Source organism: Arctopsyche grandis, chromosome 9, assembly GCF_051622035.1.
Source record: "Arctopsyche grandis isolate Sample6627 chromosome 9, ASM5162203v2, whole genome shotgun sequence".
Taxonomy (NCBI): domain Eukaryota; kingdom Metazoa; phylum Arthropoda; class Insecta; order Trichoptera; family Hydropsychidae; genus Arctopsyche; species Arctopsyche grandis.
In genome coordinates this window covers 13,791,770-13,863,858 of record NC_135363.1, presented here as the reverse complement: position 1 = coordinate 13,863,858, position 72,089 = coordinate 13,791,770, and the positions used below count along the sequence as shown (strand labels likewise).

General features: G+C 36.2%; 5 protein-coding genes and 1 long non-coding RNA gene across 9 annotated transcripts; 4 read left to right on the top strand and 2 right to left on the bottom strand.

Moving 5' to 3' along the window:
- Positions 1-20,311: 20,311 nt before the first annotated feature.
- Positions 20,312-28,499, top strand: LOC143916992 (uncharacterized). Its single transcript, XR_013261023.1, has 2 exons — positions 20,312-20,451; positions 25,454-28,499. It is a non-coding gene; the product is annotated as an uncharacterized LOC143916992 (long non-coding RNA).
- Positions 28,500-34,033: 5,534 nt separating this feature from the next.
- Hel89B (histone acetyltransferase 1) lies at positions 34,034-45,199 on the bottom strand. 2 transcript variants are annotated; one of them, XM_077437533.1, is made up of 31 exons: positions 45,064-45,199; positions 42,318-42,375; positions 42,056-42,233; positions 41,922-41,985; positions 41,583-41,732; positions 41,322-41,497; positions 41,043-41,235; positions 40,747-40,946; positions 40,580-40,675; positions 40,334-40,510; positions 39,990-40,252; positions 39,489-39,906; positions 39,265-39,411; positions 39,018-39,195; positions 38,870-38,955; positions 38,603-38,784; positions 38,420-38,516; positions 38,197-38,345; positions 37,794-38,113; positions 37,548-37,714; positions 37,324-37,471; positions 36,950-37,179; positions 36,745-36,877; positions 36,425-36,660; positions 36,130-36,331; positions 35,744-36,039; positions 35,497-35,670; positions 35,086-35,417; positions 34,753-35,005; positions 34,497-34,672; positions 34,034-34,427 (listed from the first exon to the last, which is right to left on the bottom strand). In XM_077437533.1, the coding sequence occupies exons 2-31, from the start codon at positions 42,326-42,328 to the stop codon at positions 34,163-34,165; spliced, it is 5,697 nt and encodes a 1,898-aa protein (XP_077293659.1). In that variant the 5' UTR covers positions 42,329-42,375; positions 45,064-45,199; the 3' UTR covers positions 34,034-34,162. The 2 variants fall into 2 exon arrangements, with proteins under 2 accessions (XP_077293659.1, XP_077293658.1); XM_077437532.1 differs by having other exon boundaries at positions 41,322-41,509; positions 45,064-45,175.
- Positions 45,200-47,472: 2,273 nt separating this feature from the next.
- PIG-Q (phosphatidylinositol glycan anchor biosynthesis class Q) lies at positions 47,473-49,714 on the top strand. The gene is made up of 7 exons (XM_077437922.1): positions 47,473-48,244; positions 48,321-48,446; positions 48,522-48,657; positions 48,747-48,891; positions 48,963-49,155; positions 49,231-49,345; positions 49,419-49,714. Exons 1-7 carry the CDS (start codon positions 47,579-47,581, stop codon positions 49,613-49,615), a joined length of 1,578 nt encoding a protein of 525 aa, XP_077294048.1. The 5' UTR covers positions 47,473-47,578; the 3' UTR covers positions 49,616-49,714.
- Positions 49,715-50,420: 706 nt separating this feature from the next.
- nudE (Nuclear distribution protein nudE) lies at positions 50,421-57,664 on the bottom strand. 2 transcript variants are annotated; one of them, XM_077437492.1, is made up of 9 exons: positions 57,520-57,654; positions 57,085-57,184; positions 56,813-56,966; positions 56,568-56,704; positions 56,358-56,494; positions 56,093-56,284; positions 55,830-55,918; positions 52,619-52,710; positions 50,421-52,401 (listed from the first exon to the last, which is right to left on the bottom strand). In XM_077437492.1, the coding sequence occupies exons 2-9, from the start codon at positions 57,159-57,161 to the stop codon at positions 52,338-52,340; spliced, it is 942 nt and encodes a 313-aa protein (XP_077293618.1). In that variant the 5' UTR covers positions 57,162-57,184; positions 57,520-57,654; the 3' UTR covers positions 50,421-52,337. The 2 variants fall into 2 exon arrangements, with proteins under 2 accessions (XP_077293618.1, XP_077293617.1); XM_077437491.1 differs by lacking the exons at positions 50,421-52,401; positions 52,619-52,710 and adding an exon at positions 54,677-55,304 and having other exon boundaries at positions 57,520-57,664.
- Positions 57,665-63,831: 6,167 nt separating this feature from the next.
- On the top strand, positions 63,832-66,100 carry LOC143917281 (uncharacterized). The gene is made up of 4 exons (XM_077438764.1): positions 63,832-63,842; positions 63,923-64,267; positions 65,892-65,971; positions 66,057-66,100. The coding sequence occupies exons 1-4, from the start codon at positions 63,832-63,834 to the stop codon at positions 66,098-66,100; spliced, it is 480 nt and encodes a 159-aa protein (XP_077294890.1).
- Positions 65,875-69,122, top strand: SCCRO3 (defective in cullin neddylation 1 domain containing SCCRO3). 2 transcript variants are annotated; one of them, XM_077439019.1, is made up of 3 exons: positions 65,875-65,971; positions 67,326-67,650; positions 67,735-69,122. In XM_077439019.1, the coding sequence occupies exons 2-3, from the start codon at positions 67,566-67,568 to the stop codon at positions 68,667-68,669; spliced, it is 1,020 nt and encodes a 339-aa protein (XP_077295145.1). In that variant the 5' UTR covers positions 65,875-65,971; positions 67,326-67,565; the 3' UTR covers positions 68,670-69,122. The 2 variants fall into 2 exon arrangements, with proteins under 2 accessions (XP_077295145.1, XP_077295146.1); XM_077439020.1 differs by lacking the exon at positions 65,875-65,971 and having other exon boundaries at positions 67,408-67,434; positions 67,522-67,650.
- The last annotated feature ends 2,967 nt before the right edge of the window (positions 69,123-72,089 follow it).

Here is a 72,089-nt window from a genome sequence, read left to right as displayed (position 1 = left end):
AAATTGTGTTAAAAAAAAAGTTCAAATAAAAATAATACAATCTTCGGATAGTACTGTTTATATAGCGTGGATTTATATCGCAGAGTGAAGATGCGGCATCCCACAAATTTATTTGCGATTCAATCTTGAGATGCAAGTATTTGCGACGCCCCACCACGCGCCACCATTGCCGAAGACAAGCAACAATGGGATGGTGGAAACGAATATGTCCGTAACTGCAATCTAAATATTTTTTATTAAAATGCATTTAAATTTTTTCGTGGTTTATTTTACGACGAAATTGTTACATTTTATCAAATTGAATTGAATGAGAGAAAAAATTGAAAGTTTGAAAAATAATTAAAATAAAGCGAACACAATTAAACAGCATGCTATCAACTGGTTGTAAGCGAATGCGGGTCAAATTTAATACCAAATTTAGTATTCGTTTTCGTAGTGACAAGATCGCCTAGTAATCTTATTTCTATTTGAAGAAAATAAAAAATAACTTATAATTTTTAATAATACGACAATGATGAGTTGGAACATGTCGAGGATGGGAAATAGCAATCCCACCTCAGACCGAAGTGGGAACCGTCTGCACAAAACCGAATTTATTATCGAAGAAGCGCACTGCATTCAACTGGCGAGATGTGCGCTCCCAAACCAATTCAATAAAAACCGACGCCGAATGTTAAGAAAAAAACAGGAAGACTTATCTGCGATTCCGCAGACGCAAACTTAAACTGAGCATAAATACATATCCAATGGGGATGGTAAGCTCGATATTTTACCAGCTATAATATTTCCTATGATATATACTCATAGAAAATCCACGCAAACATGTACCTACTCTCACTCTTAATAAAATGACTGATTAATCAATCGTTCTATGTAAAAAAAAATCTAATTCAATGTAAAAAATCAATCAAAATCCCGAGTCGAATTTTCTCACGATTACAAAACGTCATGTATTGATACTTGGATTTCATATATATGGTATAGTCAAAGTGTACTTTTAGTTGTAATATATTCCAACTGGCGTTTAAGGTCATTCATATTCGAATACAATTTAACTAGTAAATTATATCTCTACAAGTGCAAATACACGATCAAAAATATGCGCCAGTTGTAATATAACAGTTGAGTTTTGACAGCTCTAATGTTTTTAAGAATGCTTTAGAATTCAATAAAGCGTTAATATTTGCTAGGTATTAAGAATAAAGTTAATGAAAACAGTATTACGCCGATGAGCTCAAAAAAAATGTGACTTTCCAACCCAATTTACTAGTTGAGTAACGTTTTCACGAAAACCAAACCTCTCCATCTAACTTAGTACCAACTTTAGTTGTTATATATTATATTTTGACCAGTTGGAATGTAATTCGCAATATGAATCAACTAGCCAAAATATACAAGTGAAAATATAAAGGTAGTTGGTATTAGGTTAGATGGATTATATTCCAACTAGTCACAATATATTACAACTGAAAGATACACTTCAACATATAATACATATTTAAATAAACTAAAAATGTAAAGAAAAATTATATTAAAGCAATGATATTCTGCAACTATTCACTATCCGCAAGGAGATTCGGACTTTTATGGTGGTAGATGGGTAAACTAAAAAGGTAATTCAATTCGAACTAAAACTGAATCGAAAACTTTACCCGACTCGTTTATAAGACTTCTTTTGCAACAGTTGAACTTTCCCCAGAGGAAAAATCAGACATGAAATGTGAACATTTCTACACACGAAAATCTTTTTTTATTATAAAAAAATAAGAATTTACTTATAATAATAATAAACAAAAATGATATATTAACAGTATAGGCTTCATGATCAAATTATTCATCCTATACAGGTAGGTACTCCTACATGTTTTGAACTAATTAATACGTGGTGGTTTTATATCTGACATTTGTTAGGATTTCGACATGTTTCAATACTGCATCGTAAAAGGTCACTTTATAAGGAATATAAAATTTAAATAGAATCAAAACGAAGACGACAAAAATGAAAGCATTAAATCACCAAATATAATAAGGGTTCGGTTTTAAATATCCACTCAGTCTGCCCGTACGAAAAAGTTACACAAAGAGTAAATTGGTTTTTACATAAACATCAGGACAATCAGTCTGGTTCAAACAATATCTACTCATGTGCTACCTACCACTCCACCTGCAGGGGGTGATATTACGCACAGCACAGCGGTTTTTGTGGACTGCCGGCTGGTGTATGGTGATTGGCACATCACCTATTGAATGTTTAACTGATACTAATTATTAAATGAATGCCGTGCACCGTCGGTAGCCCTCTGTTTATACATTTATAATATATCAGGTGGGGAGCGACCATAACAATATGAAGATTGTCCAAAGTGTTCAATATGTATTAAAAATGTGAGTTTTATTGGTTGAAACATACATCACATACTTTTATGTTATTCGTAAGTTCTGTAAGAAATTATCTCGTCAAAATTGCGCAGTTATAATGCTTAAAAAAGATTGGAAAGTATCCATAAATGTCGATGATAAAAACTGTCGTTGACCAATTAGCACAAATCGACTTCAATTCGGAGGAACAATTTCAATTGAGCACGGTGATAGAACACCAAAGACTCGATTTATGATAGTTTTAACTAAATATATAGTCTACATACATACATATATGACTTATATAAAAATTAAAACCACAAATTCGATAAAACAATAATCAGAAAAGTATCCTACACAAGATTAAAGTGTTCAAAACAATTAAATCAGTCGGGTGATTCAAATTGTAATGGCCGCGGAGTTTCAGAAATTTTTTCACATAAGTTCATATTTCTTTACTTTATTTGTCAATATAATACCAAATCGACAAAAGATTCCGAGAAATTGAATCGAGAGATATGTCTCATCTAAAATCTGTCGTATCTAGAAAAGCCACAACAAATATCATAGCCAGACATCTTACGAGACTTAGGGCGCGATCACACAGCGAGGGATACGGTATGCTGTACTTGGGATATTTTTTTTAGATAGTTTTAAACATACAAAAAAAATATTTCGTGCGGTATATATATGGGATCGTCTATTCATTGGAGCGGTCTCGTTGAAATTATATAGAATTGTTTATACTAACTTGACGGTGATATATACCAATTCGACCCTTCGGACGGAGCCATGTTTAAGCAGTTTATATTACAAATATCGAGCGAAGCTGGGTAAAACCACTAGCAAACAAATAAACGACAAAATTTTCATATCGACTTTCCAGATCCAGTAATATATATGTACATACATTTTTTCTCTCTTCTCTATTATATTTTTGACCATTGTAAATATTACATACAGGGTCGATGCGAGGGGGAATCGTACCTATGGTATCATATTTTCTTATTCAATTATTTAAAAAATTAACAACCAACATATAGGTATTTTTCTAATAGTTTGATAGATTTTTCGCATATTAAAAATCTAACTATAAGATATTTTTTATTTAGTTTGTCATAGGGCTCGAAATTATTTTCCCAGGGCCCGGGACTAGTCTCGGCGTCCCTGATTACATATGTAAATATATAGGTATCCGATTGACATCCGCATAATGTTAATTCAGTATAAGACTAAAAGTGAGGGTAATTGCAACAAATTGTCGGTTTGGTGACATCAGGACAGAATCGAATATGACGAATGGGCTAATAATCGCACGGAATCAAAGCAAACTGGTGAACAATACAAAGGGCTCAAAGCGGCGGAGAGGCTGCGCCCCGCGGGGCCGCGTGCTTTGACGCCGACACACACACAGGACCCGGAGCACATCAAACGCGCAAAAAGTGCTCCAGAGGGTGGCACCGGGGGGAGTGGGTGGGCGCATCTTACGCCGGCCGGGACGCCGCACCACCACAAGACAAATTTTAATAATTGTCAAAGCGGCGGCGCCGATCAAACAAACGCGGGGTGCTCCACCAGCTCTTCTCACACCCTTTCCCAGGAACCACCTCCTAGCACCCGCACTCTCCCTTGGAGCAGTCAACCTCATTGCCGCTATCGAGACACCACCTCACCATACTAACTTCAAACACCGTCGAATGATTGCTTTTTTTATTTGAAAAATATAAATTCCCCATATCGGTAAAGAAGCTTTTCAATGCCTACTTAATGAAAATCTCGAGATTTTTTTTAATATTTATTTTTGTAACAAAAGTTAAACCTTGGCGCAACCAAGAGGTAAAAAATAATGCATTTGGAATGGCGTACATATTTTATAATATACACACAATACATATAAAAAATAAAAAAATTATTATTTCTAGTACATGTAAAAAAAAATCCGTCCGATTCAGTTAGTAGTTTGGGAGGAAATCGAATTCAAAAACTTAAAAAAAAAGGACACCTATAAGGGGAGGTACCATTTCCGGTCAACTTAAAAATTTGAAAAAAATTTACGTAGTGTCTATAAGAATTTCATTAACCGATACTAAGTTTCGGTTCGATTGGACTAACGGTGTTGAAAAAATCCCCAAAGTACACAGACACACACACACATTTTTTCTAGATCATTAAAACGTGATCAGTAATCGATTCTGAGTTCGAATCAGTCAAAATCTCGAGTTCGAATTTTCGCATGATCACAAAACTTCATCTATTGTTACTACGTACATAGATAAAGTAACAATGTTTGTCTCTCACTTTGCGTTCCTATACCATTCAACCGATTGCGATGAAACAAACCCGAGTTATTTATTGTGTGTATGTCCGCGGTGGTTTCTGTAAAAAAAAAATGCCCGAAAATGGGAACGGCATAACAGGATTGAGTGGCATTACAATTGCAATGAGTCCCCACCTGCGTTGTTAGGGTAAAATATACAAACAGTTGAATAATTTCAAATGTGTTTCGCCGCCTGCGTTTTTCCGAAAAATTATCATTACTGTAATTTAATTTGATTATTAAGTATTAATTTGAAACACACCGAGAAACGGGAAAGGGAACGGCAATTGCATGCGTTATTGTGGCATCGCAACGCATGCCGGGTTCAGCGATAATATATAAAAGGCCACGCTATTCGTCCATCCGTTCATGACGAATACGATATTAATATTTTTTCATACAAAAAAAAACAACCAACAGAGCGAGACGGCATGAGACACGTTGCGCGCTTTGGTGAAGTTTGGCCACCGACGTGAAGCGTGCGTGCGGTCGGACGTGTTTTGTGTACAAATACAAACACAAAATTTCGTGTACGACTACAAACACAAAATTTTGAGCACTTGGGCCACTAGTATAATTACGTTTTTAAATAAAAACGGAAATACAACTAGATGTTAATGAAGGTTCGGTGATAACTAGTCACCGGAGCCTGAGGGGGCCGTGTATTGTTCAAAGGTTGTAAATGCATTGTTAAAGGTTTGCCGAACAATGGATAGCACTGTGACTATCCTACCTCTAGTGATAACACCCCAAATGTGTCGCACGAAAATTCTTCGCATGGGAAAATTGCCGTACAGAAAACTGCCCAAATCTCGTAAAAAAATGCATTTTCTGAGCAATATTTGGGCAGTTTTGTGTACGGCAATTTTCCTGTGTGAAGAATTTTCGTGCGACAGGAGATCCGCGCGAGCGATTATCCTGGTAGCGATTCACATTTAGGATGTTACCCGATTACCGTTAATAAAAGCTTTTTAATAAACAACGTGCCACGTCTATGATCATATTTTGGGTTAGAGTAAATTAAATAAGTGTCAACAACGCAATAAAAATAATGTTATACTTAATATTTAGCTAAAAATAAACGCATATTAAAAGTCATAAGGAAAGGAGAGTATTATTGCAAAAATATATGCAAATTGAGATTTGTAAGATAATTCTAGATAAACATATACATACATAAAATGCGTATGTATTACAGATCAAAATCTAACTTTAATAATAATCTAATATTAAAATAAGTTTAACAAGTAACAATTATGTATGTTAACTCACTAGTTTAATGAACACTATTACTGATTTGATCATTCATACAGTCGAAGACAACTGTGAAGAGGCTACATTTCAATTTTTAATTAAAATAATAGAAAGGTTTAGGAGTTATGCTTAATTTGCAAAACCTATTACATACATATTTTAAAACATATTATTTTACGAAAAATACGCGGACTATCATATATGTATGTATATATTTTAGTTTTCGGGAAATTCGGGCGGTCCACAATGAGTTAAGTTTGAAACCAAGACCCTTCAATCATTATCAAACCTTTCCCGACTAGGCTCTTTGACTGCGGCTAACAATGCGGATAAAAATTCACTTTGAATCGACAAGTCTGAAACAGTCTGAAAACAAATACAATAGAACAGAGATCAAAAACTCTACCGCACAACACTGTATGCTGTCAAATAATGAAGTTCTCAAAGAGTAGTAATTAAACATTTGGTAAATGAACCATTCTTCGTTATTCCGTACAACACGGCCGACAAATTGGGATTGGCCGAATAGCAAACGTCACATAGTCACACATGGGAAAGGAGAGGAGAGCAAGGAGTCGGGAGTGTGGGTAGGAGTGGCGGGTAGAGAGTGCACGTGGGTTATTGCCGGCCGCACAAAGCGAGCGCTCAATTTGTCGTGCGGCCCCGTGGGGAAAGTTTGCCCCCGATAGAAAAGTGGTTTGTGTTCGGATCCCGCGGGAACAGTCGTCCGGGGTAATTAGCCGTGACGGTATATGGACCGCACGAGCTTTTTCGGTGGACAGACAGAACGTCCGTAAAAGCTCTAACATTTAAACTGTGCCTTTGTGCGATCACACCGCTTTCGAAGCTTCCATGTACATATGTAAGTACTTACATATAATACGTATACAGCAATTGTGTGCCACCAATGAAAGTTTATACTTTTGAAAGTATCAAAATTGGAGTACATGTTGTGTGATGTATGTACATATTATACATGGATATATTTGAACTGCAATAATAGACACTGGAAACAATTAGGGTTCGATTTAACTGTACATTGAGAAAAATATGCATCTTAAAAAAATGTTTGTGCATTAAAAATTTGCATTATTTTCGGTTCATTAAACAATCTTGTATTGTGCATCGAATAAAATATTTTGCCATTATAAAGTGACTATTAAAAATATGAAACAATCATTCGAAAAATAGATTTTAGCATTAGAATATGTATGTACATACAAAAAGTGGCAACGTTGCAGTCTTCCGCTATTGACAACTGTCTAATGTCAAAAGTGTTTACATTTGTTTACGTATTATGTATGAATTTGAATGATTATGTCAGGTCGTAGAGTCGAAGCCAAGCCAAGGTCGTAGATGTCGAAGGTCGCAAGCCGAATAGTAAAAAGGAAGGAATCCAGTAGAGAAAAGCGTTGGTCGTTGTCGGTTCGTATTTTGGTATTAGCGACGTTGTCGATAAGGTTCATCTGTCATTTTAATACACATTTCATCTGCTTTTTAAGTAGCAAATATTTTTTTCAATAGTCAAAGCAAAGTTTCTAATGCAACCTGTATCCGTCATTTAGAAATGCACACAATTTTTTTGTAATGTAGAAAAACTTTTAATTTACAATTTTTTTTAAATGCACGTTTATTTTATAAAATGGACGTTTAAATTGTTACCAAACGATTTTACTAACTATATACAAAGGCATGTTCTTTGCGTTTTGGTATCTCTGAATTCTAGGTGCATCTTATAATCGTTGCCAAAAATGCAGTTCCCGTTGACGCTTCGTCTTTTTGTGTTATTGAATGTCTCGACGTTTCAATTAACAAACCATTTAAAGATTATTTAAGGTAGGAGTACGATGCCTGATTGTAGATGAACAACCACCAATTGACACCTTCTCGTAAGAAAAAAGCGCGGGTATTAAAATCTGCAGAATTACTAGTGGACTAATCTTTTAAGAAATTCTACATCACCAACACCCTTGATGATACAAAAGACGATATTCTGTGGGAAAGTGCAGATGTCAACGATTCAGAAAAATCTGAAACTGAGTCTGATTTTTCTGTGTAACTCGGGGATTAATCGGGGCTCCGACTTAAAATCTAAAAAAATAAAATACAAGTAGGTGCATAAAAATACACAACAATTATTTTCTTGCTGTTGATTTGAAGGCAAATATTTGATATCTGCTTCATATGTCGTGACTTTTAACAATATGCAAGTCCAACAGGATTAATCAGTCAACGTATTTATTAAAACTGGATTTTATAAAATTCATAACGACTCATAAGCAGTGGTGTAGTGCTAAATAAAAAAGAACCAGGTCGGTGTTTAATTTTTATGACCCCCCCCCCCCCGCTTTTTTCCTTACTAAAATAATTTGTATCATAATATTGGTAGTTGAAATATCTATAATAAAAAAAAATGAAATAATAATTAACAAATATTCTTACTTGTTGAAATTATGATGTATTTTTTTATATTCTATAAAAACTTCCATAACGCACCCTCTTCAACATCTTTGATTTTGTAAAACCCGTGTTTATGTGTCAACAGCAACATTTCCTTTTGGCAATGCTAAAACCATGTACATACATATGTATACATATACATACAATGTCAAAAACTATAAAATTTGAACATGTGAATTTAGAGATGACTATTCATTTAAGAGTTCCCTCATTTTATTCGTTCAAAGAATGTTTTCTTTCGAAGTTTGGGTGGTTTTAGATAAAAAAAAATCCAATAAAGTTCATTAAACGTCTTTTAAGTTTTGTATGTGCTCAGATTACTATTCGATTGTGGTCATCGAGTGTTAGAACGAGAGTCTGCTCACAATATTTGAAATACAAAATTTTATATAATTGGACATATTATTTTTTCAATGTATAATTTAATTGAATGGTAAAATTTTCACGTAGGTAATTTGTTAAAGCATCCGCTATATTATGATGTACAGAAATTTATAGAAGAATGGGTCTACAATGCGGGACGTGCTCCGTGAATCGAAGATGCCTCTAAAAATAGATTTGAAAGCTTTATAATGAAGGCAAAAATGAGTTACCGGATGTTTATCGAATCACAAATTAGACCATCACAAATTTAAGATGGATGGTGCTAGGCCTAGCTACTGCATCACCCGTACAATCCATATTTAGCACCGAGAATAAGACAAAAACTAACATAAATGTATGTATTACGTATATATGTATGTAGGGACATAGGTACTACTTGATTATGCGATTATACGGATAAGGGAGTTCATCCATTAGTGGAGTAACTTGATTGAATGCTGTTTCAATCCATGTTCTGTGAAACCAAATACGAATAGCGATAAAATCAATCGACTTTGAAGCACTGAGAGAACGTCACACAGTCATCCTGATGATTACAGCCAACATAGATTGCGAAATTGTGCAAAGTTACAATTTAATTAGCTTTTGATGCATAGAAAATCTATCTAAATATATTTCCGGAATGAAAATTTGCGTCAGCGAAGCATTGGTACTCTATACAAACGTAAAAGAAACGACCGAAAAACCGGTACAGTTCATTATTGCAACGAATTGCCAAATTGAAAGGGACGACCATGTAATGCACTCACCATAGCCAAATTCTCCCTATCATTTGTCCGAAGTTCGGAAACCGAACGCAAACAACACTAAAATGGCCATTCACAAAATTACAGGTCGGACGAAACATTACAAAATCGATCGAACGGAAAACACAGATGCAACGGTCAGGTAAAGCGATCGTAGGCGCAGTCGACACTCGAATAGATAAAGCCACATACAGGCATACATATATGCACACACAACACCCACATAAAACGTTCTCCCTTCACAAATACGTATTCAGCCAATGTGCACAAATGGGAAAATTCGCTTTCGACATGAAAAAAAATCGCGGTGTCTCCTAACCCCTCTCCTTCCCCACGTTAAAGTGGTTGTGTCGGTCGCTTCTTTGACGACAACCCCTCGAGTCAACCCCTCGACGGCGGAATTAAACGTTTGATGTTCGCAAGTCTGTATCTCCGCAGCCACCCCGGGCATCCCACTCGACCGCCACTACTGTGACACCAGGGATCAACCCTGGCCCACATTATCCACTCACTTACACCTTGATCCTAACACTAAAGCACGCATCGACAATCTGGATATCGGAGTTTTATTGATCCTTATCAACCGTTACATAATGTCAAATTAAAAAAAAATCAACGCCCGCACGCACGAAGTCAAAGCAGGTGATATCTTTATTCGCATTGCAATAGTTTAGTATCTCCTAACAAATTTAATTATACAAACTGTGTATAACATTAAGCAGTGTTATATAGCTATCAATCAGTATTCACAAGCAATTTAACTGAAATTAGACGATACTATATTTATTTATTTATTTTAAAACAGAAAAAACAGCACTACAACGTATGTATATAACATTGACACCAAAAAAGTTTGTAAAAATTAATAACAATGAGAAAATTAAAATCTTGTAAAATTAGTATTTATTTCACTACATAAAACATTTCGTATACATATGTATATACAAACTCGACGACGAAATACAACGAAAAAGTTGGGAAAACTAATCTTATGGTTATGATATTGCAAGTTGGTGGTACAAGGTAGACCACAAGAGCAAGATTTATATAAAAAAAAAAGGAATTACAGAAATAATTGGTAGAACAAGAATTAATGTGAAATACTGAAGGATTGTGAGGGAATCTGACTGGACATTGAAATACGATCTTACTTATAAGGACATTTTTTAAAAGCTTAAGCAAAAAACATAAATCATAGGTTTTAAGGAAACAACAATCATTGTGAAGAAATCTGGAATTGCAGTAGGAATGAATTTTTTTTATTTATACGTTCTAAATTATTAATATGTATATGTATACTCGATGGAGAATTCAAAACAGTACTAGCAAATTCCAGATGATTTTTTACAAATGAATTGAAAGGGCTTAAGATAGTCTAAAAACGAAACCCAATTTCCTAAATGCCTTGCTTTTATATTATATTTTTAAAATAAATAAATAGATATACACGGTAACTCGTAAATATATGTATATTTTTATCATAAATAGAAGAGTGTGTGTATAAATCGAGTGTATGTATTTGTTTTAAGTTTGAATGCTGCGTAACGCAAGGACCAATCGACAGTCGGTTTCGGTGCATTAAAAAATAAACTTGATTTAAACTTTAAAGCGCTGAATAAGTCTCATTGACCACCTTACTTCATATTGCATTGAATACCTTTTTTAGTCCATATACTAAAATAGTTCCTTTTAATGTTAATGAGAGCGTCTTTTAAAAAGAGAGAATTGCGTTCAAAACTATATTTACACATTTTTACATATATTGAAATAGAAATGTAAAGGCGTGCTGAACGAACATATCGTCGTAGTGTGTAAGTAAAGAGCAAACAGTTCTTGAGGGCAGCCTTTGAGGCGAAAGCCGCACTCGGGAACATTTCTCTCGCTAACGATTTCGTTGTAACACTTGCCACCGCTGACTGAATCCGTAGCTTTTTATACCGAAAAAAAATGTTCGCATATTGCAGCTGCCTATATAGCCATTATCTTCCGTTTCGACAATCCCCAACACAAAACTCTTCCACTACTTTGGTGTATACGGTTTATATAACCGTTTCAGTAATTGACCATTCCGACTCGTAAATTGAACACAATATTAATAGAATTAATAGAGAAACGCTCACTGTCACAGACGCACGCACATACACACATCTCGAATTTAATTGGTGAACTTTGCGAACAAAGCGCTAATTGCGAAGCTTTGTTGCGTGCGCGAGCGCGTGCATTTACACGTGCGCGATCAATGGCGACAAATCTCAAGTGCAAATGGAAACTGAAACGAGAAAAGCCATCGAAAGTTTACGATCCATTATCCGACAGGCATCATAAGCAAACACCTCTCGTGCGAGGGTGGTGGACCCGATTCGAAAGGGTTAGGAAAGCCTAGCGCGCTCTTAACGGGCGTTTCCGACCCTCTCGACTTGGATGTATCGACCAAGTCGAGGAAGTTTCACGCACAGTTTAGCACACACAGCTCATGGCACTCAACCGAAAGTGCCATGTGTCACTATTGTGTGACGAAAAGTGGACTGATATAAAAGCCAGCTACCAGAGTGGTATTAAGCCAAAAGTTCGATAGGCATATCTATATGCTTCAGGTACCAGAAAAAATCACACAAACGGAAGGCAAAAAGCATTGAAAATACAATCGAGAAGTCTTGCCTATAAAAATCAAGGTAAAATGTAGGAAGAATTTATTCAAAATGACGTGGTTTAGAGATTTTCTTGTAGTTATGTAGTATACACAAGTTGATCGAGGACATTGCTAACTTTTGTGTAAGTTGGACATTCAAATTCCATTGATGCATCTTAGAAAGTAAAATCAACGACTGAAGTTAATATAAATTTTAATAAAAGCAAATATAAGCGGAAAAAGGAGATCGCCAAGTGCGAAATAGTCACCGAACCAATATAAGCATAACTTGTATAGATTAACAGTTTTGAAGCGATAACTGTGTAGTTAAGGAAAAAGAGACATACGTACATACTTACATAATATGTACCTGCCGTATATTTTCAGTGCTAGAATCAAATGAGGCTTTAACTTGTCACATGTCAGTAGCCTTGCTAGCTACTGACATGTGACAAGTCAATAAAGAAGCGGTAGTTAATACTAGTATGTAGAATAGACATCATCAAAGCACATGCGACATAGCGCATATCGACAACACCAATTAAGCAAGACGATGCGTCTTATTTGATTCCGCATGAAATTCAAATTGGTTAAGACGACTAACAAGCCATTAAATCTGAAATTTAAAATATTGCAACGGCGACAGTTAACACGAGATGATTCTCATAGTGAGTACCTACACACATCCATACAAACACGGCAAGTTCAGAGTTTTAGAAAAACACGCGTGAGTATTATTATAGTACGCACACGCATTACCGACCGAATGTTTGAGGATGGAATGCGGTTAAACTGCTTTGAGCGTTTGGGAAAAGAAAACACCTAGATGTCTGGAGCAGATGGAGTTAATTTGATTCGCGTTGACGGCCTTGGCCACAGTCGTGTCTCGTGACGTAATAATTCAAAATTACGTGTTCGAATCCCGATATCGCGTCGTCTATCATCAATTAGATACGCACCATGATGTATATTGTAACGAACGCCAAGTCAGTCTGTAGAATGGATTATAGACCATATCATATGAACGAGTAGCCGGCACCCAAAACAGAAAAAAAGAATATGGCAAGCGAAAGCTAGAGATTATTAAATCAGTCAAACAGCGGATTTCGAAAGCGAGTTCGACTGAAATCACACTGAAAGACACATTGTCATGCCTACAGAAATTTGTTGATTTCTTATAAAAGCCTGCTTGTTGTATGCAAAAATTCCTTCTTATATAATTTGTTTTGAATTTATTTGTAAATAATAATTTAAAAAGCGTGCCACCTGAAAATTTCTCGCGTGTCACCTTTGTATGTATGTATGGCGCTCGTGATTATGTTGCCGACAGATGCATTATATAGCTCAATTTAAAAAGTTTATTTTTCATCTAATTTACACAGTTGACTATAATTTTTAATTGGTGCCGCCTTGAAGCTTGTTTTAGAACGTTTCCGAATAAGAATTCTTCGCTGTTAACGATTTCACCGAGTAGACTCACAGTAATAATATTACTGTCAATTCTCATAAAGATAAAAGAAATAGGTCCATCACAATATGCATACGCTAATATTATGCGCGCATTTTGACGTTGCTTCACGATGACGACAATTTTTTTTCAGCTTACCATATAAGAGAAATTTTCAACTTCTACTTTTTAAATCTATGTACATACATAGCTAAACACCCCCCCCCCCCCCCTAAAATGTTGAATATGTTCTACAAGGGAAAAAAAAATAAGATAGCATGATAGGATACGACTCCCTGTTAACATTTTCACATTTTTTGGACATTTCTTATGTATTTTTACAGAAAAGATCCAGCGCGTTGTACATATACATGTGGGGTTGATTGTATGCTTGGCCACCTAGGGGGGGGGGGGGATGCTGGAGTTAAAGTTCCAGGGCCCGGAATACATAATAGGCCTTGGAAGTTGGACAATGCTCAATAGCGGTGACTACATTTGAAGAAATGTGGGAGAAGCACGTCCATGCCGTACGATTCAGTTTGTTCTTACCACAATGAACGTCTTAGGGCGAAAACACACTGAGTGGTAAGTAATTTTTTTACTTTTAAACACGCGAAAAAAAAGCAACACCCATATACATGGTACAGTCTCAAAAATCACCCCCTGGAGTGTTTTCGGTGATATTTTATCCTTGCTTGACAGTCAATATGTGTGCGGATCTCAGACTAGCGGTAATTCACACGCAATTACACAATTTAAAGAAAATCAACGACTATCATTCAAGCGGCAGGACACAGCGTTAAAGTCGAGGGACGAAAGTGGCGAGCTGGTCCATTAAAACGGCGCAATTGCGGAACTCACGACACGGAAAGGTCAACCTTTTAGCGGCGAGTGTGTAGGATAATTATTGTCAGGCGAAGACCGCTTGCTGCCAGGCCAGCTATGTACATAGCTAGCGCATCGGTTTAGTAACCTTGCGGCTATTTCACACCGCACAACAAAACGAAACGAAACGAAACAAATATAAACGATAAAAAGACACACACAAGCACTCCGGGAGGCGCGAAAAATGGCACAAAACTGGGCGGCACGACATCAAAGGCGGCAGTCGCGGCCCCGTGACGGAGTCCAGTGCTTCGCAAACTTTGCTAGAGACATGGCTTGTTTGCATCGGCGGCCACATCAAAAGCCCGCCGGTTCGTCTGATGACTCTTATCAGCGGCGCGCTCATATTGCAATCAAAATTGCATTCGGAAAGAGGGGCATCCGACGACTAACACACCCGAGATAACAGAATCAATTTCATTCAATATTGTCCTCGAATCGAATTGCATATCACGAATGAAGAGAGCGTTCTATTAGCATCGTCATAAATTGTGTTGAAATCATTAAGCATCCGTAATAAAGATAACATGTAAATTCTGTACTAAATTTGTTTATTTACTTAGAAAGGCGGCAAAGCGAATGTACGCAAATGGTTTGCTAATTCAAATCAATAAGAGATTCATTAAATACATAAATCCACGATTGCTCTCCAATATATCAACAAGTACATACATATGTACTTGTTGATATAAGTTTAGTTTATTTTAAAATACTCGGCAAATGCAGAATATCAGATAGGCCCAAGGGGTTTGTCAAAAATTTGTAAAAAAAAAATTAAATAAAATAATATAAAAACATCAACTTTATTTTTTTAAGAGGTTTAGGTTACTAAAAATTACTATATTTGATAGACGCCTCTTTTATTTTCTATTATTTCAACCACTTTATATGAAAACAAGGAATCTATAATTTTTTTGTAAGAAATATATTTTTGGAGTTCAAGAGTATGACCTTTCATATGAGTTTCATTAAATGTCAGGAACAGGGGCTCCAAATATTCGAATATCGAATAGTAGCTTTGAATTATATAGATGGAGTTTTAGAAAGGTCGAGATATTATTAACATTTCAAGAGAATTGTAATATGCTACATCAAATAGAACTAAATGTGCTATAGATTGAATGTTAAAAAAATAAGTTCGTATAAAAGTATTCGAATATTCCGATTATATACCCTAGTCAAGAGGTTAATTGATCATGCGACAATTGTACTGGTTGTTTATAATAAAAATTTTTTTTTTTAAGAAATACATTTTTGAAGTTCGAGAGTATGACCTTTCCTATGAGTTTACGTGAATGTCAGAAGTAGTGGTTCCAAATATACGAATATCAAATAGTGGCTTTAAATTATTTTAGATAAAGTTTTAGAAAGGTCAAGATATTATTGAAATCTTAAGAGAATCGTAATCAAATAGAGCTAAATGTGCTGTCGATTGAAAATAATAAAATAAGTTCGTATATAAAGTATTCGAATATTCGGATTTGGAACCCCTAGTCAGGAGGTTAATAATTTTGTTGAAAGAAATATATTTTTGGAGTTCGATAATGTGATCTTTCAGATGAGTTTGCGTTAAACTTTAGGAGGTTAATCGATCATGGAACAATTGTAGTGGTTGTTCGTAATTTTGTAGACTTAATAATACATCTTTTTTTTTTTTAAAGATAAATATGTATCTGCCATTAGTTCAGTATTCAGAGAAGGGGGAGATCCCTAACACGTTGGACCGATCAGATCAAGATGGACACTAAATTTTATCTTGTATTTATGTACAGCCAATTTGCGAAGAAAAATAATCATCATTAGTACCCGGTTTGATTATGACTTAAATTGTGGGTAATCACAACTGTATAATAATGAGGAATGATTCATTTTTCGATGACGATACTTATCATCGACTTTTGTTATTTTAATTTTTGAACGTGCAATCTCATTCCATACTCTGTAATAAAGTAAACATCGTTCCAGAGTTGAAAAAAAAAAACGAAACATAAAATCGAAGCTTTGGAAAGCAAATATTGACATTAGGCGTCTGTGTGTGTGTGTGCGTGGCTTAGTATGCCTCAATTACTCACGATAAGCGTGTACAAATATCAATCAAAGATGTCTCAAAAGTGCATTCCTTAATACGAAAGGTTGTAGTAGACACTAATTAAACATTGTACAGCGTGAAAAGATGCATTTCTAAAAAAAATCTCAAGTCGCCAGTTGGCGATCAGCGAGACAAACAGAGAGATAGCACTTCAAGTGCGAGAAACGAGACGAAAATAGCCGTCATAATACTACATTGAATGGACGGCATTATGAAAGTGCGAAAATACACATACACACACCACTCTAAGCTGAGCTAAAATCGTTTTAGAGTGGAGAAAAACAAAAAAAAAGCCACACTTCGAAATAGACGCTCGGATGTGACATTTCCTCGTCAAACATCCGCGAAATCGACCCGATAAACTATTCAAGATAATATAAACTACCGCGGTACATACGTTCGATAAAAGCAAGAAAAAAGTTTTTTATTCCACCGGTGCTTTGTATGACTTCAAAGTATTATTTTACTAATAAGAGGAAGAGGAGATCGCGGTTAATGATGTGCACAGACCGGAATCCCCTCGACTTTACAAAAGACAAAGACCATCCTAAATTCATGCACGAACATACACTCGAGACGGGACTGCGCATAACGACATTCGTCAAAGTAACATAATTCTGACATTTTTTTATTATTATTATTTTTTACTTTTTCGCTGAAAACACGGCGAGTGATTTTCTAAACAGGAAGCGCACGATTTATAGCACGTGCGACAACATTCGTTTGAATTGTTCCGATTGATAAGCGCGACACACAGAGTAGGCTCGATAAAGACCAATTAATGTTGACACATTCGATTCGACACGGTAAATTAAAGTGAAATAAATACACATGTTAGTCTGATAACCCGCAAATATAATAATAAAAAAATCGTGAAACTACCAAAACATCCATGTTTGTAATTTTTATGGAAATACGCACATTTGTTTAGGTGCTCGTACGTATTGCGTTGCTCATTAATTCATTATGAAAATGCGTAAATGCTTATGCCTACACATTTTTGTCATTATGCAGCTAGGTGCACTCGACATTTTATTGTCGACACACATAACTATAGCCAGCAGTATAGCACCGTGGTTACGTTAATGCTAACCACCGAGTGGTTCACGGGTTCAAGCCTTGGGTTGACCTCGATTGAAAATAATTTATTAGGAAGTATTTCTATAGTACTGCTGGACAGACTTGGATATTTGGGATTTAGTCGATCATTTCCTACCAGAGTTTGCCGATTCATCTGATTTCATTGTTGGAACAGTTCCTCATTAAATTGGCAAAAATTATCCTACCCACTATATCACCACCATTAGAATATGATTTTAAATTTATAATCTATAAATTTACATACATATGTACATAGATGTTAAATACCATAGGTATCGTTCAGGGGCAACCCGTAATGGCATCATGCAAGCAAGATAGCAGTAAAGCATGGTTCTTCTAAGAATTGTCAATAGTTAACCATTTCTTTGTGCGAAAACCATCCATTGCCGATCTTTGTTCATAATATCAAAATTTATAATTTCATAGTATGTAGGTAGGGGGTCTACCCCACGGGATCGAATTAGAAATGCACGAAAAACCAAATATCGGAAGGCAAAGATCGAAAATCGAAAGATCAAAAAAAAGGGTGCATGGTAAACGGTACATACTCACGTACATCCTCACTTAATTTGCGCGAGCAGGATACAATAGGAGCAAGAAGAACAGGCTTTTCCTCCCGTATTAATGTGCGCGCGCAGAATACGGGAGGAAAAGCCTGTTCCTCTTGTTCCTGTTGTATCCTGCTCGCGCAAATTAAGTGAGTATGTACCGTTTACCATGCACCCTTTTTTTTATCTTTCGACATAAGATCTTTCGATTTTCGATCTTTGCCTTCCGATATTTGGTTTTTCGTGCATTTCAAATTCGATCCCGTGAGGTGCACCCGTAGGTAGGAGTCCATGTTTTTGGTTCCCCCATTATAAATTCGAAATATTAATATTTTGTATTTTGATACGCACCCGTATTGGCTAACCAATAATTGTCAAAAAATTATAAATATATATTTAAATTGGGTACATCAGAGAATTTTTTTGAGAGGGCAAATTACGCCCCTTCTACTTACGTACTAGCAAAACTCTTACAAAAAGTACGCCGTCATGAGATAAAAACACAATATGAGCCTGTTAATATGTACATTAGCATATTTGTTTTCAACTTAGTAAGCTCAACACTGATGCTTAAGCTTTCTGGTGCGATAAACTGATAACACATGAATTCAATTAGTGCGTAAGCGTTTGTCATTGGTCGTCAGTCTCGAATTGTATAGTGCGAACATTCTCATGAGCCATCAGTGGAATTGAATTGTGCAAATATAAACTCAGATTAGGTAAACGACTCCTTTCATCGACAACCCGACTATATTAAGCTGGAGGCAAATCATCGTATGTAACACCAAATCAGATACAAGGATATGTTTTTTTGGCCGCAACTTTACAGGTCTTGTGATTGTTTGCAAATTTTCCCTTCAAACTGTTAAAGATTTACTCTACGAAAAATTTCGATCATCCCAAAAACGACGACCTCGTGATATAACGATGAAGTCATTTCAATAAAAAGAACAACATTATTACTGTAAGAATCATTGTTTGGAAAATAAAAAGATACAGACGGGTCAATACGACATAGTATTTTTTCTAAAGAATCAATGAATAGATTAATTGTCGAGTGTTATCGCACGACGATAACACGCACTGGAGTGTCATATAATATATATCTACATATACGAAAACAAACTTTTCGTAGAACATCAATCGTATGAATCGATTTACACCGATAACAAAGCCGCCTAACATCAAACGATGACACCGAACACTATAATCTCACGCGGAACTAAATAATATCCAACACTATCACCACCATCATCACATGGTGTTTTCCTCATCTCATACCCACATACACAGGTGTTAAAAAACAAGACATTGGAAAATAGCAAGGACCGACCTGCCGCAAGAAAACGTGTTGCGCTTTTAATGGATCTCTTGATTATACATTTTAACGTATCAAAGCTTAAAATGCCGCAGATTTCACGGTGTAATCGCAAGAGCGAGCGATTGGCAAATTGGCGATCGAGCACGGCTCACGTCCTACGCACCGAACGCCGAATAGAGAGATGATCACTGGAAGTGAGATCCGTGGAGATTATTTTCTCAAAATGTATACAGTATATATGTTAGGATGAGATTGGCCAATAATCGCCGCCGTTACAATCACTATTTTGCGCTCATGTCAATATTGCGGTAAAGTAAAACCAAACTAGCTTGGCCGGTGGCAGATTTATTTTAAGACGAGGTTATCCATTATTATACAAAATATCAAGTTGTTCAACAGTGTAATTCTAGTCTTAGAAAGAAAACATTCGAGAATAAAGTAAATCCTTCTAAATATAAGACGGTAGTCAAATCAGTTCAGTAAAAAAGAAAATGGTTAAGAAAACCACTAGCCGGGCAATTTATTGCCGTCAATTCGTATCATGCATATCGCCCAGCAGATTACTTATTGGCTGGGTGACTAGTTTCTTTTAACCCTTGACCATGCTGACCAACGCCGATCGGCGTTTTGCCAACAAGCCCATGGGCCTGAAAAACGCCGATAGGCGTCGTATTTTTACATGTACAAAGTAAACAAGAATACTACCCGCTAAGCCTTTCCAGGTAACACTGAAAAAAAAATGTATTGAACATGAGTCAACGTTTATAAAGACTGGTTTATACCGGGATTTCTGAATTTATAATCATAGTAGAATTTCCCGATAGAAATCCCTAACTGCTGAGTATTTTAGATTGTGGCTTGGCATTTAGATTGCGAGCATTACATTTTAACAACAATGAAGATAAAACTAGTGTAACGTACGCCCCCGCAGCCGAAGGAGTGGGGGGGAAACTACCCCCGCCCTCGGATGCTGGGGAGTGGGAGAAAGTACCGCTACTTTCTCAGCTATAAAAGAAGCGCCCTTTCCTTCGGAAGTCGAGTCGGACCACAGCTTTCTCTGAGAACTGTCGTTTCCTTTAGACTCCCATCTCTGCTGGTCTTTCCCTGTTCAGTCAAAGCCACCCACTTCACCCCACGTTACACTGGTGTCAGAAGTGTTTGACCTGAGCCGCAAAAGGAATACACCACGCAAAGATGCCCCCAAAAAGGAGACAGGCATCTCCTCACCAGTTGGACGAACCATCACGTGTGGAACGTCTGGAGGAGCAGATGGCGCGACTCGTCGCGCTTCTCGAGAGGGACACCACAACACGCACGCCAGCGATTCCGGCAAGCCCTTCAACGAGGGTCCCAGCGGTTCCGGCGAGCACACTGAGTCCCTCGTCATCAGTATGCAGAAACGACGCTACTCCACGACCTGTCACCGACCCCATGCTAGGAAGCACCATCCACAAGCAACCGACCGAGCTTCCTGTTTTCGACGGAACGGGCGACGTAGAACGATTCATCCGCGAATTTGAAATCGTGTCACGAGCCCTACGCTGCGAACCGACGGCAAACTCACTCATTCTCGCTCTACGAGGTCAAGCGAGAATATTCCTCATCGACGAAGTACCGAAAGAAGCGTACGAAGCGTACGAGGAGCTGAGGGAGAGGCTGGTGAAGCGTTTCAAATCTTCGCCACACCCGTACGACGCATTCCGTGACCTAATTTCCCCGTCGATCCGCAACAACGACGACATAGAAGCTCGGTTCGCGGACATCCGTCGAAAAAGGATGGAGGCCTTTCCAGAGCCTATCCCGTTGGACGTCCTAGACAAGATACTCCTCATATTGTCGTTTCACGACGAGGATATCCGCGCTGCCGTCTTCACCGCAGATCCGAAGACCCCACTGCAGGAGCTGTTACGGCTCGCAAAACACGCGAGGGATGCGAAACGGCTGAGGAGTCAAGGGAGGGGGGCGGCCAACAGACCAGCCCAAGACCACCAGCCTCACTTCAATACCGCAGCTCGAAACGCCAGCAGACCTCCCTGGCAAGCAGAGGGCCGTAACGGTCACAGACCTCCCTGGCAAGCGGAGGGCCGTAACGGCAACAGACCGCCCTGGCAAGGGCAAAGGAACTGCCGAAACTGCGGAAGCCCACAATGTCGCGGGCGGAACTGTCCGAAGGTACGGGCAGTCGAGAACGCCTCCGACGAGGAAGAGGTGCGATCCCAGTCGGGAAAAGAATAATGGTCAGTTCCACACGGGCAGGACTGATCATCGAAGACGAAGAAAAGCCCGTCCCAGTGTTAGGGAGCGTCGGCGACTCACCTTTCGTATTAGACACCGAAGGCGAGATCGGAGGAGTACCATGTAGGGTACTGTTGGATACCGGGGCAAGCGTCTCCGTTATCTCCAGCAAACTGTTCGCCAAAATTCCCCGCGAACATAGAAAAAGGGTGAACGACAAAAGGGAAAGAATACGAGTCGCAGACGGTCGACACGTAGCGATCTACGTATGGGCCGAGACTACGTTGGCAATTAAAGGCACACAAGCGAGATGGAAATTTGCCGTCACTGATTTCTCCTCAGAGGTCATCATGGGGATGGATCTCCTGCGCCACCTCAATACGATCGTCGAACTGGGAGGAACCACGACAAGGGTCACTTTCCGGAACGACATTGCGCCCCATCGACCAGTAAGTTCAGTCCATTCGTGTCAGGAAATAAAAAGACACGAACTGAACGGAAAGCGACAAGACGACCTGCCCCGCCAACTGGACGCTGCTATCATCGACCTACCACCTGGAAAACGGTCGACGATCGTCAACTCCCTCCTCCAGCATCGACAAGCCTTCGCCCAAAGCGAACGGGACTTAAGCCAAGTCCATAAAGGGAGCCATCGAATAAATAGCGGCGACGCCGCCCCCATCAAACAGGCCCCTCGCAGAATACCGCTGCACAAGAAGACAGAGGTACGGTCCCTCATCAACGACTTGTTGACAAGACAAATAATCGAACCAGCAGCCGGTCCCTGGGCCTCCCCCATCGTATTGGTCACGAAAAAGACCGGCGAGTTGCGCCTCTGCGTTGACTATCGTCGGTTAAACGCCGTGACAACGAAAGACTCGTTCCCGATGCCACGAATGGACGACGTCCTGGACAGACTCGCGGGCGCCAAATTCTTCTCGACGTTGGACCTGCAGAGTGGTTTTTGGCAAGTCCCAGTCGAAGAGAAAGACCGACCAAAAACCGCCTTTACCACTGAATTTGGTCTGTTCCAATTCCGTGTTATGCCTTTCGGCCTCTGCAACGCGCCTGCCACATTCTCCCGGCTAATGGAAGACATTCTCGGCGACCTGACCGGATCAACCTTGGTATACCTCGACGACATCATAATATTTAGTCCGACCCCGGAGGCCCACTTGGAACACATCCAGACGGTCCTCAAACGCCTACTTGCGGTCGGACTCAAAGTAAATACGCGGAAGTGCCAGCTGTTTAGGAATGAGGTCTGCTTCCTTGGCCATAAAATCAGCTCCCACGGCGTCTGCACGGATCCAGAGAAGACAAAAGCCGTGAGAGAGTGGCCCACCCCCAAATCGAAGGCACAACTCCGCAGCTTCTTAGGCCTCTGCACCTATTACCGGAGGTTTGTGCAAGGGTTTGCGCAAACGGCGAAACCACTGCATCGTCTCACGGAGGAGAAAACAGTCTTCACGTGGGACCAAGACTGCGAGCATGCCTTCAATGCCCTCAAAAACGCTCTGACAAATGCGGAAACAATGGCATTCCCCCGACCCGAGGGAATCTATATTCTGGACGCGGATGCCAGTCAACATGCCATCGGAGCCGTGCTCTCCCAAGTTCAAGACGGCGAGGAGAAGGTGATCGGGTACTATAGTCGCACCTTGAAGGTACCGGAACGGAACTACTGCGTCACCCGGAAAGAGCTGCTCGCCATCGTCGACGCAGTAGAGCACTTCCACCACTACCTGTACGGAAGCCCCTTCACACTCCGAACCGATCACGCCGCACTGACGTGGCTCCGCAGCTTCAGAAAACCTGAAGGTCAATGGGCCCGCTGGTTGCAACGACTGGGACAGTACCACATGGACGTACAGCATCGAGCAGGGAAGAAACACGGCAACGCCGACGCCCTCTCTAGACGTCCATGTGACCCAGACTGCCCGAAATGCGCGAAAATAGAGAGTGAGCAAATAGCACCCGAAGCTAAACTCGTCACTCTAGGGAACCCACAAAGTCTTCAGGCCACCGACTCCACAATCTCACGCTTCATCGCCTGGAAAGAGTCCGGGAGACGACCACTGTGGGAAGAAGTTTCGGCAGAAGAACCCGAAGTTCGGATTCTATGGGCCCAGTGGGACGCACTAACTGTCGACCAGGGTCAGCTCTTCCGGCGATGGGAAAGCCCAAACGGCGAGCGTCAGATCCTGCAATTGGTCATTCCCGAGAGCCACACAAATGAAATCCTATGGGAGATGCACAGTTCCCCGACTGGCGGACACTTCGGCGTCAATAAAACGCTAAAGAATGTCCGCCGCCGATACTACTGGCCAACATGCCGCCCCGACGTTATAAAATGGTGCGAAAAATGCCCCAGGTGTGCAGCGCAAAACGGACCACATACGAGGAACAGGGCGGCCATGCGGCAATACGTGTCAGGGGCACCGATGGACCGAATGGCGATCGACATATTGGGACCACTACCGGTTACCAATAGGGGGAACCGTTACGTGCTAGTGGCCGCTGATTACTTCACAAAGTGGCCAGAAGCCATTCCCTTACCGGACCAAGAGGCGGAAACGGTAGCGGAAGCCCTAGTAACCCATGTCTTCGCCAAACTGGGCACACCTCGAGAACTGCACTCCGATCAAGGTCGTAATTTTGAAGCCCGAGTCTTTGCCGAAACGCTGGATAAATTGGGCATCTGCAAAACTCGGACGACCCCTTACCACCCTCAGTCGGACGGGATGATCGAGAGGTTAAACCGCACTCTACTTGGATACCTCCGGAAATTCCTGTCCTACTACGACGAGGAGGCAGAACGAGACTGGGACACGATGCTGTCCCCGTTCCTCATGGCTTACCGCTCAACCCCACACGACGCGACAGGAGAGTCGCCAGCCCTGATGATGTTCGGCAGGGAAATGCGCCTTCCGCCCCAACTTATTTACGGCGGACCCCCGGACAGTATACCCGAGCAATCAGCCCACAAATACGTCCAAAATCTCATAGAAGGGATGGCGGAAACGCACAAATTCGCTCGGAAACACCTCCAGAAGACGCATAAAAGAATGAAAGCGGCTTACGACGGGAGGATCTGGGAAACACGATACGAAGAGGGCGATCGCGTTTGGTTGCACAACCCAGCCAAGAAGCCCGGTCGCACCCTTAAACTCCAGCCCCCTTGGGAAGGTCCGTTCCGGATTATTAAGAGGATCAGCGACGTGGTCTATCGGATCCGCCGGGAAACAGGGAACTCCCGGTATCTGGTGGTGCACGTCAACAGATTAGCGCGATACCTCGCAACACCGGATCCGATCTAAAATTAAAACCCCGTATTGTATTTCCTTGTATTTGTTTATTTATTGTATTTCCTTGTATTTGTTTGTATATGCTTTTGTACATTAATAAATCGCTCGAGACGACCGATCCTGAAGGAGAGGGCAGTGTAACGTACGCCCCCGCAGCCGAAGGAGTGGGGGGGAAACTACCCCCGCCCTCGGATGCTGGGGAGTGGGAGAAAGTACCGCTACTTTCTCAGCTATAAAAGAAGCGCCCTTTCCTTCGGAAGTCGAGTCGGACCACAGCTTTCTCTGAGAACTGTCGTTTCCTTTAGACTCCCATCTCTGCTGGTCTTTCCCTGTTCAGTCAAAGCCACCCACTTCACCCCACGTTACACTAGTTTTCGAAAAATAAATTCATTGATAGACTTCTTTTGTTTATTTTATATTGTACAAAATATATTAGAGAGTCTAACTCGAAATCCGGTAGTGATCTGGGGTTTGTTTGGATTAGCTACATTTTTTACCTGCAATACCTGCTTTCTATTGGATTTCTAAATAATTCTAGTTGGAAATGTTTGCGAAATTTTCAGCGTGGCGGGCTTTCAACAGAAAAGACGTCAGTACTCAAAGGGTTAAACGGCGGGCAACTGACAATACCGTAACGTAGAGATTAGGTGAGTGACGCTCGTCAACCATTGGTTTATTAGCGCCGATCACCTGATCTCACGTTCGCGCTAAAAGGCTTAAAAAAATCCGTATACCCAATAGGACCTTGCGAGCCATCGACCAATGATGTCTCTGTGCGGAAAGTACCGCCTGAGTATAAATATTGGGCGGTTTTGGACCGTCGTCATTCGGAGCTGGCGGGTCGACGTGTGAACATCAATAAACTACCTCTACCACTACTATGCGTCTTTAACTCCGATCCTGGAAACCCCTCTACACACCCAAACTACAATACTATCGGTTTCATGATCCAAACAAAAACCTAGCTCGTAGCTAAAGTACATACAAAGCATTGTAAACAAAAAATTATTCTACTTTTATTCTAAATTATTCTATTTATCCATTTCCAAGTAACATTACATAGATGAAGTTTTATGGTCATGAAAAAATTCGACCTTGATATTTTGATTGATTGAAACTAAGAATTTCCATGGTTTAAAAAATACTGTAAGTATGGGTGTGGCTGTGTATTCTTACTTTATCTACATCGATGGAGATTTTTGATCATGCGAAAATTTTACTGATTTGAACTCAGAATCAATAATCGACCACGTTTCCATGGTTTATAAAAAATGCATGCGTACTTTTTTATACTTACTTATACATGTATCATACATATGTACATACTTATAATGTGAAACGGCGAAGCATCGTTTTTATGTCGATATGATCGCAAAATTGTATTTGACAGAAGAACTTTTGTTCAACGAACGATTCTCAGAAACGAATCCGAGCAATTAGTTGCTCAGTAAATTTGTCGTAGCAAGCAGGGCCGTAGGATGCGAGGGGCAGACCACCCCGGGCAAGATTGAAGGGGGCGCCAAAACGCGGTTGGCAATATAGGATATATTTTTTATATGATTTTTTAAATATTGTCAATTATCTGAAATTTTACAATTAATGTTTATTTAAAATAAATACGAGCGCTACAAGGAGGGGCGCGTCATTCACCCTACATACGTATTTACGAAAATGATCGAATTTGTAATTAGATTTATTATTTCTAATTTTAATTATTTTGTTGCTCGTATAATTGAGAAAAACGGTAATTTTGATATTTTAGGTTAGTAAAAAATATATAAATAAATAAAAAGAAGGGGGGTGTTAATAAGCTAATAGAACTAGAAATAATAAGCTAATAGACTTTTATATAGCGACTTATCGCTCGAAAAATTTCCTGATAAGTGGTCTCCTTAAGAAAACGTTTTATTCTGTATCACATTTTTTACATTTACATCATTTTTCTTCCTCTCCTTTACTTTTTTCTATGGTGATCTATGGGCGCTGTAAAGGATCGACGTTGATCAATAGAATCCGAAGGGGAGGAGATTGGAAAAGTATAAGTTTTGCTAATGTAATGAATAGAACGATTTTGAATTTTATTATGTAAAAATGTTCATATTTTGAGAAATTGAATGCGACCATAATCACGTCTTAAATTTTAATTTCGTCGATCAAAACCCACGAGACGTCTCAAATGTAATATATTTGCAGTCGAAATGGAATATATAAAAAAGAAGACGAAAAAAAAAAAGTAAACAAATAAAGCGGTTAGTAATATTTGCGGCACTCTTCACAAGGACGCGTCAAGGCAAATAAATATTCCTTTGATGTTCGGATAAATATCAGAGCAAGGGGGAAACTTTATAGGCTGTCTCAAGTATGAGGCCCCGCAAAGACTCTTTGAAGCCGTTCGCTGTGTTCGCGTGTATAGACAGGGGAAAAAAACACAACAAAGAAGTTAAAAAGAAGAAACAAACACAAAGATACGCTTATCTTTTATCAATCTCATATCAAAGGTATCTTTTCCGTTTGTGCTTTCGAGTCCACAACGCCGGAAACGGGGCCAGGCTACAAAATTGTACAGTTTTATGCGGTTTATATGACTATAAGGACGGAACCCCGATGTTTTACAATTTACAAGATCCGATGTAATACCGGAATCGGACCAGTTTTGCCGCATAAACGAAACATTCGAAGATATACAATACACAGTTGCCCACTAGACTTCCGCAAATTACAACGGATAAAATTGGCAGTCGACAATGGGATACATATTTTAAAAACCGCATCGAAATACAAGTACATACATATTAATCGAATGTTAAAGCTCGGCCATCAATTTAATGAATTGAAACTGGGCTTTGATCCAGAGCGTGGCATGAGATCATTGCCATTTCGATTCTATAGGTATAATAATGCTTGATTCAAAATCGCCTTATTTTTTTTACTAACCTCTTCTTACTTTCATTTCTTTCAGAAATTTATTTGCTGCAGATCTAGAATAAGATGAATAAGTTGCTGCACTATAACAGTTCATCATAATCTTAAGATAGTGCAACAATATTGAGAAGGGTCATTGCGATTGTTTATGTTCATTTCGAAAGATCGTGCCGTTCTCTCAACCTTTCTATTGCTGTTGAAATTACATGATGCTGTTTAGATGCATAGTTTTATTGTTCATAAAACTAAGCTTTTGAAAGATAATGTTTATGTACATATTCTGCGATATTTCGCAATTGAATGTGATTTCGTTTATACTCAATTAATATACATGTAGGTATACATTTATCGTGTAAATTTATATCTTACTGAATCATCTAACTCTTTCCAGCTTCAATTACATATATGACTCTCCATATTATATGCTTAATTCCATCTTAATTTGACAATTTTGGTCCAACAAGTTTTAGTTCCCATCTATGTCATTTTACTGACGTTTCTTTTGACCTCTTGAAGCAAATTTATTTGATATGTCAACTTATAATGACATCGGCAATAGTCATTGGGATATTCAATCTCATATTCAGTATGCATATGGGATTGAAATTTCATATTTTGTCCATGGTTATAATAAAGATGAAAAATATATTTTATACATTTCATTTTACCATAGGTGCTATAACAGGTTGCCCCAAATAGCCAAATTTGTACATACATACTAAACACATTATACTATGTAGGTACACATATTAAACAAATAACAATTTCGGATTTGCGAGAAACAGAGGGGGGGAAGGGAAGGATGCCGATTTTATTACACCCGTCACAACAATTCTGTTAGATAAAATGAAAAATTCTAACAGGAGAATGGCGATCTGGATTTTAGTAACCATCCAGATATGTCCAGCAGCGTATATAAATCGAATAATTACTCGATTCCAGCCAGGATTTGAACCCTCGACCTCCTTACTGGTAAACAGTGGCTTAACCGGTGAGCTATGCATTGGCTTATGTTCAAGCAACCTGAGCCCATATTGTTCTTTAAGTCATAAATATAAGTGTTCAATGCAAAATTATCCTTGAATGTACATGAAATCAGGGCCGGCTAAAAGGTGCAGACTAGGCACGTGCCTAAAGCGACGCCATTTTCTTTCTTTTTTTGATTATTAAATTTCAAAAATAAAAATAAATAATTTGGCCTTTTTTGAACTTTCTATATTCTATATTCAATTTAATTTTTCTACTCGAAGTAACAATACGGATTGTAAAATATTATAATTTGCGAGGAACGCAGGAAGTTGACTCAAATACCAACGACTCACGAATAAAACTTGTAAGACAGCAAAATGTCATCGGTACAAATGGTAATTTGGAATTGCATTTTATATAAAATACCGCTGAAACATATGTATGTATATATACATATATATCAGGAATGGTTTTACTTCACGAAATTAAATACATACCTTAACCAATCATATTCGAAAGAAATATCACTTTAATATATACATAAAACGTGCCCTATTTTGAATACAAATTTTAAATTATTTTTTTTATTTTTGCCTTAATATATTTTTCTTCAACATAAAATTTCAAGAACTTTCATGAAAGTTATTATTTAAAAATTTAAGGGGAGGGGGCGCTGAAACCAAACTGCCTAGGGGCGCCATATACCCTAGGGCCGGCCCTGTATTAAATCAATCTTTCTTCTGGAATTATAGAAAACTTGCGTCACACCAAGGGAACGTTAAAGACACAGATTTTTTTTATTTAAAGTTCCCTTGATACAACACAAGTTTTCCACTGGGACCATCGTGGGAAACCCAAAAATTTGAATCTTCGCTCTGGTCTACTGGTAGATAGTCCTAGCAAACTGGTCTTGGTCAGGTTGATGAGGCAGGACCATCATTGGATCGGTCGGAGTACGTAAACACAACAGATCTGCAAAAGCGCCATTGAGAGGATGTACCGGCAGTTCATGATGGCATTGTTATTTATAAAATGTCGATGATATTGTTGGTGTTTACTTGTTGATGATATTGTGCGGTGGGTGTTGTGCCGGCACGAGGACACCCACGTGCAACCGATCATTTATATTCAATACGGGAGAGCGGTCGCGACCGGTCACGCTTTAAAAATACACGCGCCGACACTGACCACACACCTGACCCACAACCGGACAACCCTGACAACACACAGGGGTGTTGTTGTTGCTCAACCAGTGCCAGGACGCATCTCGACTTGGTCGGGAGGAGGGTCTTCGATATGTGGACGCGTCGCTTTCGATTTTCCCATTTAAACGTTGAAGCAGTACCTCCTAGGACCTAGGTCTTGGGGGAAGCACTGCAATCTTTCTTTGGCCATGTGATAGTCGTTGACCACTTGGATTAAAATAATAAATCGAATATAAACTCCATTGAGGGTACAAAGGTATTCAGAAATGTCATAGGGTTCTGATGTTAACTGCTTTGTTGGCAACATCCAAGACTAGTTTCAAATATAATATTTGAATTGAGATTGCAGAATGAAGTTTTTATTTTATTTTTACTTTTGCAATGCATTTACAACATGTGAACAATGAACAGCGCGCTCTGGGTCCGCTCTTTAATTATTATTACAAGCCTATTTATTCTATGTTTCACTTCGATATTGATTCAGTATCTACAGTCTTCCGATCGTTTTGAAACTTTGCCATTTTGTGCGCTTTGATCAACGATGGAAACTTAAATAGTTTCTAATAGTTTGATGGTGAACAATAATCGTGATAGACACGTTTAAAAATGCTACAATTTTGACTATCTTGACGTCTAGTGGTAATTTGCCGTATTTATCTACCTGTCTGCCACCCACTCGTCAGATTTTAATTGTTTAAACGTCTATAACTTTTTCTTTTTCACACTATATTTTATAATTTTTCAATCCGAGCATATCGAAAAATCTTGATTAATATGCAGTTTTTTCTTCTTTTTTTCCTTCTGTCAAGTTGTAATTGTGTGGATATGATAATTTTAATGCCAGTGCAATGATTATAATATTATTTCTTTTTAACCATTCAAGTCAAAAGTTTTCTTTTCTGCTTTAGGTCATCGACTTTAGATAGTCTTTAATTAATATTATGTATTAGATGTATTATGAACATTTATAAGGATTGTAAATAGGTTTTTGAGCTCTTTTTCCTATTCTTCTTTAAATTAACATTAGAATAATATAATACTGTGATTACTAACCAAATTAAATTAAAATTGTAAAATAGGAAATGATCAGTAGATCAGTAGCTATTAAAATAGATATAAGATGTATTGTGAACATAATTTTGTAATAATAAAAAGCATTTAAAAAAAAAAAAAGTTTTCTTTTTGCATGTACATCATCGACATGGATGAAGTGTTGCCTAATAAACCAATTCACATGTATATTTGGACTTTATGAATATTTTTTTACAGTATAAAGGTGTATTCAATTTTAAAATTATAATCAAAATATTCAAAAGGCGATGTAAATCATTTTTCATAAAAAACATTTTCAATTGTTTTAACGTCTCGAATTATATAAACTGGATTCATTTTTTTTTAATTCGGTCTGAATAACAACAACATCACGTTTCTTCTGTTATATTTGAATTTTATTCGGATTCTTTTTATTATCGTGGTTATACAAACGTTTGGTCTTAATTGAAATTCGTACTTTTCAAGAAAAAGTGAAAAATAAAACTTTTTGTTACATCTTCCATTTTCCTTGTAATTTTTTTCAAATTACGAGAAACGGATATGCTTCGGTCACATAATAAAATCACTGCATTTGATGTTTTGTATACATACCCGGTAAAAATAAGTCAAATAAATTTTGAGAAACACTTGATTCACACAATTTTTTATTTTTCGCACCCAATATCTAAATGATTAAATTTTCACCAAGTACAAACACCATAGTCGAGATTATTACAAATTTTGCACATTCGACATACGGGCAGGAACTTGCACACATTATCGGAAAAATCGGCGAAAAACTTGAACGTTCTTCGCAAACTTCGGATTTCACAAAGTAAAACTTTTGTCACTGAACACTTGGCAACTTTTTACTCGAGTTGACTTTTTTTAATAATGATACGAAGTATTCGAACGAACTTCCAAGTCCATTGTATAAATGTTGAATGAAACTTGAAAAGTGAGGGGATTAATTTATACCGGTCGGCGATGGTCGTCGTTTTGTAAACACGTGTAGGTTGTCAGCACTGTGTTAATGCAATGCGAACGTTAACGTTTGAATATCGCGCCGTTTGATGTTCGACGATCGGCAATCGACACCACGTGCAAAAGTTGTTCGCGTTTGGTGTTTGGCGTTCGACGCGTCGAGTCGGAGTCGAAGTCGAAGTCGAAGTCGAAGTTGAAGTAGAGGCAGAGGCTGCGGTTGGTAGGACTAAGAATGAAAGCCAAACACAGCCTCTTGTTTATGAATGGCTGGCTGTGTTGTGGACTGACCTGTTGCGGGTGTTTTGTGTTTCGCTCTGGCGACGCGAAGGCTCTCGGGAGGGGGGGAAGGGGCGCGGGGGGCACCTGTGAAGGGGCGGCGGCTCGGGCCGTAACCTGGCTCGGGCGGCGCCCGCCACCGACTGGTTACTGCTTGGTGGTTATTTGAGTGCTCTTTACTGTATGGTTCTCTGATGGCAGCGCCACTGGTGCGACAGCGTCGCAAACGCGAAACACTCTTCAAATGCGCCCGCGCATCCCCACTGAATAACGATTTCTTTCGATTCTAAACAAAACAAATGAATCTACTTTTTTAAATACTAGCCTTTAAGGTAATATCGAAACACAATCAGCTTTAGATTGTCATTACAGAGTCTAGTTTAATTATGTATTAAATTTATTATAAACAAGAACTGTAAATAGGTTTTTGAGCTTTATTTTACAAGGTTTTTATTTGTTTCCTTTCCTATTATTCCGTACCCTAACTTTGAAATAAGATAATACTTTGAATACGAATAACAAAAAATAAACAATTTGTAAAATAGAAAATGATCATTAGATCAAAAACTTTTATAATAGACCTAAGATGTATTATGAAAATAATTTGTAAACAATATAGCATTTAACAAAAAAATTACATATCAATGATATATCGTCAGCGTACGATGAAAATTCATTGACTATTTATATGTAGAAAGAAATATTAGTCACAAAGTTGTATCAGTACATTTTGCGCCCTCCGTGATATCCCTGGCGTTTATGTACATATACAATTTTAATCTGTTTGTCTGAGAAAAAATTACTATCATTTATCATTGGAAACGTTTCAATTTTTGGCCATGGTTCAATTATTGGTTGATAACTGAAAGTTAAAAAAAAATATCTTTTATGTTCTCAACGGTACTCTTGTTCACCACTTACAATATATAATTTTGCCACAATGACATGTATTGTTTTAATTAAACCACAGTGACTTACTTTATTGTTATTGGTTAGTTCTTCTACAATCATCGCTATTGCTAGAAACTCATATCTTCAAGGATCATTTCATATGAAGTCCACTAAATAGATATATCGATTTGTCCTTCCTCTTTTCATTTTATTTCCCTATTTAGTTGATCTCCACAATCTCTATACTTTATAGCTTACCCTTCACTTTCTACTTTTCTTGTCATATAATTTTGTACCAACAAGTTGAATAGTACATATGTAGTTACCGACTGGTTATTATATTACAATATTTAATACAAGTTAAAATATTGTGTATAATCATAAATATAGAATATTATTCTACATTTATGTGTATAATAAACAAATAATTAGTCGTTTTTTGCTTTCATAGCTTGATTAACCAGTTTAGCATCGTTGAAATTATAACATTACAGATTTATTAAGTAATATTTTCAAACTCCAAGGTGCCAAAAATACTTAACCAATTATAATTCGGAATCATCCAAAAAGAATACTAGAAAATATCCTTTGAAGCCTTTGTAAAACCAAGTTTTGAGCTTGTCCTCCAAAAGCACATTTTGTATGTAATAATAATGTAAATCAAAAATGAAAACTTCTTTCCAATTCGATGATTTAATAAAAAAAATATAAATAAAGACAGATTTATACAAATTCATTTTGTACATACGCACACACATAAACGCACACATCATGCAAATAAATAAGGTTTTTATAAACAAACTACTTTTTAAACAAACTTTGAACGAAATTCGTCATGTCATATTCTGTTTCATATTGTTTATCTTCCCACAGATCTGGCAAATTATCGAGAATAGCTTTCATGGTTACGGGACCAGACCCATATAGACCTCTCGATGATATTGAAGATGAGTTCGAATTAGAATTAGGGAACAATTCCAATAATTTATCAGTTCCCATAGTTTCCAAAGAGGCATTTTCACTGCTAATCACAGTGTTAGCAGTCAGCAATTTAAACTTCTGAAGTCTAAAAGAAATATCAATGTAAAATTTTACAAAAAACAAACATATAAAAAGCTGTAAATTAAACAATTACCCCATGATTTTCTCTTCCAGAGTAGCGCGAGTAATTAGTCGGTATACATTAACAACTCTTTTTTGACCAATGCGATGTGCTCTATCCATTGCTTGCAAATCTTTCATAGGGTTCCAATCGTGTTCTACAAATATAACTGTATCTGCTCCAACAAGGTTAAGTCCCAAACCACCAACCTAAAAATAACGACATCTTGTAAGTCAAATACATAAATAATTTTAATTTAGCCAAACAAAAGCAACAATCATCAATTTACCTGTGTAGTGAGCAATAAAACGTCTATACTGGGATCGTTGTTGAATCTTTGCACAACTGATTGTCGTTGGCTTGGCGATACAGTTCCATCGAGTCGAAGATATGAAACTTGTGGTAATAAAGGTTTTAGTAAATCATTTTCTATAACTTCAAGCATTCCTTTTAATTGACAGAATATAAGTGCTCGATGTTGTGATAACACTGAATTTGTGTCAGAAGACATACATCCAATGCCACAATCTTGAAGAAGTTGCCTAAATTTGAGAAGAATGAAATAAACATGTGTAACATATCACAAATATAATCAAGTGACATTATATTTTCTGGCTTATACCTCAAAGCTGGTAATTTTGCCGCATGCTGAATATCATTCAAACTGCTATTAGATTGTGCTAGTTCGTGAGTTATATTTGCGAATTCTGGATGTTGCGAAGTTAGAACAAGTTTAGGATGATTGCAAACATTTTGTAAATAACGCAGTGCTTGGAATATATGTTGTTGAGTTTCCATTCCGTCTTCGATACCATTTGGCATATGAGTTCGACTGAAATCTTCATACAAGCGTTTTTGCAATGGACTGAGTTCACAATAATAGTCTTGAGTAATTTTGGGAGGTAATTCTTTGAGTACATCTTCTTTCATTCGACGCAATAAAAATGGTAGAACCTAAGATTTTAAAAATACATTCAAATTTGTTATATTATTACTTGTTAATCAGTTAGTAAGTTATTTAATAATTTTCCACCTGTCTATGTAAAGCCTCCATGGCTAGTGCACCAGCTTCCAAATGCAATGGAGTTGCCCGTTGATCTCGTGCAGCAAGAATTGGTTTTGAATACCTTGCGGTGAATTGTCTCTCTGTTCCCAGCAAACCGGGCATTAGAAAATCAAATAACGACCACAATTCCAGTACATTATTCTGAAACATCAAAAATAAGGATTTAAACAAAATTAATAATAGAAAAATAATTTCGTAAAAAAATCTTAACTACCTGAATGGGAGTTCCTGACAATATAAGTCTGTGATTGGCAACTATTGTTTTAATAGCTTTAGATGCTTTAGTTTTTCCATTTTTAACAATGTGCCCCTCGTCTAATACACAATAATTCCATTTGATTGTATTAAAAAAATCAATATCTTTTCTTACAATGTCATACGAAGCAATTATAAGACTAGACTTGTTGATTTTACACCTCAGTCTTTCTCTTTCTGCTGGTGGTCCCATGTAGTGAAGTGGAGTAAGATATTTACCTAATAAAAATTTGTTGACTTCATACACCCAGTGTCCTGTAGATTAATTAAAATTAAATGAAGTTTTAGTATTTATGTTTATCAAAAACTGCTTAGAGAATTAGCTACATTTTAAATATTTCATACCTGTTAGAGTAGGTGGACATATCACAAGTGATGGTAAAGGAATGCTGTCTGGAGATTTTGTTTCTTTGAAACGCTGTTCTCTATAATAATGGTCTCCTGCTATAATACAAATAGATTGCAACGTTTTTCCAAGTCCCATATCATCACACAGTACACCGTGTAGTTTATATTTATTTAAAAATGCCAACCAATTTACACCAGCCTGAAATATGTATTATACGAATTATTTTTTCATAATGAATTGTATAATAATGCCACGAAATAGAAACTTGTGTAATTAATCAATCAACTATACCTGTTGATAGCTTCGTAGCTCGGCTGAGATGGGAATTGGAATTTTATAATCTTCGATAGATTTGGGATTAAATAATTGCTGTAAAAACTGTCGATCTCTAGTTCTTTGAGCTTGTAGTTCATCCGATAAAGATGTAGGTTCTTTGATTGCGCCGTCGAGAGGCATCAGCTGAATCAGTGTAGCGAAACAATGAGTAGACATTAATCTGACAGATTCATCATGATCACTCATACGTCCTAAAATTGGCAAAAAAGATTTATTTTATAAGTTATTTAACAATTTATAATTTACCAATTCCACGTACATACATATGTACATACCTAGCAAAGGAACAACTAGCAAAACTATGTAAGGGACAACATTAATTTGAAGTTTGTCAATAATGCAAGCAAGAACTTCTGACGCCCCTTGTCGTTTCTTGTTACATTCTAAAACACTCAACAAAGGAATTACCTGAAAGTTAATGAATTAATTAGTACAATTATAAATTACCAATTAATGCAAAATTTTATTCTTTGTTTTTACCTTATCGACAACTTTTTGCATAACTTTTGGTGCATCAATGTTAGCTAAAGTTGCAATGCATCTTGCAGCCATATGTCTTACACCCTTATAAACATTTTCTAGAAGAAGTATCAGGCAATCGAGGATTTTAAATATCTCTACTATCAACTCAATTTGGACATGAGGAGCTACCACTTCTAAAACTTGAAGGCTTGAAATTACATCTTCTGCTGCATTCACAGATGTGTTAGCTGAAATTCAATGCACATTATATAAATAATGATTGTAAAGTAACTGGAATACTGACTAAATTGTGTGACATTTGAAAAATTACAATCAACGTTCTACATTTTTTACATTTGAAAACAAAATATTTTAATATCATTTAAACAAACCTTTATTGCATAAATCTACGTCTAAAGGTTGCATTATGCATTCCCAAAGTTTTGGCATTTTTTCTGGCAATTTTTCTCCGAAAAAAGTTGTCATGTTTATCAAGGCAAATGTTGCTCCTCGTCTTTGGATTTGATTTTGTTTATAGATCTATAAATTTTAAATAATTTAATTCATGAAGCTTAAAAAATTTCTTTACTGATTGAAATTTGGTGTAATAGTTAACCTCATCTTCTGGCGGAAATAATTCTTCCATGGGTATATCTGTATGAGGCGGTCTGCCAGGACCTCTAGGTAAAGTGTTATGATTAGTACTATGAGATCGTTTGAATGCAATTCTTTCTGCATTTTTTTGTTGTAGAGTTAAAGTTAAAATTCCACTTTTTTGGTCATCTATAAATATAAAGTGATTTCATCATTTATAAAAATTTTATTTAAAATATTTAAGAAAAAATATTTATTTTATACAAACCTAATGGTTTAGATGGCCACATTCTTTTGGCAGAACTTGTGCTTTGTTCGTTTTCAATACATTTCTGGTCTACAATCCTTGGCGTGGAATCAGAATCAGACTTTAAAAATGTGCAAAGATTACCAAAGACCTTGGGGTTCGGACATGGTTGACGGTCTATGCACTGACTTAGAAGAATCGCTAAATTTTCTGCTGCAATTTTTTGCAAGTGTTCATCCTCTTCTTTTTTAATAGATTCCATAATCGGTTTAATGACAGGATTAAGTTTGTCGGGAAGAGCATATAAATTAGTACAAGCACCAGCTAATGTTGCTTGTGTCCTAAGAATAAAAAAGTTACTTATCATATATACATACAAAATCGTTTAATTTAATAACTCTAATTAAAATAAATATATAATTACGATATATAGTAAGAATTTTGTTCATTAGAGCATTGAACTGCAGCAGTCATTATATTTTTACGTCTTTCTTCCAAAGATTGTGAGATCTTAGGTTTAAGTTTAGCCTTATTAATTAATTGTTCGCCATATTGACTAGTAATATGTAATACCTACAAAAATAAAAACAACATAGCTTAGCCTGGAAATTGTTTTAAAAATTTTATTTTCGTAATAAGAAACAAACCTGTTCTAAATTAATAATATTGTTAAATTCTTCTCCATCTAATGGTAATTTATAATGACGCATCATTGCTACAAAGTCCCTTGTATCTTGAAGAATCCTAATAAATTATTTTATCGTTTTAATGCACATACTATGATAGTATAAAAGTGTGTTAATATAAAGAAATTATTATATATTCAATACCTTGTACAATTGAAAGCAATTTCGTCAAAATAAATAGGTTGGAGGAGACACTGGTGAATTTTATTAGCTAGCTCTGGAGGACACGGTTTAATTGATGAATCTGTACGTGCCCAATATGTTATAATCAACCCAACAACTAGTCTTTGTAAAGCACTTTTAGATGACAGATGAACTAGAAGAACCTTCGAAATATTCAGAATAAATGAACGATATATTTAATGACAATTATACATAAAGAATAAAATAATAATTAAAATATATAAACACCTTAATATAGCAGTCTATGGGACTTTCCACATCAGCAGAATAGGTTATGTTAGGAGCTGGTTTAATTATATATCGTGAGAGCAAACCTAAAACAAGTGATTAGATATACATATGTACACACATATGTAGGTTTTTATTGAATTCTTACCTATCATTTTTGACGCCATGCACCTTGTAAGCATCACATTATTTTCTCTTACAGTTAATGTTGTAGTTTCACTACCCCCAACAAACCATTTTTGGGATACATTGGAAATTCCATTGATGTGAGATGATGGATCATCGATTGCAATTGTGGTAGAATTTTCTAGTTTAACTTTTTCATCCTAAAATATAACAAATTCTAACATGTCAGGATGAAATTAAGAGATAATTTTAAGTTAAAATTATCTTACCATAACATGCTTGGGTTGTATTAATTGTGATGAATCAAATGGAATTCTCGATGGTTGCATGGTAAAACAAATCCATATTGAAACATAAGGACAAGCTGCATGAAGTAAACATTCTAGACTTCCGGAACAAACCAAATTTGCCCAAACCTTGAAAAAAAAAACTTTTATACGCATACGTACAATATATAAAATAAACATTCGGTCCACAAATGAAAGTATCTTACTTCTTCAATCATGTTTTTAATATCTTGAACATGCTCTACGAGCACTCTTTGAAAAATATGCCGTAGTGTATCTTGAAGCAATTGAGCACTCCAGTGACTATTATCGTCTTCAAATGTATCAATATCGTCACTTTCTATTCCCAACGCTTTCATTCCGTCTTGTATATTTATAAATTCTTGTGATTCAATTTTAGTTGTTTCAATTTTAACTTCGGATGTTTCTTGAGCCTCATTATTTAATTTATTTTCTGAACAAGTAGCCTGCTTATATTCTATTCCATAAAAGTAGTTTGCGAAAACTGTTCCGGCACATTTTGTCAAAGTTTGAAGAGTTTGAAGAGCCGACCGCCTGACAGAATTTGTAGGATGTGATAAATATGGCCAGAGCAAACATATCACACTTGGTATGTATTCTGGGCTAAAAAAATCACATTTTAATGTAAAATTAGAATTCAAACAAAAAATGCAGTCAATATAATAATGACTGAAATCTATTCATACCCTAAAAGAGTATTAATCCCTGGTTCCTCCAACAAAGTAGCTAATAATTCCATATAACTTCCACAAGCAGCAGCCACCTCATCATGCACTCGAAGCAATCTACATAATCTTCTTACACTGAGAGGTATAATACTAGGTTCATTTTTCATAAGAGATTTGGTAACGGGGATCAAAGCCCGAGCTGCAGCAGCAGCAACATCTTCAACTGGATCCCACAAAGCACGCACCACAGGTAAAAATACTTTAGTTTCTTCCTCCGATTTCTGAAAATAATATACAAGGATTATTTTTCAAACTGAACGACTATACAAAATTAATTTTGATATTAAATAAATAATTAAAACCTGTTGAACGACTAAAAGGTATTTAAATCCAAGAAGAGCTCCATGTCTAGCTTCCCAGTGAGATTGGTTAGCCAAAATTTTTAATGACGTAGCAATGTGGATAATTCCTTTTGAACCAAGCAACGATGCAGCTACTCCTAAGCATTGAGCACAAGTTTCTCGCACTGGCGCAATAACCTTAAATCAAATATTAAGATTCAAAGACTGCAGTGTAAAAACAAAATTAATAAACAAATTAAATATTACCTGATCCGACACGAAATCACCAAATCTATCCAGAGCCAACACACACAGTAAGCGTAATGATATATCTTCCATCCAACTTTGATGCATGTTATCCATCTAATATTTTGAGGTAAATTCAAAACGTGTCTATATGTTTACCATGTAATGTAAATAAAAAAAATAGTAACCTGTTCTGAGGTTGATGCTCTTTCTTTTCCAGCTCCAGAGCCGTGACTTTTTAAAAGCTCTCTTAGAGCAGTAGCAGCCCCATGACGTGTTTCCCATTGAACGCTGAATAAATCAGCAGCAAGAGCACTAGCCCAACCCTCCAGTGGCCACCATTCTACTTCTGTGCCCCAACTACCGTCGGCCTCGGGTAACCATTCACCTGAAATAATTAAAAGCATAATTTAAATAAATATATTATTCTATGATCGATCAAAAATTTTGAATTGTATTAAAAAATATAACAAATAAAACAAACCATATAATGGAATATTTTCTTCAATTTTGGGATACGATTCAGATGTTTTAAATCTTTTTTTTTCAGGTTCTTCTCTAGGTGTAGATAGTTCCTCACTCGGAAGTACTTTTTGTTGGCGTGCTTTACGTCGAGCACGATTTATTTCTCTAGAACTCAAGTTAGTATCGGATAAAACCAATTCACCAATAGGTTTCTAAAAAAATAATTTTGGTTTAAGAAAACAGTTACATTCGACTATTCGAGTTCATAAATGTGAACAAATAATAATTGAATATTTACCCGATGGGGCAATGCTGAATTTGAAGAATCTTGACGAGCATCAGCCTCGACAGTATGATTTATTAAATCATCATTAGAAAAAACATCACTCATATCCATTCCCATTTTTGACGCAATGTCTAATCCAAGTCTTGCATTTAACAATTGTCGTTGTCGAATTAATTTTTCCCGCAAATCTACAAGCGTGACTTTTATTACACAAACTATATACTATATTGTCAAGAAGATCACACTAATAAATAGTAACATAATATGTTTTACCATGACTTGAAGCAGTAGGGTCTTCGAAATCATATTCTTTTCCTTCCGAGCCCATTAAATGGGCTCCTTGAGCTAAGACATTTTCGATGTCAAATGTACTAAATCTTAAGCGCCCTACATCAAGTGCTACATTTCCAGAATTATTTTCATCTAAAATAAATAAAATAAAAATTCATCAATGCAGAAAAAATGTTTATATGTGACAGTTTTGTAATTTCAAAATGTGCATTTGTGATTGCACATTTGAAATTACAAACAACTCCTTGCTATAAGTAGCAGCATATAGATTACAAAACAAATACTACATAATTAAATACTTAACTAACCCAGAAAGGTTACCTTTTTTGACACTGCATGGTTCTGGATTCCATTGGGGTACATTTTTTAGGATAGCTTCAAATGCCTGGAAGAGTTTTTAATATAAAATTGGATATTCAAATGGAATTATAATTGCATTTAATAATTTGTTAAACCTGTCCAGCAGCAATCCTGGTCTCCCAAGCTGTTGATCTTAAAAGAACATAAACACGACCGAGCAACCGATGCAGTTCATGAGGCCTCAATTTTTGTACCTCTCCTAATTGCTGCGCTGCAGCATGTCGGGTTACACTCGACGAACCAGATTCTAGTAGCACAAAAAGCCGTTCCAACCTAGAAATAAAATTGTTGTAAAATTAATAATCATGCCATTTTTGACTATAGTTATTAATAAAATAAGAAATATTTTTCAAATACCTTGAAGTCATTGTTGTAGGTCAATATTCGTAAGGGCATTGAAATTGCAGTGTGAAATCTACAATAAAAAATATGTAAATACAATTAAACTGAACGAAATAGTAAACTTGGTTAAAAAATAAGGTAAATCGTCGACACCAAATTCATTCAACAGCTTTTAATAAGTACATTAACAAATACATAACATATATTAACAATTGGAGAAGAGTTGTAAACATCGTCCACTCAGTCTGAAAACTCGCCGATTACTAAATGTAATATATTATCATTTGCTAAATATGTATATATATAGACATTTAAACCGCATTTGACCACAAGCCCATGCTTTATCTATTATACTCACTTATGTTCACTGGTGGGTACGATATACTATAACATCTGACAAATAAGGGTTAACATATTCACAAGTCCATTTGAAGACATGAACTGAATCATCGAGTTTTGATCTAACATTCTATAGGGAAAAGATTACTTTCAATCAATGCCGGCCTTACACCTAATGTCGCCCTCGGGCAATTTTTTCTAAACACCCTTATACAGGTTTTTTATTCCAAAATTACCTTTTTTCATTTCAAATTGGCAATTTGAAATGAAAAAGGGTCTATTTGGAATGAAAAACCCGTATAAAATTATAAACAATTGATTGCCATCCTCCTTTTTTTGGGTTTGAGACCTTGCTACAGTTTCAGGCAGTGTCAGCAAAAGCATAGCAACCCAAATATTTGGATTCTTGTAAATTATGTTTTATAAAATTTAATACAATGAGTGGATTAATTTTCCCTTGAACTTTATTTGAAAGAAATACTTTTAAATTGATAAGTTCATTGCTAATAATATCAGATTTTGAATTCGCGGTGAGCTTAATTTGAAGATCAGCTCTTTTCAGTAGATTATTAAAAGATACAAAAAATCCCACATCTTTGAATATTCGTTTAACTGTTCGTATCTAAGATAATTTTTTTAGGAATATAATTGCACGAAATCTTCCAGCGATATATTGAAGCTGAAAATAGTGTAAAGAATCTTTGGAGAATATCGAAAAAAGTTTGCGATGTTACAGAAGACTTCGCAACGTCGTATAGCACGAGATTTAAATTATGGCTGCCACATGGAAACGTTAATTATAATACAAAAGGGAATGCACCTACTCCCAATGAATAGAATTTGCCGAGTCCAAATGTTTAAGTTTAGAAAGTAGAGGCGCCTTTGGCGCTCTAACCTAAAATTTTGTAGGCCCTTTGGCGCTCTAATTTTAAATTTAAAGCGCCTTTGGAGCATAGAGCGGCGCCCTAATTTATTTGGCGCCCTCTATAGACTTTTTTTGTTTATTTTATATTGTTGCAAGATATATTAGAGAGTCTAAACACACCTTTACAAAACTCGAAATCCTCGGCGGTAATTATCTAGGGTTTGTTTGGATTAGCTACAATTTTTATACCTGCTTTCTATCAGATTTCTAAATAATTCTAGTTGGAAACTTTCAGCGTGGTAGGCTTTCAACAGAAAAGTCGTCAGCACTCAAAGGGTTAACTGATCCAGTTGGATGGAGACGCAATCCAGGAAGAAGGTGTGAACTTAGCTTCTCTATCGGAAGTCATAACAATTAACAAATATTAATAATAAAAAAATATTTTTAAAGGTGACACCACCCCTAGTGATGCCACTGTCATATAACTATTTTTTACTAACCTCTTCTTAGTTCAGAATTAATTTTGTCGTCTGACGAAGTTTTTTATGGGAAATATGTATTTTCAATGTTATCATGAAAGTCTTATCAAGCAGCAGCTGCACTAGTTATATCTATCATTCTTCAAAAAAAAAATATAAAGCTTACTGTGTCTCCATCAACTATCCGAAGTACTGGTGAATATCACCCTCCAAATGGATCACATTCTTGTGCAATGTTGAAGAGCTTATCAACAGAATTATTAATATCAAACCGTTATACGGGGGTCTCGAGATCCAGATATATTGCGCCAAATGTAACTAAGACGCATATATAATATATGTAAATGGTTTTAAAAAATACTATTATTTGCAGTTTTTTTTATACTTTTACGACGGTTCAATTTTCTCGTTTACATATGTATACGCAAAAAAATTATTGGACAGTATACTGAAAAGAGCCAACGCCTATCTGTATTACACAAATGGAAAACGAGTATTCCTGACAGGAAATTGCTACCATAAAGATAAAAAGAACACGAGACACAATTAAAAGCATAGCACAAATGATAAACATAAAAAATCAGCACGACACATATCATTGGATAACAAATACAAAAAAAAAAAAAGAGGAAAAATTTAATATGAATCAAAACTGATACTGGAATACGTTCCCACTTCCCGTTGTGGGACTTCGATATAAAGTTATAAAACTATAATGGAAATATTTTTAGTTCACACGTGTTGGAGACTTTTCAATGCATGCACATGTATATCACCAAATCGAGAAATGTCATTCTCTTCCGCCTGTCTAATTCGAGCGTTCAACTGTCACGGGCGAGGGCTTCGTTTGAAAGGAGACTGGAGAGTGGAGAGTGGAGAGTGGAGAGTGAAGAGTGAAGAGTGCAGAGCGTGTCATCGGAGACACGACGATCTCCGATGACAGCCGAATGTCAACGGGAACAAAGCGTAGAAGAGGATCGTGTATAAGCGACATATGTGAACGGCGAACTAGACAGGTGGAACGGAGTGGCGATCAGATGTTCAGTTGATCAGCTGATCAACTCAATCAAGGACTCACCTGTGCGGGGGGGTGCGGGCGGGGCGAGAGAGGCGCGAACCCCCGGGAAGAGAGTGACGTCGCGAGAGGGCGCGCATCTCGCCACGGACGCCTTTATACTGTCAGCCATACTGCCGGGGATCACAATTTATGCCGCGGTGGCGACCACTGACCATCTTTTCAAATATCAACACAACGCTTTTCACGCTCTTTTTGCATTCATCTCGCTTCGGGTTTGAATCTTTGCATTGCTAAACTTCCATTTGATGCAATTTTATAATTAAAAAATACTATTTCGGTTCGTACGAATAATATATATGTACGCTATCGCGACGGCCTTGGTTCAGGCTTTGATTTTTACTGTCAAATCGCTGATATTCTTCATCGACATCTATGGGGTGAAAAAAATGGACAGGGAACCAATAAAGCAAAAACAATATGTTAGAATGTTTTCGAATTGTGGTGCTGAAGGCGGATGTAACGCATTTCTTGAATTGCACAACGCTTGAATGTCCCCATTCATGATTCTTTCGGTTCGGTGATTATTCCGCACGAAGCGATATCGCACACGGAATATTCTGGCACTGGAAAATTTCATCCATCGAGAGTTATTCACGCGAACTATCATACTGTGGCGGCTCGCTTATACGACATGGTCGAGTTTGGTTGCCTTCCTGCGAGTGGGGACCAACCCGGCTGGGTTCGGAGAGCCGCTACTCACTCTGTCTTCAGCTTTCATATAATAAATACGTGCATTAACATGCCAGTCGTCTCATTCGTTCATCCTCCATACTGGTGACCCCCGACATCGAGCCACGCAGCCTCGATCAATTTCAGCATGCCGCTCATCCCTGCCTCGCCGAGCCAGGCGGAAGAGCTACCCGCCGCGCCCCCATCGCCATCAACACAACCTACCTACCTACCTACCTACCGACGTCCAGCCACAACGTCGATGACAGGTGCTTACAAAAATGGGGGAGCGAATGAGACGACGATCTTGACAGCTGGATGTGGAGTCATGCGCGATCCACTACACATAGAACGGTCATCCAGCACCACAAGACATACACCACCTCAGCACCATCATCATTATCATCATTAAGGCCCCGTCCGTCCCCACGAGCGTCGTCACGCCGAGACGGGCGGTAGCGCTACAACACCTCCACGAGCCACAACGACTCACAGTCCAGCTCGGAGTATCATCAACCACATCGATGCCCCTGCCGCCCCCGCCGCCCCACCAACCGACATCAGCCTCGGAAGAGCGGCGCCGGCGCAGCTTCGCATCGCGCGACCATCGGACCAGCCACCGTCCTGCTCGCGACGTCACCGCCCTCGAATCTACCGACCATTCAGGGCGGTACACCTACACAGCGGATGACCCACGTCAACGATTTTTTTTCTCCCCACGTAATAATTTTTTCTCTTTGTGTAACAATAATTTTTTTCTTTTGTAAAATTTGTTTCTTTGTAATTTTGGTATCGCTGATGCTGGGGGGGGAGTGATGTGGCGGCTCGCTTATACGACATGGTCGAGTTTGGTTGCCTTCCTGCGAGTGGGGACCAACCCGGCTGGGTTCGGAGAGCCGCTACTCACTCTGTCTTCAGCTGTCATATAATAAACACGTGCATTAACATGCCAGTCGTCTCATTCGTTCATCCTCGCATCTCATTCGATCCACGCATCAAAGGGGCCCCAAAAAATTAAAAATAAATAAATAAATAAAATCGAAGAAAATGAACGTTTTTTACAAAACAGAAATTTTTAAGAAATTGTGTTTATTTATTGCAATGGGTTTTATGAAAATGCAAATACTTACATTGTCGTCAGCAGGTATATTTGCGAATATTCAATTGGTTTCAATTGTATATATATTTCTTTGGAATTTTGTTTATGTCATAGTAAGTAATTATAATCTGAATTCAGATTTTATGGGGCTCCAATTTTTTTTCGCACACATTTGGAGAAGGCAGGTCCTATAAACATATTTTTAGTAAAAAATAAAAGTCTCAAGAAGTTTTTAATGGTGAGGATGGTGAAAGCAAAGCAAACAAGAAGACGGCTTACTGTAATATGGATCAACCAAATCGAGAAATTGGCAAAATCCTCCTCTTTAAATATTGCCGTCAGCTTAGCCTAAAACCAGAGAATCCAAAACATCACACAAGATTGCGGCCGAGTAGTACGAGAAGAAAATGAAAGAGAGTTTGTTCATCTGCGGATACATATTTAAAATAAAATGAACAACGTCACAGTATACATAAATCAAAATATATCAATTCATTATCAGTATCGCTAGGTAATAATAAAATTAAGTTGAATTCTTTTGTTTATTCTAGTCTTGAATAAAAACACCAGTGATTATAAATGATTAAGCTGAAAAAATGCATTCATAAAAGTCTGCCCTAAGCCGAAGTCTTCAAATTGACAGTTCTTAGAAGAGGTATGGTTGGTATAAGGCCTATCAACGCCAACCAAATTGATAATTGTCAAACTGACAGCTGCCCCTAGACGCGCCCATACTTTTCTACATAAATGGATTTTAATATTTTTTTACCCGATACGTTAAATATTTATAAAAATAATCGTATTAACGGTTTTGCTGTGCAAATTACTGATAGTTTATGGGGAATATTTATCATAGATGATAAACTCTGTCGTTTTCAACAGCGATATGTTAATTCTGATATTGGTTATGTAGAAATTACCGAAAAGCATGTATTAAATGGAAATATTATAGCTGATGGTGCGAAAAGTCTTAGTATATCCGATGTGAGGAATAACAATTACGTATCCATTCAAATCGAGAATAGAAAGATTTTCGTTTCTCAGTTAATAATCAATTCAAAACAGTTGAATTTAGAAACAGAAGTCAGACAAAATATATTTTTATTTTATAATCATAAAGAATTTTTAAAATCTGAAGATTTATTGACTTTGGAAGCTAAAGAGATTGATAGAAGTATTAATGTGAAATCAAACATAAATCAGTTTCTCATACTGAAAAACCTTATTTCACCAAATTTCGCCGATAGTGACAAAGATAAATTTGATCGTAAAATTAACACAACAACCAATTCGTGTCTAATTATTTTTAACATGGTAATGTATTTCACCAATCATTCGAAACTATTTCTTCATATTATAAACATGACTAAATGTGTAAATGCAATTGGACTTTCAATTTGGAGAAAACGTAAGGTACATCTACAACTTATTTAATGTATGCTGTAATTCGTATATACAAATGATATATAACAGTAAATATTTGTCATAGATTTCAGTTGAAACGGGTAATTTTTTGTTAGCTTTTATGTTGGATTTAATATTCGGGATTGTTATATTACATTGGATAAATCAACATTTGCCAGATCTCGAGAATAATTTTTTTATAATTGTTGAAGTAAGACATCTTCATTCAGCATGTGATTTTCTTCTTTAAAATAATTCGTTTTGTAATCTGATTTATTTATCTTAGGACATCATCTCCTACTTAAAAACTCTTCTAAGTTGGCTCATGGGATCTCCAGCCGGTTTCAAATTAAATCGCACATTTAATAATATGCTAGGAAAATTTTTCCTCAGTAATATAGACTTGTGGTGGAAGTTTTTAGGTTATATTATTTTGATTATACTAAGTTTTTTAAAAATTGTCAATTTTGAAAATTGAAAAGAATTTGAAGTTTTTAATAATTATTTTCAGAAATATCTAGAGATGTATTGAAATTTTCCCTTCAAACATTTAAATACATGGGAACATTTGGAATCACTTTCCAAGCGGCAATATTAGCCGATTTGCTTTCATTTGCAAGTCTACATATTTATTGTATTTATATTTATGCTGCCAGGTAATCAATTTTTCAAATTTCATCAAGATATTTATTTATCCTTCACATTTATAATTTCGTTTGTTTTTCAGGTTATATAATGTACAAATAAGTGGCATAATAGCACTTTGGAGACTATTTTTGGGAAAAAAATATAATCCACTAAGAGGCGGTGTTGATACTTGCCACTATAATCATCATCAACTATTTATAGGAACTCTAGGATTTACAATGATGTTATTTTTATTACCCACAACCATTATGTACTACGTTGTGTTTACTACTGTAAGTTATGGTGCTTATGTTTGAAATGAAGATTTTAATGTAGTTTATATTGTATTTTTTTTAATTTGATTTTAGTTTAGAGTAATAATAATCATATTGACAGAAATTTTAATGAAAACGCAAGTTAATATATTATCACTTCCCATATATTCAATGATCTTGTGGATTTTAAGGTCAACCAAAATTTCAGGTAAAAATAATTTCTTCATAATAAGTTCATATAAATTCTTATAGTTTTGTCAAACATTTTTTTTTTATTCTAGGTAATGTCCACATAACGGTCATACAAGATATGACAGTAAAAAGTAACTTTGTAGTCCTGCTTGTACAGTTGAAAACTGTTTCATTGTCCCATATCCTGAAAAGTTCAAAAACCATACAACTGCAACCCCAAAAAAACATCAAATGGGGAGAAATCGTACCAAAATTGTGGCGAGGAAGTCTTTTGTATTCAGTATGAACATGAACACATTTTTTTATCGAGTAAAATATGTACATTCATCTCCCAATGATTATTATGAAAATAAATAAAAGAACCTTTAAAGTTTGCACACATTTTAATTTTTTTAAATTATTATATTTGCAAATTACAATATATATATATATATATATATATATATATATATATATATATATATATATATATATATATATATATATATATATATATATATATATATATATTGCGAACACCAAAATTTCACATAATGCAATAAGTGAAGGTGTACACACCACAAATTACATTTAATGGTGATACTTAAGTGACTTGCGATAGTGCGACATCTAATTGTATCAATTGAACATATCTTGCAATGAAAATGTACGAATTGACAAAGGAAATGATAAGTAATACTTAAATAGCAGTTTTTGAAAATTACCGTACAAAAACTTCACATCTAAACATGTGATTCACCAAAGAATCAAAGCAGTTACTATTATATATGTATGTGTTTTTAGACTGAGATTATTTAACAAACTGTATGAAAAGATGGCACGAAAAAAAATTCATCTTGTTTTTCCAAATGTCTTATATAAATTTATAGATTGAACAAAACATAATTCAAAAATACAATCACAATGAATTATTCATGTATGTATATATATATATTTTTTTATTTGGGATATCAGATTTTATTCATTTATAATTCTACATATATATGTATATATAATTTTTGAAAAGGCACTAATGTGATTTTTCAACTATTTTTGTAAAAAATAGTTAAGCTGTATAACATTATAATATGCAACTGCTCTTAAATTATTTTCATATTTACATATATTTTTAAGTATTTACTGAATATAAAGCATTACTAGCAACGCAGGTGAAATTATGTAGAATTTCAAGATACAATTTTCATATTTAATTTTCCGAGCATGTTTATTTTCTATTATGACAAAAACGTTAATTTTAATAAAAGAGTTACTAAAAGAATACATATTTCAAAAGTATGACATAGGTGAAAATGAAAGTTCCAGTCATATTTTACACGTCGCAAGCAAAATTTGGAGATATATCATAGTTACATGATTTTAATTTATATTCATTTATTTTAGAAATCAATAATGTTACAACGTCAATACTGGATAAAAATATTTAGAACTATTTACTTTAAAACTAATTTAAATTTATTAAAAATATTAGGTCACTTATCTGAAATGAAAGCTGCGAAGATCCTAAATCCACTTATCAAAAATATTTTTTTAATAAAAATTAAAAGATATCACATGCTTAATACTGTTATATTTCAAAATTAGTACAATCTCCTTGATATTTAATTCAAATCAGTTAAAAATATAAACAGTATGTAATTGATTATGTCATATGCAGCTACATTTAATTACAAATGTTTAAAACTATTAATGATCATTAACATTATTTTAATGAGAATGTTAATAAAGAAACTAATACAATTACAAAGACAACGGAGATCCAAAAAATTCCAAAATACAAATAATTTTCTTATTCTAATATTTGTTAGAACAATACACACATCTTCTTCGCGTTGTAAATATGTAACATTATTTTGATTTTTTGAGGAATTTATTTTACAATTAAATATTGTGGAAACTATTTGATAACTTATCATAGCGTGTTGGAATTATTGCTAAACGAATATTAGTAGAGAACTTTATCAAATTCAATTTTTGAAGAAATGAAGACACAAAACAGATCCAATCTCATGGCCAGAGCAAACATAAAATTACAATGAGGACTATTACAAAAAATTGGGATCCACATAGTTTTCAACATCGCTTTGTAAATTGTCAAACTGAATGAACGATTTGAATTAAAATAAAATATACTGTTCACTTACACAACAGGTATTAGCGATTTAATATAGACAATGGCCAAATTAATAATAGGCTTACATTTTACGCATACAGTGGTCTTATTTTTAGTGAAATTTAATTTAGTGATAAATCAACTAATTCAGTAAAAGTTTTCATAAATTAAATACAAAACATGTTTGAGCAAGAAAGATAAAACTAAAGTTCATAGTTTTGTAGATTTTTATGCGAAAATATGATGCATATGGATAATACAGCACACTCGATACAATAGCTGGACGGTGAAATGAAATCTTGGAATTAATTATCTTATCGATTTCCTAGTTAATATAAACAGAATATAACGAAAATAGGATAATAGGCAGCTGTATTATTTAATATCGTAGTCATTTGAATTCATTCTTTTAATGACTTGGACGTTTCTAGTCCTGGTTTGCTTAATTTAATTTTATTGAAACTCGAGTATGCTATACAGAGTAGTTTTATGAAATAAAGAATACAATTAATGGCATAATTGAATGTCCTGTTCTATAAGCAACATCAACTACAAAAAAGTAAAAAATGTGTGATTAGTGTTACAGACATGATAAAAAACGACTTGTATGACAAAAATTAAGTAACAAAAAGTTACTTGCAACAAACTATAATAATCTTAAATATTTAAAATACATTATAGAAACAAATCATAACATTCAAAATATATCATACATACACTACGCTTATAATGTAAAATTATAATAGAACGCATTATAATTAATTAATTGAAGGAATTCATAATTTAATTTCCAGTAACTAGGATTATTTATCATATTTCACTTTTTATCAAGCACAGTTCTGATTAAAAAATAGTAACATAAAAACACCAACACAATACAAAAGAATCAACATAAAATTCAGTGAATATAATTTGGAGTAATAGCTGGCGATGACGGACCTCGACTGCCGATTCTGCGCATTCTGCGAAATAAAACACACTCTTACCTAAGAGATATTGGTTATTTATACACAAAAACTTGTTTAAATAATATTAAACGATAAAATATAACAACACATATGCAGGTATGCATATTATTTAAATAAAAGCGTAATTTAATGAGATGAGAGAAATGCTAAAGGTTATTGGAAAATTTTAGTATCTATTAAGTTATAGTAAACCAAGGACAATGATAGGTACCTGTAAGGATCTCTAGTAAAATCAGATGAACCATGCGACGAGTCCCGAGTATGTGTAGGAGCTCTACATGAAGCTAATTTTGATTCAAGTCCCTAAAACAAAAATTTGTAACGTTCATTAAGGAATCAAGATTTTGGAAGACATAAAAGATTTTCAATTAGAGTCGTCTAATGTATTAGAAGAATAAATTGGGTGTAAATGGAAAATAAGACAGATATTTTACATCTAGACATTAAAGTTAATCAAGAATGATTCAACGTGAATGAGAGACGAACAACACATAATTTTTTTTTTGTATAAAAATGGTTTTATTTTACTTGCCCAAGCAATAATTTCAACATGTCCCAAAGGTACACAACAAAGATTATAATAACTTACCTTTCCAATTTTTGTATTGGATACAATGAATGCTTTCTTTCATAGAAAAAAAAATGAATTATCGAATCACCAAATTAAAAAGAGGAAGTCGCAGTTACGTAGGTGCTCTATATACAGAAATGTGCAAATCAAAAAGCAAGGAAACTAAATATTGTACATTTACATACCTCTTTGTGTACTTCTATCTAGTTTATTGTATAATAATTATTTCCACTTCACAATTATTTTAGTTTGATAATTTAATGTCTATATGGAAAACAAAGGTTTTAATTTTATGTAATTTTTGCATTTAATCATCTATGCATATTTCAAAGCGTGAAAGCGCAGTCATATGGGTTAAGATAATCAATAAGCTTAAAAGTTGATTAATAGTTAACAAAAAAAACTTCATTTCAGGATCCATAATAAAATAAAAAAGATTTTCAGAGATAATTTAATTTTTATATAAAATTTAGTATGCATAATTAAATAAATATAAATATGTTATTTTAATATGTTAATAGTTTTTTTCTAGTTTTACTTGAAAAAAACTTATATAAGCAAAATTTCATGTTTAAAAATGTTGCTTTGTTATAAACATATTTAAAAGGTGACTAACACACCTAATTTCATTTTCAATATACACATAAGTTTCAAAATTATATTAATGATGGTATGATAAACTAATCAGTAAGCATGTGATCACAGGCTCAATCTCAAAATTTTGAAACTTATTTAATTTAAATTAAATATTACAAATACAGAGATATAATATAATTACTTACTTAATTTTAATATTAGAAAAATAAACTACAATTTACACAACTACATACATATATATCGAACCCTTTTTATCCAATAAGAATATTTTTCATAATTTGTGGTATTTATGTACTATGTTGGGTAACATAGATTATACCTTAAACGCATCTATATTTCATTTCCGTAGTCTTTTCAATAGGCAGACTTTATATCTCAATTCCTATTCATCGAAAAACTTTGTTAATAACACTTAAGATATGTGATCCTTATTAGTCGGAGCATCTTAGCTGACCAATAGGGATACCATATTTTCCCTCTATTGTAGACAGCCATGAAATGAAATATAGAATGCCTATTTTATGTGACTTGTTGGGCGATTCAAAATAAGATAGTACGTTTAATGTAAAAATAAAATTCATTCGAATTGAAAATATGTAGGCAATTTCATCAAAACCTATGTAAATCATATTTAAAAAAAAGTTACGATGTAATTCGTTTAATATATTTAAATAAAAAAAATCATTCAATTTCATAGTTAATTTGAAGGCATATTGCTCAAATGCAGAAAAAACTGCACATTTGGTAAAAGTCACATGCAAATAAGATCATTGCGTTTGAACATTTTTGTACTCATGCTACTTAGCTTAAAAACATATTAACTTAGATAATAACTAAAGTTAATATGTGAAAATTAAATTGTAATTCCAAAGATATTCTTATCGTAATATGGGCACAAATTCAACTTATTAATATACTTTACAAAATAAAGCACACTATTTCAAAATGTACATATAATATTATATATGAAAATTAAAAAAACTAAAAAATAATGGCAAATTTTTTACATATTATATAAATAAATATGTATGTATTTATAAAATTATGACTATAATGACCATAGTTTAGAAATCAAGAAATATCATTTTTTTTATCATTTTTAAAATGAGATTTCTTTGACGATTTTTATTTTTAAATGCACCGTAATCTAGTTTTGAAATCATGCCTAAAATGTTAAAAAATAACAAGAGGCTAAATAAATATAAATAATAAGCAAATATATCATTAATGTGAATGGAATGAGTTAAAATAATTAGGTAACTTTATGTCAAGTAGTAGGTTAAGTTATTAAGAGCTATACATTTGGCTTTCCTTTAGTTGGAGATCTTGGGGGCGGTCTAGGTACGGCATTAGATCTTCTTATTGATGAATTTCTAAATAAATTAATGCACACATCTTTCGGGAGAGCGGCTTTGCTACTATTCGTTGTACTGTTTGTGGAATTATTTTTTTCATTTTGAAACTCTACATCACTTTGAGTCGGTAATTGACTAGATTCAGTATTCGTTAAACGAGACTCATCGTTAGAATTATATGGCACAACTAATTCAGGTTGAGAAATCCTTAACTTGCTAAAGTTAAAGAATGACAATCGAGTTGGTTCAGTATCTGCCGACGGAGACTGACAGTGCACGTTCTGGACTTCCTCTTTATCTGGGAGTGAAGTTTTTTCAATTTTCAAACAAATACACCTAACTTTACTGCATTCGGGGCAAAGAAATCTTTCAAGCTGTAAGCAACACAAAACATGCACTACTATACAATAATGAAAAAAAAATACATAAGGAACAATCGGTTTTAAACACATTTTTCCAAATAAAAACCAATCTTGAAAAAAAATATATTCACACAAATGTATATATGTATTGATTAAATAAATGTTCAAGTTCTACATATATGTATATAAGTGTATACGATAAACCATTTCCAAAATAAGCGAAAATTTTAATTACCAAAAAATACAGGGAAATAATATAAGACGTAGCCAAATTTACGGTCTAAAATAAATTGCATGCAAAAGTGGATATAAGGCAAAGTGCATACCAAAAATACACGCCACAATAGAAACACCCCATTTACATTTCATGTATTCTACAAGCAAAAGAAACTCGTAAATTTCATTTTATCATGATATATATATATATATATATATATATATATATGAAAAATGCAAATCATGTGTAACTATTCCCCACGTGTACACCTTTTTTACGTATGACAAAAAAAAATAGAAATATTATAAAAGTATAGTTACCCCAACTTTACGGAGCAGATCGCCTACAATATTAAGTGCCGAAATTCTTGATGACGGTGTCATGGTATTGCCATTTAAAGTCACATCACCTAATGAGTATTAATGAAATGATGAATAATTTAACAATAATATGTACAAAAATATATTCATAGCAATAGTACAGATAAATAATAACGAAAAATGGTCATCGTATAACAAACATGAATAATGAACTCAATGGTTGATCAACAAAGTACAAATTATAATTTTAAGGAAAACTTTACATTTTAATGGAGTGCCTGTTAGGCTTGTCTGGGTTTCGGTTTCCATCAAACGATTCGAGTCCACGGCAATGTGTCCGTTAAAGAGTTTTTTGCTAACATCATTTTGATCTATGCTAGATTTCCTAACAGCTGGGGTAGCAGGACTATTTCCATTGGGTACAACTTCTTTAACATACAACTCTTGCTTTACATCTGAAATGTTTAACATATTCAAAGTTAATGTCGTTTGTTTTTAATTTAAAAGAGTATGTATAAAATATCATACCTCTAAGTTCATCGGTTACACGTTGAAGTTTAGTACGTAAACCTTCTCTTTCCTCAACTTCACTTTCTAAAACAGCGATTCTTTCATAGGCTTGATTTAAAAGAGTTTCAATTCCGGCTACCGATTCAGTTACAACTCTATAAATTACAAAACAGAAATTAAAACTTACGCCCACAATATTAAAGGATTTAAAATTTAAAAATAATTCACCTTCGAGTCCTTTCTAAATCATCATTGGTTTGTTCTAATTCTCTTATATAAGATAAATGACGCTCTTTTTCATTTTTTAAAACTTTAAGTTCATTTTCCATTTGAGAGTATTCTTGTTGAAGTCTATCATTTCTTTTCTGTAAAAAATATGTACATAAATTTACAAATTTATCTCCCCAACAATTAGCCCGATACCCCAACGTACAAATAACCACTATAATAATAAATACGAAATGTGTATTAACCTTTAAATTTTCAGTTTCTCTGTCCAATCTTTGATTTTGTTGTCGTAATTCACGAACTGTCTTTTCTTTTTGATCAATAGTGGTTTCCAGCTCTTTTTCTAATTGAGCTGATGCTGTGGTGTAATCATCAAATTCTTTTTGTAAATCTACATTTCTGAAAATAACACTTTCTTTGAATGATGTTATCTAAATATTATCGTTTTATTAAAAACAAATAAAATTACACACATAAAGCCATTAAAAATGTCACATAAATGAAAAATAATACAAACTTTTGATAGTATTGCTCAGCAAGTTCACGATAGTGCTTAATTTGATCTCGTTCGGTAGACAAGTCAGGCGGATCCATCTTATATCAATCGAGAACCGAATCTAAAAGATACAACAAAATTGTTGTTAGATAAATAGATATGAAATGGACAAAATGGATGGCCTTTGAACAAGGCCAGGGTTGAACTGTCGAAATCGGCCAAAGACCAAAGTGTAAGTGGTTTGTTGGTATACGAGTGATGAAACAAAGTTCGGAATCACAATGTTGTCAATGAGGTTCACAATCAGCGAGGTCAGCGATGACAGGCTGTGGGTTACCACCTTCCCACCTTCCCACCTTCCCACCTTCCCACCTTGGGCCGATCGAACGGCGAGTGGCGGGAGAGGGGGAGGGGAGGGGAGAGGGAGCGAGAGGGCGGATGGTGTGCAAAACCTGCCTGAGGAGTTGGTCTCCGGAGGGTCGCAGGATCAGCTCGCACTCTTCCAAACGACAACGTCAACGGCTCTCCTGCGTCACTCCACTACATGACTACACCACACTCTGACCACACCACCGACACCAACTAGCTGCCACCCGCCACCCACCACACGCCACTACCAACCTCCCCATACAACTTTATGCAGATTCAGATTACATATAAGAATCCCTGTCAATCGGAATTAGCGTCTACACATCGATATCTAAAATAAAATGTACGTAGTTGCCAAACTCTACGAGCCGTAAACAATGTGTGCCACGAATATCAAGAGGTTGCGTGGCTCTGCCCTTAACGCATCCCTTTTGTCTGTGAATAAAGGTTTGTTCATACCTAGTCAGCACGTACCGACTTCAGCAGGTATCCGGCCGTACGAAAAGTATTCTTTGGTACATTTTGTATGGGTATATTCATACCAACCGTTACGTTTACGCCACGGCAGGCTTACAGCAGTACCCGACATTTCCTGTTCATACCTTACAGCAACATCCGTCAACGTATCATATCCGTTTTTTTGGCCATCGTGGAAATATACACGCGAATTACGTGCCATGAGTCTGCCGCTTTGCTGTTTTGGACCAATTATTGATAGTGACAGATGACAGCTGTTCAATCTTTCGACATGGTTTTGGCGCAAATATTTAAAAAAAATTTACGTAATCCGCGGCGTGCGTAACAATATTTAAAATTTTTTTAAATTTTTTACGGAAATATTTAAAAAATTTTGTTCATCATCTACAAGCTCCTTATACAGTGTTCAAAACTCTCCTTCGGTTTTTCTATTTTTAACATGGGATGCACATCAAAACGCCTCCGTGCTTTTTTATTGCCTTCTTGAGCTTCTTCTTCCAACAACAACGCGATTTTGCATAATTTTTCGTTCGATAAACGCCGAAACATTTTTGCTGACTTGTATTCTGACGCGTAGCTACGAATGCACGTGTATGCATTCATATTGTAAGTACTCGACAATACGACGTAAGCAATATTGCGCCGTATCGTCATGGCCTGTAATGTATAAGTAAGCCGATTTTGCCTTGCACTCGGCCAAAGTGCTGTGAACGTAACGTGACCGCGACGTGTAGGTAGATATGAATAGAAATGTAATAAAATGACATATTTGAAACAGAGTCGTGCAGTGCTGTTAAGTATGAACAGACCTTTAAGCTTTTAAAGTTTTGTAAATATGGGGTTGTAACGGGTCTTTTTTTCTATACGATTATTTTTTTATTTTGTGGGGGTTTGCTATATGACATGGTCGAGTTAGGTCACCTTCCTGCGAGATGGGACCAAACTCGCCCGTGTTCAGAGTCGCTACGCCACTCCGTCTCTGGCTTCCATAATAAAAGCATGTGCATTAACATGCCAGTCGTCTCATTCGTTCATCCCCTATAATTTTAATAAGAAAGAATATATTTTTATAGGATAGTGGACGGTGCACAAAAAAAACAGAAATAAAACGATCACTATCTGAATGGGTAACTCGACTTTTATCGAATTGCTGTGTGGGCCGACTGACCAACTGGTGGTTGAACTGATCGAGGAAAACTTCTGGTGTAAGGGTTATCCTTTGTCCCTAAATTCTGGCGGGTCAAATTGCTAGAGTTGTGCTGATTTCCTACAAACGTTTAAGCTCAATTATCGATATAAATAAATATAAGAAAAAATGTGATAATCATGAGGTTGAAGAATACTAATTTTATTTTAAAGTATTTTTATAGTGGTTGTAGGCGGGGTACGATGTGTTGACCGTATCCCGGCCTAACGAAACACTGTTGTGTGGTTCAAAGATGGGGTCACCAATGTAGGCGGGGTAGCGATGTGTTGACAGCGCTGTTGGATGATCAGAAGGTTGTGTAGATCACGTCGGATTAGTACCAATGTAGGCGGGTTACATGTGTGTTGACCGTATCCCGGCCTAACGAAACACTGTTGTGCTAGTTTTATAAAGTTTTATTGTTTGCCTATGGTTGTACAAAGGTATGGTATTTGTGGGCAAAAGTATGTCGTTCAGCGGTCTCTGGATATGGTAGAGTGTCGCTGGCTCAGCATTCAGCTATGTACGGAAGGTCTCTGGATACGGCAGTGTGTTGCTGGCTCGTCCGGCTGGTTGATCTTCCAAGTCCGCGTAGTGTAGTGGTGGCTGGTCAGGAGCTGTATGTTGACTGGTCTGCTGCTGTGTGTCGACGCTTGCTGCTCTGGGTCGACTGGTGTTGTTTGGGTTGTACCTCCTTTTATAGTGTTTTTGGAATGCTTGGTGGAAGTGGTTATTGACGCGTACGAGAGGAATTTTGTTTTCGTCGAGGCGTCGAATTTTCTGGAATGCTTGATGGAAGTGGTCGTACGAGCATTTAGTTTATTGATGCGTACGAAAGGAATTTTGTTTTCGTCGAGGCGTCGAATTTTCTGGAATGCTTGATGGAAGTGGTTATTGACGCGTACGAGAGGAATTTTGTTTTCGTCGAGGCGTCGAATTTTCTGGAATGCTTGATGGTGTTCCGCTCGATGTATTTTGTTGTTGCGGAATATTCTCGAAGGTTTCGATGACGATGACGACGACGAGATTCCTACATGGCTCTCCGGTGAGTGTTAGCGATGTGTGTGATTTTGTGGGAATCTCGATGTGTTGGAGTCTATTGACTCGATGGCGTCGTTGTTTGTCCGGTTGTGCTGGAGAAAGTTGTCTCGACAGCGGGTCTTGTGTTGCATGCCGGTCCAAGTCTTGTTCTCTACCAGGTTGCTTATTTTGGGCGAGCTGCGTTGGCAGTGAAGGTTTGTGATGGCTTGGATGGTGCTGTTGTGCAGGCTGCTGTGTTCTGCGTGGAGTCATTCGCGTGACTGTTTTGCTGGTGGTGCTGAAGTTAGTTGTCTCGGCAGCGGGTCTTGCGTGAAGAACGTTGGTTGACGAAGTGCGTTGAGTGCTGGTCTTCGTTGGTTGTGCTGGAGTTAGTTGTCTCGACAGCGGATCTTGCTTGAAGAACGTTGGTTGACGAAGTGCGTTGAGTGCTGGTCTTCGTTGGTTGTGCTGGAGTTAGTTGTCTCGACAGCGGATCTTGCGTGAAGAACGTTGGTTTACGAAGTGCGTTGAGTGCTGGTCTTCGTTGGTTGTGCTGGAGTTAGTTGTCTCGACAGCGGGATTTGTGTGGAGACTGTTGGTTAGCGAAGTGCGTTGAGTGCTGGTCTTCGTTGGTTGTGCTGGAGTCGGTTGTCTCGACAGCGGGTCTCTTTTTGCGTACCAGTCCGAGTTGTTCTTTTCTACCATGTTGCTTATTCTGTCTAGGCTACGTTGATAGTCAAGGTTGGTGGTCTGGACGGTGTTGTTGTGCAGGCGTTTTGCTGATTGGTGCTGGAGTTAGTTGTCTCGACAGCGGCTGTGTTGTGTTGGAGCTAGTTGGCTCAGTGGCGATTTGTTTCGCCGGTTGTGCTGGAGTGGGTTGACTCAACAGCGGGTTGTGTTGGTAGCTGGTCCATATGTACTTTCACACCATGTTACTGTTGCGGTCGTTACAATGGTAGTGAAGGTTTGTGACGGTCTGGACGGTGCTGTTGTGCAGGCTGCGGCGTCCTGCATGGGCTCATCGAGGTGATGAATCATCGAAGGTGTGATGAGCGGTGCTGGCGGATCAACAGTAGTGGATCCATTTGGTTGTTGTCTCCGGGTTGCGTCTTGTTGTGGCGAAAGCTGCGGAGTTGTTTGACATGGTCACTAGTTGTGGGGACATGTAGCGGACTGCGTTTGAAGTCTGCGTTGAGGGTTGCGTTGTAGACTGCGTTGTAGGCTGCGGTTGCGTGAAGTCTGCGGTTGCATGAAGCTTGCGGTTGCGTGAAGCTTGTGGTTGCTCGAAGCTTGCGGTTGCGTGAAGGCTTCTGGTTGTTGCCTTGTCGTGGCGTTTGTTGGCTGCTTTGTAGGCTGCGCTGTGGGCTGCTATGTAGGCTGCGGTGTGGGCTGCTATGTAGGCTGCGATGTGGGCTGCTATGTAGGCTGCGATGTGGGCTGCTATGTAGGCTGCGATGTGGGCTGCTATGTAGGCTGCGATGTGGGCTGCTATGTAGGCTGCGATGTGGGCTGCTATGTAGGCTGCGATGTGGGCTGCTATGTAGGCTGCGATGTGGGCTGCTATGTAGGCTGCGATGTGGGCTGCTATGTAGGCTGCGCTGTGGGCTGCTATGTTGACTGCGCTGTTGACTGCTGTCGTGGCGGCTGTTGGTTGTTGTGGAGGCTGCACTGTGGGCTGCCGTGTTGACTGCGCTGTTGACTGCTATGAAGGCTGCGTAGTTCAAAGATGGGGTCACCAATGTAGGCGGGGTACGATGTGTTGACCGTATCCCGGCCTAACGAAACACTGTTGTGTGGTTCAAAGATGGGGTCACCAATGTAGGCGGGGTAGCGATGTGTTGACAGCGCTGTTGGATGATCAGAAGGTTGTGTAGATCACGTCGGATTAGTACCAATGTAGGCGGGTTACATGTGTGTTGACCGTATCCCGGCCTAACGAAACACTGTTGTGCTAGTTTTATAAAGTTTTATTGTTTGCCTATGGTTGTACAAAGGTATGGTATTTGTGGGCAAAAGTATGTCGTTCAGCGGTCTCTGGATATGGTAGAGTGTCGCTGGCTCAGCATTCAGCTATGTACGGAAGGTCTCTGGATACGGCAGTGTGTTGCTGGCTCGTCCGGCTGGTTGATCTTCCAAGTCCGCGTAGTGTAGTGGTGGCTGGTCAGGAGCTGTATGTTGACTGGTCTGCTGCTGTGTGTCGACGCTTGCTGCTCTGGGTCGACTGGTGTTGTTTGGGTTGTACCTCCTTTTATAGTGTTTTTGGAATGCTTGGTGGAAGTGGTTATTGACGCGTACGAGAGGAATTTTGTTTTCGTCGAGGCGTCGAATTTTCTGGAATGCTTGATGGAAGTGGTTATTGACGCGTACGAGAGGAATTTTGTTTTCGTCGAGGCGTCGAATTTTCTGGAATGCTTGATGGAAGTGGTCGTACGAGCATTTAGTTTATTGATGCGTACGAAAGGAATTTTGTTTTCGTCGAGGCGTCGAATTTTCTGGAATGCTTGATGGAAGTGGTTATTGACGCGTACGAGAGGAATTTTGTTTTCGTCGAGGCGTCGAATTTTCTGGAATGCTTGATGGTGTTCCGCTCGATGTATTTTGTTGTTGCGGAATATTCTCGAAGGTTTCGATGACGATGACGACGACGAGATTCCTACATGGTTTTAAAAATAATAAAAAAATGAAAAGTTAGGTGTAAAAAGAAAATTATTTCTTAAATTAATTATTAATAATTAACTTACTTGCCTAACATATTATGTTATTTACTATTTTAATATATTCATATATTTACAAACATGATTCTTCATTTAAACAAACCCAATTATTGTTAAGACATTCTAATAAGCCAAGACAATATTGGCCTCGTGTGAATAAGCATTCCGGAATAATATACTGTCTTATGCTGCATTTACACGAGGTCAATTTTGGATTGAAAGTAGAATATCGTACAAATTGGCCTTGTGTAAATGCAATATAAACATAGAAGTAGAATGCATAGAAAAGTCATTGCTAACAAAAGTATCATCTAAAAGCGAGCCATTGAAGAGAGAGACGAAAAGTCAGAAGACAGAGAGAGACGAAGTGTAGCAAACAATGAACAAACTCTGCCACGCAGAGTTTTTGTAGCAATATTTTTGGAGGCTGAGAGCGATTCTATGCATTCTACTTCTATGCTTATATGTCTATAAATTTCACATACGTTCTGATGGAGGACATTATTGCCTTATTGCAGAGATAATCTTATGGGGGATGAACGAATGAGACGACTGGCATGTTAATGCACGTGTTTTTATTTATGACAGCTGAAGGCAGAGTGAGTAGCCGCTCTCCGAACCCCGCCGAATTGGTCCCCACTCGCAGGAAGGTAACCAAACTCGACCATGTCGTATAGCGAGCTGCCACAATCTCTTGAAACGGATCTTGGTCTGGATTTGAACTAAGAACAACTGAGCAAATAAAAGCAAACAGCTGACAAACTCTGCCGCGTAGAGTTTTTGTGTCAACATTTTTGGAGGCTGAGAGCGATTCTAAGCATTCTACTTCTATGAATATAAAGGACTTATTGTGATCTTTTTGAATATTGAATATTAATATTAAGAAGATTGAATATATAAAAAAAAGTAATATATTTTTTTGTCATCCTTTCCAGTTGACTCAGTTGACCCTAAGTGAGGAATATCGTAAAAGACGGTGTCTGTTTGGGGAGGAGTGTCGTAATGAAGTGGGAGTAATGAAACGAAGAGTTTGTGAAAAGAGAGTGGCTGGTCACTAAAAGCAGTGCTATGGTTGAGTGTGCGTGTGGGGCAGGCGTAGTGGGTGTGGTGGTGTTGGTGTTGGTGTTGGTGTTGGTGTGTGGAGGTGTGGAGGTGTGGTGGTGGTGGTGGGTTGGCGTTCGGACCCCCGCCGCCGCCCGCCCCTATTCCCCTCCCCTCCCCGCTCGCTGCGAGGATTTCCTCGTGGAATCACCGGTTCACGGGTTCAACGGTCGCCGCACCAGCTCGACGCTCTCTTCGGATCGGATCGTAAGCGTAAGGTTCGTGCGTTCGGACCACAAGAGCGACAACTGTCACCGACGAGTCTCCACTCCACTCCACACCACACTCTTCGCAACCCACCCTCCACACAACTCTCGCTGATCGTCGATCGCTCACGGTGACGTATCCAACCCCCACCCCCGCTCAATGTCTCTATCAAGTACCGACTTGTTCACATTTCTTTACTTCGGTTTGCCTGTCACACCTTGCTACACTGGTAAGCGCCTGCTTATTCGTTTCGTACAGCTTCGAGCACCCGGCTTCACCCGGCATCTGTTTCTTTCAATTTCATTTCTGATTTGTTCGGTCAAATCAAATCCTACAAGCGATTTAATAATTCAACTAAAATGAGTCATCGAAAAAATCATACTTCATTTCAAACAGTTTCGTATGAATTCTATTTTGTATGGCATCATAACAACTATTTAAGACTGTGTGCCAACATTGATTTTTATATTGATCTAAAAGCTGATAATTTTTCTGGCAATTAAATTTTTTCGCTCAGCTAATGTATTGCTTTTCAAATGAGGAATATCCTTTTCTAAAATATTTGTAATGTAGTCATACGTAGATACATAAATTATAAATAAAATACGCGTCATCATGGCCTCGTACATACATAAACAATTCGATGTATTATTATTGAGTTGAGAATTCTCATAGTAAAATCATATATGAAATTGCATCAAGTCTTCCGCGGATCGTTCAAGGTCACGAGAATTGACCTTTAAATGTTAGGTCATATATAAAAATAAAAATTGAGAATAAATACAATTAAATTTAATATTCTGTGTTAGTACGATGTACATTCGAATTTGTTTTAATATACATACATAGCCTTGGGGCTTTATATGGCTCTGTATTTAAAAAATTAAAAAACGGATGATATGAATGAATTTTTTGTTTGATCTCATTGTCTTAGATTGCTGTATTGTCTATTTATATTTGAGTGATGTTTGACCGTTTCAATTTCCATTAATATTTATTTATTTAATATCTCTTTATTCAGAAATGAAATGTGTGAATTTATTTTCACTACTTAATTTGATAAATCATTGTTATCATAGCAACGAAAATAGATCAAATTCAATAGTTGTATCTTCTACTTGGCGTGTCATGTCCTCTGAGTACATTGACAATTAAAATTCCCATCCACACTTTACCAACGGCCGCTTGATAAAGTACGGATACCCCTGTCGAAGATTCTTCAAACATGACGACTTCCGCTGAATAATTGTATATTTTACAGTCGAAGTGTTTACTCCGTTTCATTCATGAACATATTAGTTTGTTCATAAACGAACTGTTGGTTTTAGTTTAAGTAGTTGCTAACAGTCAAAACATTTAAGATATTAAAACGTCAAGTATTTAAAATGGGAAATCCTATGGAAATCGCATTAAAACGTGGCTATAGTTTCCATTTCCGCTAATATTAAAAATATTGAAACCCAGGATGAAAATACATACATAGAGGGTGGGAAAAACGATTGTAAATATTCAAACTTATGCCTAATAGTTTGTCAATTTGTTCTTTCATGTACAACATAACTGGCCAGATTGGTTCGTGTATGAACAAACGAAATGTACACTAGGACTGTAACATATACACAGCTAAATTAAAAGTGCTATCTTTGTTGACGCTTGATAGAGTTCTAACGACTTTTTTTTATTATTTTCCACTGTATTATTATAATGCTTTTATCTAGTAATTACTAATCTTATATATTTTTTTTATTTTTCAGAGTTAAAGATAAGACAATACAACAACTAGTGGCAATTATTGAATACCGATTGATTGTAGCATCACGTCAATTTCAAAAAGGTTAATTCCACATATTGTCTAAAACCATTTGAAGTAAAGGTACTTATTGGTTGTACGGGCGTATTATTACATTAACGGCTCATAGGTGTCGCAAACAGTTTTAGTAAAGTGACGATACACAACCAGTGATTGACGTTACACTGAACAATATCCATAAAAATCGAAAACGCATTTTTTAAATAATTTTATTATACATATCGATGGCTTGGAGCACAATTGTACATTTTTGAAATTGTATCGAATTTTTTAATTCAGGTTCAATATTTTAATTTTTAATTCAGGTGTTTCCTTTCAAGGTAATTTAAAGGAAAAACTTGAATTATTAATTAAAATTCAAATACAAACTTAACATTCGATACAAATTTAAAAATGGACATACAATATCTGTGCACCAAGCCATCAATATGTACATACATACATAACTACATATTTCTTACATACCTCCTTTTTTTAAATGTATATTTCCCCATGATGTCACTATGGGTTATGCCCCTGAGCGACATCTATGGTATATAACTTGTATATATATAAATTTTGATATCATATTGAAATAGTGGTGACATAGTGGGTGAGATGGTTTTTGCTAATTTGATGGAGGAACCGTTTCAACAATGAAATCAGATGACTTGGCGAACTCTGATAGGAAACGATCGACTTGGAGTCACAAATATCCAAGTCGGACTAGCAGCACTATAGATTATACTCAAAATAAATTATTTTCAATCGAGGACAGCTCACGGGTTCGAACGTGTTGACTTCCAAGTGCTTGCTCAGACCTCACCGAGCCATGCTGCTGGCTATATTATAACGTAGAGGTTAGGTGATTGGTGTTTGCTTATCACCTGATCTCGCGTTTGCGCCAAGAAAGCCTCACCGTATATATAAACCGTATACAACAACCATTAAGGTCTCGCGACTCATCAACCAATGATCTCTCTGTGCCGAGAGTACATACTGATCTGGTCCGTGCTTCATTCGCAGCTGGATCATCGACGTAACGACAATATACCACTATTGACTGCGTCTTTCACTCTGATCTCAGAAACCCCTCTATACTTATATGTCTATAAATTTCACATACTTTCTGGTGGAGGATTGATTGATCTTGGTCTCGTATTATATCCCGCCACAAACTCTGCAAAATAGCTTTCCATGCGAGCCATACCACGATGTAACATCAATCAACGGTGGCATACCACTTGTTGTCCTGTCACTTTACTAAATCTTCTATAAGGGCATCCATGTAACTGCCGTGTATTTGAATGTATAGTTTAAGCGTGTATACTCAACGTAACCAATAAGTACTGAAGTAAAATTTATTTTTAATTTCACATTATTATTTTTTTGTTTATAGAAGCTTTCAAGACTGACTCATGAAAACCAACATTCAAAATTTTAGATGATTCTAGTCTAAAATTTGATAAACATTTGATGAAAAATGTTATGATAAGAATCAACAAATTGTTAGTAGTGACATCTTATAATGCGCGATAGTAAATTATGATCGTTGATTCAAAATCCATTTCGAAACCTTTAAATATATTTTTGAGGTTTTGACAAAAGAATTAAGATATCACTGAAGAGATATTATCCAATGGGACACTGTTTTAGTTGTTTTAATTCACCGTCTGCCTCTACTGGTGCTGTTCCCCCTCTTCAGTCGGTTAATCAAAAAGATGGTTTGTTTCTTTTGTATATTCGTTTTTATTGATCACATGTATAATCTTGGTTTATTTTATATCAATTGTTTGTGAATTTTATAGAGATGACAGAACTCGAATGCTCGAATCCAGCTACTGGAAAGACAACATCAGAATATTCTCTACAAGGAACTCGTCAGCCGTTATTATCAACATTTGATGCACATTTAAACGGGAACAAGAAAGGTGGATTCAATTCGTTTTCAGCACAAACTTGCGCCAATCTAAACGCCAACAGTGGTGTGTCTCCAGTCTTGGGAGATTCTATATGTAATTCGCAGAAACCACATATAATAGAGAAAAGTCAAAGAAGTTTTTGTCAGAAACGTCTACCACGATCGGCATCTAACACAGGAGAATCCCGTTCATCAGAGGGTAGAATTAGTGCTTTATTCGAACTTTATAAGGATCCCAGCGAAGATGCAATATTATCAGAGGGGATCGAAAGATTGTGTAACGATTTGCAACTTTGTCCAGACGAGTTCAAAGTGTTAGTATTAGCGTGGAAATTAAACGCCGAACAAATGTGTTGCTTTACCAAAAGTGAGTTTGTTCAAGGCTTAAAGAACATGAAAGTCGACTCCATAAAAGGTATTCAAAATCGCCTTCCCGAGATCGTAACGGAACTGCAGAAGGATAATGAACTTTTCAAAGACTTATATAGGTTTACATTCAAATTTGGACTAGATGTAGCTACCGGTCAAAGAATTTTACCATCGGACGTGGCCATAGTACTGTGGCGTCTAGTCTTTACAATATGCGAGCCGCCCATCCTCACCAGGTGGCTGAATTATCTCGAGTTGCATCCGCACGTGAGGGGTATTCCGAAAGATACCTGGTATATGTTTCTGAATTTTTGTGATACGGTCGGCATGGATCTCAGCAGTTACGACGACACGGAAGCTTGGCCTAGTCTTTTTGATGATTTTGTAGAGTTCGAAAATGACCAAATGAATCAAAACATTTCCAAAAATGAAACATTCAAGAAACCCGACTGACCTTTACTAAGAAAATTTTAAGTCTGTACTTATTATGTTCGAATGCCAAAACTCGTTAAAATAATGAATTTGTTTTGATTTTTCCCATGAGTGTTTTGTGAGTTGCAAATTATTGACATAACCTTTTTAGTGAGTAAAGTTTTGCATGAAATTCACCTCGTGGATAATGAAATGAAGGTATAGTGATAGTTTGTCTGTATGGAGGCGGGTGATGGAACGAGAGTTTTGTTTGACAAAATATTCCTAGAGCGCATATTATGATAGTTTCATCGATTTCATTTTTATTGTCACAAAGCAGAGTTCTTACACTGGTCTGTTTTCTCAAACGAAACTTCTATTGTATATATTTTATTTTTATCATATCATATTTTGTAATTATATTATATTATATATATAAATACGTATATACATATATATATGTATAATGTGTACCGAAAACTCAATTAATTTTATATAATTTTTAACAAGCTAACCTTAATGTAATGAAAATACAGATGCAATTAAAATGGAATGTCAACTCTGGCTAATGCAACATTGGTAATTTTTTTATTTTTATTTGTGGAAAAATTTATACGTGTATCAATTACTTAAAAACCTTCATTCGATTGCGTACAACTTTTCAAGTAATAACGTTACACGGTTAGAGCGGGATTGGTATCTCATTAAGTCATACAAGTTGAAAGTTGGGACATTTGCATTTATTATAGGTTTAAATCTGAGTCAATATACAAATTTCAGCATTTTGCAATATATATATACATATGTATTCGTATGTATGTTTGGCATTTTGACGATGACAATAAGACTGATATTATTGTTATTATAATATATAAATAATAAAAAGCTTTCTACACATGCGTCTTGTCCAACACAAACGTTAAGCCAAAATAATAAATAAATACATCAGCCAAATACTAAGTCCCACAAGGTATTGCGTCTTAACATTAGAATATTATCAATGGGAGAGAACTATTGTAATTTTATTTTGATAAGGCACAATTATTACTAAATGCATTACATATTGAAGGTTTCGCGCGTAAACGAGCAATATAATTCTAAATCACCGCAACAAAGATTCATCAAACATATGTATATTGTTAGTATTGTGAAATCTCAACATTTCGGCTTACAAAACACCATTTTTACATTCAATTAACACTATAGAAACTTAATACATCAAAAGTAAAATTAAAATTGCACATTTTTCAAAGCATGTCAATAAGTATTACATTGAAAAAGTAACGCTTCATCAAGCAATAATACGATGGACAAATCTCTTCTTTTTTTTTTATCCGTACTCATACATAATTTGTGCCACAATCGGTAGTTCGAAATGTAGTTTTTTTTTTTAATTCAATAAGGGGATACTTAACCATGAGAGTGACAGTCGTAGACGCTTTCTGGTTTTTTTTTTAATTACTTTGGATTTATCATTGTCTAAATCCATAAGAATGTATCTTGCATGTGTTTTGCTTTACAATACAAGTGCCATGTATCCTTGTCAAAAATTAAAGAGAGTATTTAGTTATAACGAGATGTAAAGTAGTAAACTATGGCAGATTGCTCTAGCGTACATGATTTAATAAATTTATTTTGAACGAGACCTAAATTTCATGTACGATTGAAGAACCATTCATAATGTTCACAAAAGTGTATCGCATTCTGATACATATGTACCTTGATTCAAAGTGATTTGATATAAAAGTAAGAATGGAATGCACTTCTAATCGAATTGTTATAGTTTTCTATTCAACATTGGTCTCGTTGCGTGACAGTAACGATCAAAAAGCATGATAGCATGTTCCTTATATATGTGCAGCCTCGTCAAGGCTTTATTAGCATTAATCAAAACACTGCCACAAGGGAAGAGTTATTCTTGTACGGAACTTGAAAACAATATATATAATATAATATATAAAAAAGGTGGAAATACAAAAATTCAATAAGAAATGCTTGTATTATAAAATATATTAAATGTAATATTTTTAATGCACATTGTTTATTATTTTTTAAATAAAAGGTTCTATATATACTATTGATAAATAGATTCAATGGAAATAAAACTTTCAGTGTGAAAGTAAACTATCGTCAAAGATTTATAACACATTCTCAATCATGAACCAAATAGCACAATAAAATCAACATAATTTGGACAACAATTTTAATGGGTAAATTTACAGGTGATAAAAAAAACAGTGACAGGAAAAAAAATAATATATACAATCATACAAAAGTTTTACGAAATCGAAGAAGCATGAGACGTGGTTATAAAATAATAAGTAAATTTTGGGATAATAGATCGGGCTTACAAAGGAAACGAAATTCACTCGCAAACATGACTATACATTTCAACAAAATAGAATGTTTCAACACCTAACATAATAGACATCAGTTTGATATCTATTTACCGTTTAATTACAAATTGAAAAACCTATCAATTTACAATAAATTCATTTTATGCTGAAACCGAATATAGTATACTGTATTTTTTCATACGTTTGTACAATCGACGAAAACTAGAATTTGGAAAAGCTACGAGGAATCATGGCTCTGCCATTTCATACGCTAATAATTTTCGTATCGTAATTTGGTCTAATACGTTCTCCTATTTATGCAAAGTAAGAAATTTGTTTCAAAAAGCTTAAGTAATATCGCATTTTAGAAAATGGATCTGTATATTTTGTAGAGAAAAACTAATACGGACAATAAAACCAATATCATTCAAATGAGAAATAAAAATTATTTATAACGCACCAAAATATAAATGATACAAGAATTGAGTAGTTTGTAGGCCCAGTTTGTTTGAGATCAAAATCAATAATAGAAAAATAATTTAATCAAAATTTAGAAATTGACATTTAAAATAATGAATACTGTCAATGAAATTTGTTAAGACTTCAACAAGACAAAGCCCTCTAAAAGAAATTGTCATACTATTTCAGTAATTACAGTAACCCAATATAATGTAGTAATATCAAAAGTAATTAAAATTAACACTCATTGTATATAATAGGCATATTCACAGCGTGTGAAGGTTCCAAGGATTATTTTCAATAATTTTTTCATTAATAACGCAATGAAAACTACCAAAGTAATGATTAAAATAAACGAAAAGAAAACAAAAGCAATACAATCCTTAGAAGTAAGAATCGAGTGAAAAAAATGGTAAGACATTTAAATTCATGAAAATATACATACATACATACGAGTAGGCAGATTTTGATTCAAGGAAGTGCATTTGTGAAATCTCACAATTTTGCCAAAATAAGCTTATAGGAATAACACTTACATAATAATGGACTATAGTGAAAAATTTTCCGTTCCCAATGAAAAGGTATGTTTCTTTTTTTTAGATTGAATTCAGGAATTCATAAGTGTGATATATTCTTTGCGTGTCCTATTTTGAAGCACTTTTAATAT

What these genes read in the sequence shown, in the direction of transcription:
- SCCRO3 (XM_077439019.1), top strand. Translation starts at nt 67,566, where the DNA reads ATGGGACACTGTTTTAGTTGTTTTAATTCACCGTCTGCCTCTACTGGT. An exon ending in GTCGGTTAATCAAAAAGATG is followed by an intron (nt 67,651 to 67,734) that starts GTTTGTTTCTTT and finishes TGAATTTTATAG; the next exon opens with AGATGACAGAACTCGAATGC.
- PIG-Q (XM_077437922.1), top strand. Translation starts at nt 47,579, where the DNA reads ATGGATTTTAATATTTTTTTACCCGATACGTTAAATATTTATAAAAAT. An exon ending in ATTTTTTTATAATTGTTGAA is followed by an intron (nt 48,447 to 48,521) that starts GTAAGACATCTT and finishes TATTTATCTTAG; the next exon opens with GACATCATCTCCTACTTAAA. An exon ending in AAGGTCAACCAAAATTTCAG is followed by an intron (nt 49,346 to 49,418) that starts GTAAAAATAATT and finishes TTTTTATTCTAG; the next exon opens with GTAATGTCCACATAACGGTC.
- Hel89B (XM_077437532.1), bottom strand. An exon ending in ACCATGCAGTGTCAAAAAAG is followed by an intron (nt 41,733 to 41,921) that starts GTAACCTTTCTG and finishes TATTTATTTTAG; the next exon opens with ATGAAAATAATTCTGGAAAT. An exon ending in TACAACCCAAGCATGTTATG is followed by an intron (nt 39,196 to 39,264) that starts GTAAGATAATTT and finishes GTTATATTTTAG; the next exon opens with GATGAAAAAGTTAAACTAGA.
- LOC143917281 (XM_077438764.1), top strand. An exon ending in CTGATCGTCGATCGCTCACG is followed by an intron (nt 64,268 to 65,891) that starts GTGACGTATCCA and finishes TTTATTTTTCAG; the next exon opens with AGTTAAAGATAAGACAATAC. An exon ending in ATCACGTCAATTTCAAAAAG is followed by an intron (nt 65,972 to 66,056) that starts GTTAATTCCACA and finishes AACGGCTCATAG; the next exon opens with GTGTCGCAAACAGTTTTAGT.
- nudE (XM_077437491.1), bottom strand. Translation starts at nt 57,161, where the DNA reads ATGGATCCGCCTGACTTGTCTACCGAACGAGATCAAATTAAGCACTAT. An exon ending in GAGAAACTGAAAATTTAAAG is followed by an intron (nt 56,705 to 56,812) that starts GTTAATACACAT and finishes TATTTTTTACAG; the next exon opens with AAAAGAAATGATAGACTTCA. An exon ending in AACAGGCACTCCATTAAAAT is followed by an intron (nt 55,919 to 56,092) that starts GTAAAGTTTTCC and finishes AATACTCATTAG; the next exon opens with GTGATGTGACTTTAAATGGC.